Here is a 71722-nt window from a genome sequence, read left to right on the forward strand (position 1 = left end):
GTAAAACAAGCGCTTATGGGAGGCAACCCAGTATTTAAGCTTTCAGTATTTTAAATTCAGAATTTTAAATTGATTAGTTTAGTTTCAATTCCAGTTGTTAGTTTAGGTAAGTTTAAAATTTAGTTCTTAGTCATAGAAAAAAAATAAAAATATTGAGGTGGATGATCAATTTTTGTTGAGATGAATGTGCAGGTCTATATGGGAATGAAGCATACACAGGTACGCAAGTCTCGTTTAATTATTTGTTGTGTATGATATATGCATAAGGGTGCAGTTGAGGTAAGTAATAGATAGAGGAAGGAAGAAAAATATCCTAAGTATAGAGAGCTTAAGCCTTCTAAAAGGAGGCTTAAGCCCCAAAAATGATAAATCCTATCGGCCTCAGAGCGCTTAAGCTCCATGTATCGCGCTTAAGCGCGCTCCACGATTAGAAAAACCCCATCCATAGCTCGCGCTTAAGCCCCCAAGGGGAAGCTTAAGCGCGCTAATTGAAGAAAAGAGGCCATTTGTTTCTGCCTCTCCGCGCTTAAGCGCAGGAGAGGAGGCTTAAGCGCGCTCCTCGAGCCTAAAAATCCAATCCCAGGGCGCGCTTAAGCCCTCAAATGGAGGCTTAAGCGCGCTAATTGAAGAAAAACACCATTTGCTTCGGCCTCTCCGCGCTTAAGCGCGAGATATGGAGGCTTAAGCGCGCAAACCAGAGAAAAGAGGCCAATCACTTCTGCCTCTCCGCGCTTAAGCGCGAAAATAGCTTTAGCGTGGCCCAATCCACCCAAAGCCTAACTCGGGGAGTCAGGAGTTTTTACATACAAAGGATTTACTTGTTACTAATAAAATCTAACCCCTGTTCTTCTTTAGATCTACTTGTTTCACTCCGATAGTATCATAAATAGAATCAATGCATAGGAAATGAATGCATTTCCATACTATATGAGTTAAGTGAAATAGCTAAAGACTTCATTTTGATCATACCACATCACTTATTTTACTAGATCTTACGGAGCCAGGATAGGATCGAGTCTGATCATAGAAAAAATTCTCTTCACTTCAATCGAACCGGCATATCTTCTATAGAGGACTTGCGCGGTGGTTGGAACAAAGACACATTTAATTGTAAATTCAAATGTGACAGATAAGAAAAAAATCATATAGGCGCTTAAGCGCCCACAACCGCGCTTAAGCGCGACCCTATCAGCCCAATTTTTAAAAGCCCAAACCTTTCCCCCCTCACACTTACACTCCCTCAACCATTCTCATTTTCCTCAAGAACTCACACACCCACGAACCAAATCATCAAACATATAACAGCCACCACCGGAAATTGTTGCTCTTCTTCCCTACGGTCATCATCCATTGTCCTCTACTCCTTCTTTATTCACACAAGACATTCAAGGTATGCCTTCTTTATTCTCGATTTGGGAATTTTGGTTCTTGATATTTCAATTTTCTCAACAAATTAGGGTTCTTCATTTGTGGATGCTCTCAAACATAAATATGAATTGATTACTTGAGTTGATTGTGTTGAAATCGGGTTAGGACAAAACACCATTGAGAGTAGAAGAGAGTTGAACCCACATGCATGTATAGTATTTGACAAAATGCCCGAAAGAACAGAACCTCTATTCCTCATGCATATGCTCGATTTATGATGGATTTGCTAAAGCATTAACTATAATATGATGAATCATTTAGGTGTTATGAGTAGAGCAGGGCAACGAATAGATAGCTATGCATATATTGTTTTGATAAGTTGAATACTATATGCATCCAAGGAAGGTCCTGTAATGAAATATTGCCTACAATTTGCATTCCAAGTTCAGTAATCCATGACAGCAGCCTGAACAACGCATATCTGCCACTCCATAAATTCATAGTTTTCACATTATCACATGTAGACTACAGTAGGTTTTGAGTTCTTATGGTACTAATATAATTAGCAGTGAACCTACTTTGCTGAATGCCAATTGCTTCTTTGATTGCTTACATTTTGATTAAAGATCACTTATTTTTTTTTGAAAGCAAATGATATATAAATGGTTGACATCAAATGTCCTGATTATGATGAGAAATACTTGTGAGGTGGAGTAAAGTAACCATTAGGACATCATACCTGATCTTGCATGCTCGAATCCTGATAAGTAAGGGAAGGTTACATATTATAGGAATGCAGTCATAATCCAGAATTCATGCATATCATCTGCAGTACTCTAAACACACGTAATTGCTTACTCTTTCCAACATGTATGTTCCATTTTAAAAGTCTAGAATTCCTATTGCATGCTAAGCGCAGTTAATGGAAATCAAAGGATCATATACATTCTTTGAGGATTAAATTGAATATGGCATGAAACTGATATAATCATTGGGAATACTTTGTGACAGAATAGGTACATATGGTTGAAACAGAATGGATAGCATAGAACTTCCATATTTAACAACTGTAATACATATGATTCACTTTATATATGTATGCTGCCATAAATATGAATCCTGCAGTTATAGGATAATTTGAGCATAAACCATAATTTGCACTAATGCAAATCTGGGAATTATAGTTTTGGATAGGATAAGGAGAGTCCAATGTTCATGTCTTAAATTGTTAAATATGATCGAATTGGGGAATACCTTGCTGATTATTACTGTCCTTGATTGTCTACACACTGAGTTACAAACAAGAGTTGGAATGAGCAACTGTCCATCATTATAATAATTCCAGTTTGATTCCATACTGCTTATTAATTTCAGCATACAACCTGATATTAATCTGGGAATTGTTTCGTGGAATTTGCACTGACTTGCAACTTTTCTGATTTTCAGGACATGGCACCAAAGGATAAAAATTTGGGAAAGAGGGCAAGGAAGACCAAGGCCACAGGGGCTGCCTCTAGCTCCAACCCCCCTCCGAAATTTGACTCCCATAGATTCACAACAGCTGCACATGAAGAAAGGTATAACAAAATTGTGGCAGCCAAACCTATCATTAGGGAGAGGAAAATGGTGCTGTATGAAGGAGAGCACCCAGATTTCTACAACAACTTAATCCGCAGGAGGTGGAACTCTTACGCAATATCACTGACAGATAGCTCCGGTACAATTTGCAAGGAGTTTTACCCATATCTTACTTAATCATATATTACTTTTGTCGGTTTCAGTTCATGAATACCCAGAGCCTTGCAGATGGATAATGGCATAAGGTTAATACTGGCTCCCAAGTCACATAACGCTTTTCCCACATTGACGTTGCCAATTTCTATGGGAATGCTGAAACTTCCAGGATCTTCAAGTTTTGGAGGCAACTTTTTCTGAATTATAGCACTACACCCTTCCGTCAACGTCACTGTTTCACATTCTTTCAATTTACGTTTTTTTGATAAGAGATCTTTCATGAACTTTGCGTAATTCGGCATGTTCTCCAAGGCTTCAGCAAACGGAATATTAATTTGCAGCTTCTTGAAAATGTCAAGGAACTTGGAATACTGCTGCTTTTTGATTTCCTCTCTAAACCTCTACGGATATGGAATTTTTGCATAAGGTGAGCTCCAATGGTTTTTCTTGTCTTTCTTGAGCTTTCTTTTTCTCCGATTTGAACTCTTTCTTTTCAGGAACAGCTTTCTCTGTAGCAGGCTCTTTGTCAACTTCCTTTTCTTTTTCTTCTTCAGTGGCAGTTCCCTCAGCTTTCTTTTTCTCTACTGAAGGCTTAATCACAGGTTCAATTACAATGCCAATTTTAGTGGTAATGGCCTTGCAGTGTGCGTTTGGATTAACATCTGTATTACTTGGGAAAGTGCCTTGGGTTCTTTCGTTGAACTGCCTTGACAATTGACCAATCTGAGTTTCAAAATTCCGGATAGAGGCTTCTTCATTCCGGAATGAGGCCCTGGTCTCTTGCATAAAGGTTGAAGTGTCTTCTCTGAAAGCATTGGTACTTTGAACGTAGTCTGATGTGGTCTTGGATAGTTGTGCAAAGGCCTTCTCCCACTCTGATTGTTGTGGAGGTTGTTGTGGTACTGGAACAGGAGGATTCAGCTGATGATTCGAACTATAACTGAATCTCGGGTGTTGATTTTGATTTTTATTTCTCCACCCTTGATTCTGGTTATTGCCGTATTGGTTCCTCCCTGGATTATATGGAACTTTCAGATCATGCCAAATTCCATTAACATCTGCAGTTTCGGGTGCCTTGCAGTCATCAGTAGCATGAGCACCTGCACAAATATCACAAACAATAGAAGAAGTATTAACAGAAGCTACTGGAGTATTAACAGAAGCAACTTGAAAATCAAAAAATTGCTTTGTGAGAGCATCTAGTTGTTGTTGCTGTTTCTTATTAGACTGTAGAATTTGATCATTCTGGGCCAGGATGGCATCATAGCCATCAAGCTTCATAATCCCCGCTCTTCTCTGTGGTACGGGAGCATTATCATACTCCTGAGAGGCTAAAGACTCTAATAATTCCAAGGCTTCCTCTGGAGTTTTTGTTTTCAAAGACCCTCCTGATGCAGCATTCACCAATGTTCTTGTGTTGGGCTTCATCCCTTGGAAGAAAGTTCTCGCTTGTTCCCAGGCTTCAATGCCATGTTGGGGACACTTCCTGAGTAGTCCTTTGAATCTTTCACATGCTTCATATAGAGATTCACTTTCTTTTGTTCAAAAGAAGTGATATCCGCCTTGAGCTTTGCCATTTTCGAAGATGAGAAAAATTTGTCCAAAAATTTGGTTGCCAAGTCGTCCCAGTGGGTGATGCTTCCTTGAGGTAACGATTGCAACCATCCTCTTTCTTCGTCTTTAAGTGAACAGGGGAACAATCTGAGCAAAATAGCATCCCGAGACACCCCATTCATCTTCAAGGTATCACAATATAGCAAGAAGTTTTCCAGATGGATGTAAGGGTCTTCTGTGCTTCCTTCGGCAAATTGGTCTTTCTGAATTAATTGTAAAAGTGCCAGCTTGAGTTCAAAGTTGTTAGCATCCACGTTTGGTCTAACAATACTCGCCGTCTGTGGAACTCGAGCAGGAGTCATGTAATCTCCCAACGTTCTCGGAGGTGGTGGAGGTGCATTGTTGTCTCCCATTGCTTCTTCTCTTGGTTCTGTTGAGCTTGAAGCTTCTTTCTCTTGCTGTCTTCTTTCTTTAGCAAGTTTTCTGTTTCTTTTTGCTGTTTTCTCTATCTCCGGGTCGAATTGCAAGGAATCGGTGTCAACGGTACCTTGCATAAACCAGAAAAATAGATTATATAAAATAAGAAAATAAAACTGAATTTAAATAACAGAAAATAAGGTCCAATCTAAAGAATTAATAGCTACTATTAATGTTGAAATAGTAATCCCCGGCAACGGCGCCAAAAACTTGTTGCTACTCACGGCAAGTGCACCGATCGTACAAGTAATATATGATTAAGTAAAAGATCATTCCCACGAGGATTACGGTTCAAGCACCAATTCACTATCGCAACTTAAGTTGGACAATCAAAGTTGTATTCGGAAACAGGATTTGGATTGCAAAATTAAAGTTATTAAATATTAAAGCTAACTACTCGCAAGAATTAAAAACAAGAAGGTAAAAATTTGATTGAACTAATAAAATAAAAACGTAGTTAGGGGTTCGATTTCCTTTAATCTCCTTATTATGATTTGAAGTCCTTCTTTACGTTAACCGTTCTTAATATCAATCTAACCAATTCTTTCGCATGTTATTAGAGCTCAATCCCTTGTTACTCTAAAACCTTTACAATATTGGAAGAACCCTAGTTCCCCGGTTATTCCCCAAGCATGCAAGCATTAAGTTCAAGAATCTTAAAGATTACGCGAACCCTATGTCTATCCCTAGAATCATAACGTTTACGATGAAGTTATCAGATATGAATCACACACCAACATTCCTATTGTCATGCATTCACCGATGATCATTATATAAGATTCAAGCCTATATAAAGCATTAAAAACAGATAACTTCATTCATGATAAAAAGGAAAATTAACGTACGAATTGTTCAAAGCATAATAAATCGACGGGTAAATTACACAAGACCACCTTGTACTTAGATGTTGTTTCAAAAAGCCACCTTAAACTTTCAATTGAATCAATTAACTCCCTTAAACTATCATATTAAAACAATTTAACAAATTTAATAATATTTAGACAATAATACCCTTATTCCTAACCATAACCATTGCCACCACCGACTAATTGCACCACTGCCCCGGTCGCCACCCTGCCACCAACCATTGTAGGAGAAATGTAACAGGCCTTCTATTAGGGAGTCGATGAAACAAGATAAATGTAAGACTAGAAGTTATGTTTATACAAAAAAAATCAGAATGGTTAATAATTCATTCACCAATTAGAGTTTTGAGTTTGAATTGAACGAATGGAATCTTCAAACACTTTTGAGCAAGAAGGTGGAGAAAGAAACACCAGAAAGTCACTAATAAAAAATCATTCAAGGTAAGAACTGAGGTAATTGATTGATTGATCATTTTTCATTATTATCATTGTTATTTTTCGATGAATTTGGTAGCAACAATTTCAATAGAATGATTTTGTACCAAAGGGAAAAGTTGAAAGAGGAAGAATTTGTGAAGAAGATACAAGAGATGGTAACTGAAGAAGAGAAGTAGAGAATATCTGTTGCATAGGGTCTTCCTTGAACTGCAGATGAACCAAGGTAAGGTGAAGTCATTTGTTTGAATACTGGTGACTATGTTGTGGTCAAAAGAACAAATATTTCATTAATTCAAAGACATATTTGGTTTCATCTTTGCAATTGCTGCAATATGGGTTTTACTTGGCATTCTTTGATGCTATTATCTGAGTGCTTGGTAAAACCTCCATAATGAAAAAAAGCACTAGGCTCATTGACGGATTGCGAGCAATGAATTGTGTGATTTGTTTGACCATTAAGTATCTCTTTCATCTCTTCTTTTCTGATCAATTGCTTACTAAATTCATACTAGAAACTGCACTTGAAAATAAAGACACAAACTATGTCGGATGACAAGGTGGGGACCGTGAGGGCCGTGGAGCAAGAGCAGGAGCGGTGATAACGATTAACATGGATAGGTTAAAAATAAGGGTATTATTGTCTTAATTTTGTTAAATATGTTAAATTGTTTTAGAATTATAGTTTAAGGAGGTTAATTGACACAATTGAAAGTTTATAGTGTTCTTTTGAAACAACCCATAAGTACAAGGTGTTTTTGTGTAATTTACCCTAAATCGACTAAAATCCATCTAACCCTAACTACTTAAAGAACTAGCCGGACATAGCAAAATCAAGAACAAAAGAAAATAGAAAAGCTCCCCCAAACTCCATAGATAATTGGTGGATCTTCAATATCTCCAGTGAACACTTGACGTTGATCCGTCTCCGCCGCTCACGAACATGAATCTGATGTTCCTTCGCGTTCCTTCAGCCTCCAAGCACCCAAGAGTTGTTTTACAATGTGAAAGTTATGTATTTCTGGTCCCCAACGGTGTTTAAATAGGTCAAGAGTTCGTATTGCAGTAGAAAACTTGAATGACCTAAGTTGGACTTGTCTGGGCACTTAAGCTTGTTGTAGCGCGCTTAAGCGCCCTAGCACAGTGATTTCTGACTCGCGTTGCGCGCTTAAGCGCGATTGAGGGCGCTTAAGCGCGATTGAGGGCGCTTAAGCGCGCTCCTCGCGACAAAACTTTCTTCTTGTGGCACGCTTAAGCCCTGAGTTGGGGGCTTAAGCGCCCAGAGGCAGTAGCTATTTGCATTTTTAGGGAGCTTAAGCTTCTGAATAGGGGCTTAAGCTCCCTCTTCTAACAACTTGGGAATCTTGATAAGATCTACAAATCTTTTTGTTTTGCTTTCCATCTATCCATATCTTTTCTGATTTGGTCTCTCTTTATCTAAATCTTCATATTTGAATCATTTGTTATCAAATCCCTTTAAAAATAGCAAATATATTATTTAGTTCCAACAATCAGATAATGTTCATGATTATCATTTTAAAACCCTAATTTTTGACTTGTTCAACTAGATAATTCATATTATTTTAGTCCATTAAACAAGATAAACTAAAGGTTTATCAATACCTTACTAAAGTTTGAAATTATTAAGGTCCAATCAACTAAAATTCGATCATGCTTATCCGTCGGGGCTTCACATGACCATTTTATTAATGGACCCACAAATGTAGCCCACAAGTTTTAAAATTAAATTCTTAATGTAAAACCTTCACCCATTAAATCTTTTTATTGAGAATTTTCATAAGCTTTGTTGAATGTAAAATTCATTGTTTAATTTCAAATATTGTCTTTAATAACTTAGTATTGAAGGGTGATGAGTCGTAGAATACTTTATTAAAATTTTGAAATTATTAAGACCCAATAAAATCCAATCATGCTTATCCGATGAGGCCTCACATGGTTATTTTATTGATAGGCTCACAATGTGCCTGGAGGTTAAATTAATTTCGTAATTTAAATCTCCTCCCATTAAACATAAGTAATTTTTCAATTTCCTGAAATTATTCAATTGAGAGTATCCTTTGTTTCATTTCAAAAACTATGTAAGCAGTGCACCGATGAACGTGCATTGCTTAGCTTATTAGAATTTTAAAATCATTAAGGTCCTGAAATTCAATCATGAAAGACAGTGTGTGCTTCACACAATCATGATACATGATTGTGGTATGCAGCTTGTGTTTATACATGACCATTCTAGAAGACCCATAATTTACTCGCAAAATAAACAGTTTTCTTTTAGAAAAAAATTTTGGATTATTTGTCTTGATTTTTATTAGCTAAAATTAATTAATTCAATTATTAATCTATATATTTTTTAGAAAAAAAACATAATAATTATTAATTAATTTTTTTAAGATAATCTAAAAATTAAAATAATCTCATAATAATTATCATACTAGTCGCTGAAGACATAATAGTTACTATGCTTATATAATTAAAAAGTTATGCAACAATATGGCACAATCTATTCTATATGGAATGTTGTCACATCAAACATGTTATCACTTCATATAATTCATTCATCCATAAAAATAAAGCAATTATAAATTAGACTTTAATACATGGTTCCCTAAAGAAAATAAAATAAAATAAAATTACAAATTGGAACAAAAAATTCATCTTCCCTTTTCTTTCTTCCTTTCAGTCCATGGGTTCTATTTCAAGCCCCTTTATAGTAACCATGGGTTCAAAGGCCCAAAATACCAAACTTTGGCAAGAAACCCTAAGTCAACTTTTAGGAATCCTAACCGTCATATCCACCGTGCTGTGACCCGAACTCATCTTAACATGAGACTCTAGGAGAAAGACTGTAAGAACCTGCACCGTTAAATTAGGAAATTAAATGATTAAATATGAATTTAGAAAATAATTCCATAGTTGACCTTAAAAAAATATGGTAAGGTTAGAATAATTATCGCAAGGGATTAATAACGCTGAAAGTCGTTTTTCTGACGAAAAGTGCAGATACTGGTTCTGTTTTACAGTATAAGTGTGTACCGATGAAGTATCCCGAAAAATTATAATAAGTGTATGAATATTCCTTGAATAATATTTAGGACTGGTATATCAAGTTTGGAGTCAAAATAATGAGAACTGGCGTCAGGACTCATATTGGCTACGTGAAAACGCGTACCGGCAAAGTGTTGCAAAAATGATAATAAAAATATGACAAATCCTAAAAAATGGTTAGGTTCAGAATATGAAGTTTGAGATTAAAATGATTAGCGGAACTATTAGCTCTAATACCGACAGATTAAACTTAATGAGACTATAAATATCGATTGGCACATAATCCTAGGCCATATTTTTTATACTACGTGAGACTCCTTTGGTTGCTGATCAGCCTCTTCACCATTGCATTGCCTCCCTCTCCTTGGAAAACCACCAAGTGATCACATTCCTCATTGGTTCTTCTCCCTAAATCTTGTAAACACTTAGTACTAGGCCTTTTGGGAGTAAGAGACCCTTGTTGTTAAGTGTTTTGGCTGCTGTGAGTTGGGTTTAGGGGCTGTGTTCTGGGTTCTTGTGGAGGAGGCCATTTACTTGGCATTTGATGCTCCAAGAAGCTACCCAATAAGGGACTTTAGGGCGAGAGATCAACAAAGGGACGATCGCAAAAAGCCTTGATGAGATGACAATTGACGGGAGGGATTCTGATTCAATCATTCCACCAACAATAGCAAGTACACATTTATGACTTTGCCAATCAGCTTCTCAAGCACCTTGTTCATCATCTCCTGGTAGGTAGCTCTTATGTTCTTCAGTCCAAAGTGCATCACATTGTAGTAGTAACTAGTCTTCTGAGCGATAAAAGTCATTTTCTCTGTTCGTAAGGATTTGGTTGTAGCTCGAATAGGAATCCATGAAAAGAGAAACAAAACACTGAGGAGTCATCGATGAGATCATCGAGGTTGGGCATGCGTTATGATTTCTTATGGTAGGCTTTGTTGAGGTCGGCGTAGTCGACACAAACATGTTGTTTCCCATGGGCCTTCTTGACTAGGACAACCACTACAAAAAAATTGCTCTTTAGCCACATTCAGAAATGTGGCTAAATCACATAAAAAATGTGGCAAACAGAAGCTACCACACTTTTTATAAATGTGGCTAATGATGGCGTAGCAATATTTTAGCCACATTATTTGTTTTACTTAGCCACATTCTAACTCAGTGTGGTAGCATATATTTAGCTACAATTAAAGTTAAATTTGGCACGATTTGAATGTGGCTAAAATAGTTAAAAAAAAATTTAAAAAAAATAGCCACACTAAATTGTGGCTACTTTTTTACTTGCTGAAATTTAACGAAAACAGCATTTATTGTAGTTAAACACAGTATTAAATATCTGAGAAGTACCCATCAGTCCACAACTCACGGTTGACGGGAACAGCACCCGTACCAATTAGAAGAGGAAAGAAGTAACTCAAAACTACTAGGATTATAGCAAAAAACAAAGCTTTTGGAAGAGTTTTCTTTGGATTTTCCACTTCTCCAGAAAGAGTACTTATGGAGTCCCAATAATTAAGATTCCAAAATAGAGTATTCAAATACAAATTCCAGTCAACATCATTTAGGTTTGTCACAGCCCATCTTGAAGGTTCTAAGTATGGAATTGCCAACAACCCCATAACCACAAAAGGTAGGATCGAGAAAATCACTAAACAAACAGCAATCCCTCCCACAATGGTTAAACCCCTATAGTTCAAATAAGTGAGAAGTATTGTCAGACCCCAGGTTGCAACAACTCTAGGTAAGCCACCACCTAATGCAGGGATTCCTGACTTCAGAGAATCAAGAAATAGAACTGGGTATAAAGCATTATCTATCACCCCACTCAGCCACTTCATCCATCCTTGCTGAAACCCCCAATAGGGACCCAAAGCATAGGAAACCCAAACCACATAGCCATTGTTTTCAGGGAACATGGTACCCGTCTCAGCAGTAATCAAAGCTTCAGGTCACTCATCTTTCCCCATTTATCGCCACCTTCCCTTCATTTGCTTTTCCCTCATAAAATGTCTGCTACACATTTATAGGAATATTAGTTCCTCAAATTAGCAATGATACCAAACAAACATCTTCAATATGCTTCTCATGATTGTTAAAACTTACTTAATTTTACTTCATTTTCGATTGTGATCTTCAGTTTATGGATATATTATATATTTATATGAAGTGTAAATGTAATGACACCAATTACCTGGAGGAAATAACACATGTCTCTGGCTTGTTCCCTAGACTGAGTTTCTTAAATGGGGTCTCGAATTCGTCGAGTAGTTCAAGCTCAAGCAAGGCATCCTCAATAGCCTGAGCCAACTCCTTATCATCATCAGCATTGTGGAAGCAGTCCCTTTTCTTAGCATCAAGAACTACTTTTCCCCATACTGAGTCGCTGTTGCTCAAAGTTGATGCATTTCCTATTATCCAAAGACAATATCTACACAAAATCATATTAAGATAACACTAGTAATTTCAAGCTTTCGGAAGGGTGTCAACTCTCATAATAGATGATGCTTATTAATCCATCAATGAAAATATTACAAGGACTCAAGGAGTACCTTCCAAGGCCTGTAGAAAAGTGGCTTTCTAAACTTGGGATTTAAACTTCAAATGTACCTGTCCTTCTCAAATTAGAACCTAGATTCATATGAGTATATGTGCAAGTGTTGATGTTTGGCTAAATTATTTTTTTTATTCCTAAGCATAAGTATACAAGCAAGACATATATAAATTTTTGTTTATTTTGTTCTTATTAGTTAGTCTTAGTCATAATTAATTTTACCTTTTTGGTAAAAATAATTTCTTCTGTGTTGCTTCGCTTGCACTTTTCTTCTCTGTATCAGGAGAAAAGACCAAAGTGTCAATAAATATCAGATAAAGCACCAAAGCTAAGTGAAATCAAAATAATAAACTGCAAATTTTGGAAAAGAACTGCATTTTCTTATATGTATTTGAATCAGGTAGATGGTGTGTATTAGTGGTTTTGTTCCGACTCAAGATAAGTTAATGTAAGTTATCTTTGGCACTCAAAAATATTGATTTACTAAAGAAGTAAAGTAATTAAACCCTCTTAAAAATTATGATATAAAGGAAATGAACTATTTCTACTAGTCAAAAAGAAAAACTTCAGACAAAAGTCGTAACTGCACCGGGCGCATCACATAATGGGCTTTGGCATTCCCCAACTGTTCAGAATTTCAAACACATCCCTCATCATATCTGGAATTCACCATTTAATGACCAAAGTATCCTCAAAAGGAAAGAACTAAACTTATATCATGTTGGCATAAAGTTGAGCCAAAGACCTCATTTCAGCTTCAGCATTACTAAGAAATTCCTTCAAAATCTGATCATTACCTAGTAAAAAAAAATCATTTTAGGTAAAGCTAAACATTTGATTACCACTAAAATGTATAGGCAAAGAAGTCTATAATTCAGATAAGTTGCGAATAACCCAAACAAAAGGGTAACTATGCCTGTGGGATACTCCACATCATTGGTAATCCTATATATGAGGCTACATAATAGACACAGATATGCATTAGTCTGTTGCAACTCTAGCTACAGAGTTCCATTGTCATACTATTAAAGCCAACTTAAATTTAAATATCTGTATTGTCATATTCTCGTTCAAAAAAGAAGGTGCTTTCAAATGCACCCTTTGCTAACAGTCCTAATGATCTTATAAATGTGGGCTTCAACAGCTAATTTTTAAAGTGTTTGGATTTTACCTTTTGGGCAAGTCTTTGTCGTGAAAAGAAAACTAAAATCCTGATCCAAGCAGTGTATAAAACAATGTTTTCATAATAGCATCAATGTAAAAATAACATTCAATGACATATAACTAGAAATAAAAATCATCATCATGAGAGAATGAATATGCTTGATGAATGGATAATGTCCCTTGCCATGACTGTGAACATCATGACAAAGCGAAAAAATGAAATTATTTTATTTTATTTCATTGTTAGGGCGAAGACCATAGAATAAAAGCCAAACAAAATTAAGTTTGATTTCAAAGTGTTACCAATTTATAGATTTTACTTTTAGAAATCTCCATCTCTTAAATATAATCATATATAACTTAATTCTAAAAATAAAAACGAAAGTAAATGCTGCATTCAAGCTCTGGTTTGTGATTCGGCGATAGAGAAGAAAATCAACAAGAGAAATTGAATCTGAAAAAATAAAAGGAAAAAAGAAACAATTAAAAATTAGGTTTTACTAATTATGTTGTGCCTTGTTCAACTTTTTGGATGAAAAATCCTTGAATCTTTCATCGCGATTCTCTGCAGAGTCGAGCAAAGACACATTGGCTCATGTACGACTTCATAGCCAAAGACGTCCTCGCCGAGTACAAGACTCCATGGTGGACCGCCGCCAAGAAAGTCGATGAGTCTGCCCTTAACCGCCTCATCGAAGCTGTCGACGGCCGCGACGTCGACGCCGTAGACGCTGACGGCAGAACAGCGCTCCTCTTCGTCGCCAGACTAGGCTCGAAACCGTGCGTCCGAATGCTGGCCACCGCAACAACAGCGGCGGCCTGGCGGCGCTTCACATGGCGGCAGGGTATGTGAGACCTGGCGTCGCGAAGCTTCTTTTGGAGCTCGGTGCAAATCCTGAGGTGGAGGATGATTGAGGAAGAACGACGCTTGATCTGGCGAGGGAGATTCTGAAGGTGATGCCGAAGGGGAATCTGATGTAGTTCTACGGAGGATTGGATTGGAGAGTGTGATTAGGGTTTTGGATGAGGCGTATTTTGGAGAAAGGAACGGAAAAAGGCTTAGGGGAGAAGAGAAACAATATAAAAAGAAAAAGAAAAAATAAATAAATGAGAAGCAAAATAAGCAAGAATAAGAAAAGATTTACTGTGAATGGAGTTATTTTGCCACATTAAGTGCGTAGTAAAAATTGATTTTACGACATTAAATTTAAATGTGGTTAAGATAATGTCCCTAGACTCCGTCTTTTTTGTAGTGAACGTTGGAGAGCTAGGTAGTATAGTAAATGAAGAAGCCGACCTCCAATGTTTGCTATACTCGATAAACCTTTTTCTTTAAAAAGCTCTTCCTAAGAGCGTTTAGCTTTTAGCTTTTTTCTTCATTATAAAAAGAGAGATTTTTATTATAAGAGATTTTCTCAAAACCTGTTTGGCCTAACTTATACTTATAAGTACTCCTAGCTTAAAAAAAGAGAGGATTCAAATAGACATTTAAACAAGTTGTGAATTTTACAATTTACATATCTTTTTAGGGTCAGGATCATTTTACACCAGTGTAAGTTACACTCTCAATTTTATCCGTTGATTCCATTTATATCTAACAGCTCAAATTTTTTAGTAATATGAGCCATTGGATACAAGTGGATCAATGGTCAAGATTGAGTGTAAGACTTCTAACTCTTACACCAGTGTAAGAATATCCTGCCCCATCTTTTTATTGAACATGTAAATAACATGAATTATCATATGTTTGAACTGATAGATCACAGGTGGGTTAGTTTTATATTCAAAACTAGTTTGAATTGGTTCAAAACAAAATCAGTTCAAACTAGTTTTAAATTTGTTCAAAGTTGATTCTGAACTGATTCCAAAAAATAAACCAATTCGGTTCTCCAAATAAAAATATTTTTTTGAGTTCTATTTGGTTCAATAAAGAAAACCGAAAACGAATTTAACTGTGCACACCCGTTAATTATAAAAGCTCCCAACAAAAGGTGAAAGCTTCTGCCTTTTACTCACAAAGTCATATTTTCCTATAGAGTGCATGGCCATATAGTTATCATATATTGATATATTGAAAAAAAATTCTGAAAATACTTATTTATATAAATAAGTATTTGATAAATAAAAAATAAATTTTTTTAAAAATAATATCTAAAAATTGATATATTAATATATAAATATATTTAATTTTTATTTTAAAAATTGGTTAAAAAATAAGTATTTCTCATTTTTTAAAATTTATTTTAATATTTCAAATAATTTTTATGTTTATATGAAATTTCATTAATAATATAGAAATTTACAAATATAACCTTTAAAATAATTTTAATTAGATTTGAATTTGTATAAATTATTTTAGTGAAACAGCTTATTTACAACTTGAGTTTTAAAATAGCTGTTAAAGCTAAAAAAGTCATTTAATCTCCGAATAACTTTAACTTTAATTTTTAAACTCTTATTTTTAATTATAAATTTTAAATAATTTTTATGCTAAAAATAAGTTAAACCAAACAAACTCGGAGATTAAAAAAAAAAATTAGGAGCCTGAATAAATATTCATTATATATAAATTATATTTATATCATCACATATTTTTAAATATATTAATGTTTTAAAACTATCAAATAATTTAAATAAAAAACATTATTAGCACAAAAAGTTTCAATTAAATTTGTAACAGGGAAATTTCCGTGACCCTGTCAAGAGTCGCAACAAACTTTTGAGCTAGCTTTTGTGAGATTTATAAGGCCTTGGGCACTTCCACCCTTTGAGCTAGCTTTTAATATGGTGATCCTATGAGTCCCTATCATTTGGTGCTCTCGTTGAGAGTCAAACTGTGAGCTAACTTTTGATATGGTGATCCCATAGGTCCCTATCATTTGGTGCTCTCGTTGAGAGTCAAACTGTGAAAAAGGCTACCTGATAGGTGGGTGAAGCCGCCCAAAGGGAGAAAGGGCTACTACCGGGTTAGAGTGAAAGCCGCCGTGGCCTTAATGTGTTGGCAATGTTAGGAGTCTCACATTTGTGTGCTAGTGTGGAATTTATAAGACCCAAAAAAGTATTTTAAAAGTGGAGGAACAAACTAGTTAAAACTCAAACTTATAGTTCAGGATTTTTACAGCATGATAAACGTAGATATATTTGAAGTCCATGGTCAACAAAAGGATACATTAAGTGTATTTTTTATATATAACAAAACAGGAAATTAAGGAAGCTAATTAACACATACAAGAGTGTACTTTAACTAGACATAGTTTCATTAAGTAGATGATGACATTGAGATTTGGCAGAGTTGTCCTTCAAGTAGGACATCAAACTTTAGTGAAACGCAAATATTCCTTCTTTGATGGAAGATCAACAGTCTCAAAACCTCGAGGGAACATTTCCTTGGCTTGCTCGTTAGTCACATCAGGGGAAATCACAACCGAGTCCCCTGGCTTCCAATTTGCTGGGGTTGCAACCTTGAACTTTGAGGCCTTCTGCAATGACTCTATCACCCTCAACACTTCATCCATGTTCCTACCAGTTGTTGCAGGGTAGAGAAAACTCAGCTTGATCTGCAACAACCCACCAAATTAACATATTAGCCTAGCCCCTCATTACTTATAGAGGAAAAAAAATGCAAAATTTATTAATTTGATCACAGAAAATTTTATACCTTCATATCTGGTCCCACACAATGAAGAGCCCTTGAGGGTAGGTTACCATTGGAATCTTTCTCATCAGGGTCAACCATGTTGAGTTGCTTGATGATTTCTCTGCTGGGATCAGCAATGATTGGATAGTTCACCTTTGCACCTGGCTGCATGCAACAAGTAAAACTAAACACACTTAGATATCCTCAAATGCAAAGGCCATAATTTGTTTTTTGTTTCCTCCTTTTGTGACCAAAGGTCATAGTTCAAATTCGCGAAAAATAATCTCTTTACAAATATGCAGGGTACTATAAAAATTATGAGATATAACACACCAGTGCACATGGGGTGTTATAGATACCCCTTTTCCTAATTGAGGGTTCAATGGGAAGTGAATTTTGTTATTCTGATGTCAATTTTAATAAGAACAATTAAAAAAAACTCACAGTGTAGGCTTCAATGTCTTTGATCCATTCAAAGTGGGATAGAAGATCATCACAGGAAATACCCAATAGCTTCACTCCTCTTTGATAAAACTCAGAAGCATACTGAGCCATCTTACCAAGTTCAGTGGTACAAACCGGGGTGAAATCACCTAAATACATATTATATAACCATGCATCAACATAGAGAACTCAAAGAAACAGATATATCATAGATAGACACAATAATCTATAAAAGTTAACAATGAGAACCTGGGTGAGAGAAAAGGATGGTCCAGCTATCAGCACAGAACTGGTGGAGCTTGATTTTGCCATGAGTAGTTTCAACTTCAAGGTCAGGAATTGAGTCTCCGATGGTAAGGCCTGGCATTTTTCCAAGTTTCTGGTTTTCAAATTTCAACACTCTTACGGTTTATGCTTTATGTCATGGATCAGAATATGCGCAAACTGAGATTATATAAAAACAAAGGACAGTTCCTTGCATGAAGAGAACGTGGCATGTTGTGGCTATCGAACGTGACTGTGCTGTTGCTTACATGTCACTGGAGTCCCACAGTTTTCTCCACGTACATCTTCTCTTACCTTTTGTTCTCAACATTTTTTTATTTTTGAGTCAATAGTATTTTTATACGTTCTTCACTTTTAGTCTCTTATAAAAATAAATTAGTCCTTAACAAATTTAAAGTGGACTCATTTAGTTGAAATTATAGTCCCTCGCGAATTCAAAAAAGATCCATATTAGACTAAATTGTGTCTATTTTGAATTTGTTAAGGATTATCTGATTAATTTATTTTTGTAAGGAATTAAACTAGGATATTATTTTTTTGTTAGGAATAAAAAAGTTCTTTACTCTTTATTTTTTTGAATTTTCTCGTTTTCTTCTTTCGTCCCCTTATCTTCGTTAGTTTTTTGGATCCTGCTGTGACTCTTAAACAAGAGTTTTTGAGTGTCGTCTTATCTATTATGAGATATCAGTTATAAAAACTTTTAAAAAATATAATGTTCAAATTAATTTAGGTATTGATATCTTGTTATTGGCAGTTTTCCATACAAAAATATTCATGTGTTTCGTTTTAACATTGCTTTTCAAATTCAGTTTTGGAGAGAAAAAAATCAACTTTCCGTTGCCGGGACTTGAACCCGGGTCTTTCGGGTGAGAGCCGAATATCCTGACCAACTAGACTACAACGGATTTGCGTAACGTGTGATGTTATAATACTTTATAATTTTTAAACATTTGCAGCCGGTAACAAAACAAGAGCATATAGTGAATGGAAATTCTTGTGCCTTCTGCTTGGGGTCACCTTAAAGTTATATGATCTTACCTACATACATTCTTCACTTGCCCTATGGTTGCATTGTTTGCGTTGACATATTCGATCAACATGAAAATATCTTTATTAATAATTATAAAAAATCATTTTTATTTTATTTTTTAGTTCTAATTCTTTATGTAAAAATGATGAAAATAATTGCCATTCAATGGGTTAAAGTAGTATTGCTCTATTTCGTCATTATTGGTGCTTTTAGGTTCAACTATTTATCTTATCTTTGTTTTTGACTAATCAAAAGGCTTGATAGGTGAAGACTTTGATGATTGCCTTGTTGCGAAATGAAGGATTTTCTTGTTTTTGGATAAAGTCATGAAATCTTGATCCGCACAAAGCAATGGGACCAATGTGACTTTTATAACACACTTCGAAATGTCGGAAAGAATATCCATTTAGAAACGAATATGTTTATTTATTCATTTTTGTATGTCAAACAAATTATATTATATCATTTTAAAGTGATTTAACGGGAGAATATTTTGGTTTATTTTACAACTTTTATTTTTAAAGCCATTAATATGAACCAATCCCCGTCGTTCACTAGGTCCGTAATTAAAGTGGTAGCTATCTTGATAACAAAGGAACTGAGTAAATAAATAAATAAAAAAGCCTCGATTCGATTTTCACATGTCACTTTTGAGAAGGGTTTAAATATTTTTATTCATGACTCATCCCGTACTTTGGATTAGTCTCTCATAGCCTTCTTAAAGAGTTGAAGTTTGTAGAAATACCAGAAAGAGCCAACTCCCTTCAAAGAAGGTAATTAGTATCAAGTTAACTCAACAAAAATAAAAAAACATTGTGAATTCTTATATTAAATCTAGGGTTTTATCATATTAATAGTGTGTAGGCAATATTATTATATTAAAAAGCTTTCTTTTTTACATTGCTAATAGTTGAGATCATCACTCCACCGGGCTAATTAAGGTTACATATCACCGCACAAAGCCAATGATAATAAGCTAGGAAGCATAAATTAGAAAACATTGCAGTTTCCCCTCCTTCAACAAATAAAAGTTGTTGTTTATGCATGTTATAACTCTTTGGCCTTACATCGAGTGTTCTTAAGATAATGGAGTCATACACTGCTGCAAATGTTCTGAGAATCTTCATGTCTTATCAAACAGAAGCATACCAGGGAATTGATTGGTTCAGCTGAGGAAAAGAATGGCTTGTATGTGCTAACCAGCTACCCCATCCCGAAACGTGCTACAGCTCAGCTAGATGACAGTATCCGTTGTAATTTTTCCAGTTTGAAAAATAATGCCTCTCTTTTATGGCACTTTAGACTTGGGCACTTATCCCATTCTGTAATGAAGGACATGTCTGATCAATTTTCTTTCATTCCAATAAAAGAAGTTTCACCTTGTGATATTTGTTAGCTAGCTAAGCAAACCAAATTACTCTTACCTATTAGTTCCACATTGAGTGACAAACCTTTCCATATTTTACATGCTGATATATGGGGACCAAATTCTGTCATCTCATTCTGTTTTTATATCCAGAAATGTTATTTTTTTTTTAGACACACTTCCCATTCCCAAGCCCAATTCCTGCTGATGCTCCCACTACATGCATCCCCTCTTCACCACATCCTTCCTTATCTTTTGATCCCTCACCTGATCCTATACCTTCTTACCTTCATCCTACTACCACTCCCATACCTGATTCCACTCATCCCACTCCCCTTCCTGTACCTGACACAGCCAATGACCATAACCTTCCTACTTCACCTCCTCGCAGATCCCATCGAACCCGTCATACACCTCAGTACCTTGCTGATTATCACTGCAGCCTTTCTGCTTCTTTTTCTGACCAACGTTCCTCAAGTACTCCTTACCCCTTATCATCAGTTTATTCTTTTGATTTCTGTTCTCCGCATTATAAAAATATATGTCTCAATCTAAGCACACATGTGGAACCAAAATCCTATGCTGAGGCTTCCAAATTCACTTGCTGGCATGATGCCATGCAAGTTGAATCAGATGCTCTTGCCTTGAATCATACATGGTCACTTGTTGATGTGCCACCTGACATTAAGCCCATCGGTTGCAAATGGGTCTTCCGTATTAAACATCGAGCAGATGGATCTGTTGAGCGATTCAAAGCTCGCCTTGTAGCTAAAGGCTACACTCAAATGGAAGGCATTGACTTTTTTGACACTTTCTCCCCTGTGGCAAAGCTCACAACCGTGCGCATTCTTCTCACCTTAACCTCTTGTAATGGCTGGTTGATTGAACAGTTAGACGTCAATAACGCCTTCCTTTATGGCGACCTTAATGAAGATGTATACATGTCCCTGCCACCTGGGTTCTCTTGTTCTTCTCCCAACAAGGTTTGCAAACTCCAAAAATCGCTTTATGGCTTGAAGCAGGCTAGCCGACAGTGGTATGCCAAATTATCTTCTTCTTTTTTGTCCATTGGCTATAAGCAATCCTCTGCCGATCACTCCTTATTCATCAAGAAGACTGGTTCATCCTTTACAGCTATTCTGGTCTATGTGGATGATGTCCTCGTTGTTGGTAATAATTCCACAGAAATTCTTTTTGTCAAGCAGTCCTTAGATTCCCAATTCAAGATAAAGGATCTTGGACCTGCTAGATATTTTCTGTGATTGGAACTCTCTCGTTCTCCTACAGGAATTGTGGTCAACCAACGCAAATATTGTCTCGAGCTTATTCAGGACAGTGGATTGTTAGCTTCGAAACCAGTATCAACTCTTATGGATCCTTCTATTAAGTTGCAACGTGTTCAGGGAACACCCTATGCAGATCTTGCTGCCTACCGTCGCCTCATTGGCCGTCTTCTGTATCTAACCAACACTCGCCCAGATATCTCTTTCTCGATTCAGCAGCTGAGCCAATATGTTGCTAATCCGATGACCACCCATCACACAGCTGCTTTAAGGGTCCTTCTTTATTTGAAAGGTTCACCTGGCAAAGGGTTATTTTTCCCTTCAGCCAATCTCCCTCATCTTTCGGCCTTTGCAGACGCGGATTGAGCATGTTGCTTGGATACCAGACGCTCTGTTACTGGTTTCTGTATCTTCATCGGTTCTGCCCTTGTCTCTTGGCGTTCGAAGAAACAGAGCACTGTCTCACGCTCTTCTACGGAAGCTGAGTATCGTGCTCTTGCCAGTTTAACGGGTGAATTACAATGGCTTCGCTTTCTCCTCAATGATCTCTGCTCTCCTGCAACCGAACCGATTTCTGTTTTTTGTGACAATAGATCAGCAATTTATCTTGCTCATAATCCCGCTTTCCATGAGCGCTCTAAGCATATCGAGCTCGACTGTCACATTATACGTGAAAACAGAAATCCATTTGTTATAGAGGATTTTTCTAGTAGTGATCAGTGGTCTAATCCATTTGTTACCTGTTTCTTCCTCTGCTCAGGCTGCTGATGTTTTTACCAAGTCTTTGCATCCTCAGCCATTTACCACCAACATCTCCAAGCTTGGTCTCTTTGATATCCATCGCCCAGCTTGTGGGGGGGGTATTGACCAATGATTCTGATGCCAGCTAGATGACAGATCAGCACTAACAGATTGTTTGTTATTGTTTGTTATTTTCTGTTATAACTGAATTTTGTTATTCAGTTCCTTTATCCCCTTTATCCTTTACTGTAATATATATAGGAACAATTAGCATAAGATTCAATAAGATTGATTTCATTTTTCCTAAGATACTAAAGCCTTCTTTTTCACTCTGATCCATCTCTTTAAGATCATCATTCACAAACGGATCTTCGTTATGGAATATTCGTGATGGAAATTTTTGGCACAATTTTCATGACCGTCGAAATATTCATTCCGACGAGATCATCACAAACGGATCTTCGTCAGTCGGAATTTTCGTCGAAAAATTACTGATAAATGGATTGATTCTTAAAATCGATGGAATATGTCCGTTGAAAAGGAAGATTTTTCTAACCGCATGTTACACTTTAATTAGAATAATACTCTCAAAGTATATATGAGTATTTTTTTTAAATGTTATACCATGCCGTAATTTTGCCTTAGAAGGTTATATTTACAATCTATTTTCGTTTACAATATTTTATAATCATATATCTTAATCGTTGATTTTCGTCAATCAACGATTATTATTTTCTTAAATCAAACTTATTAATTAATTATTAATTCACAATAAATAATAACCGTTGATTGACAGATATTAAATGATAACCGTTGGTTGTAAGTATAACCTTCCTGTTAATTAAATATGAATAGTTGGCAAAATATTCGAATTCAGTTAAAAAGGATACTCAAAAAGTTTTCAATTGAGAATATTAACCCAAAATCTTGCATTCTACCATAGAGAAGGCCTGTAGATTAACCTACTTGAAATAACTAGCTATAGCTATTTAATCACTGAGCTATGGCAATAAGTAAGGAGTGAGCAGAATCACTAGACTTAAGTAGGTGTCTGCAAGTAGGACAAGAAGAATGAGAGAGCAACCACTTGTCAATGCAAACCACATGAAAATGGTGATTGCAATTTGGGAGGAACCTTATCTGGTCCCCAATAGAGAACTCTGCTAAGCAAATGACACAATTAGAAGGTGAAGATGTAGACCCAGATGTGTTGCTATAAGTTGAGGTTGGCAAAGCTACCATTTCTTTCCTCTTGAGCCCAGAATTGAGCCTCCGAGAAGCAAACCATTGTAGAGGCTCAGTGAGGACACGACTAGCACATTGAAAGACACATTGTAACATAGTGTTAAGGCCAAGAGCACAAAGGAAGGCACATATAATTGCTGCCACAAGTACCATCCAATCGAGACCTTTACCTTGTTCTTCATGTTGTTGTTGTATGCTTATGAAGGGGCCAAGAGTGGGTGTGGGAGCTTGAGAGTGAGTTTCAGCCATGGAGATGAACAAGTGATGAGGAAATTTGGTAGATAAAGAAAGTGGGAGACATGGAGAGGACGCCACATAGGTACAAAAAAAATAACACCCAACACAAATGGAATGTATTGCAACCGAAAGAGAAATTAGTGCTTGATATTCCGGACATGAGAGATGCTTACTTGATTCTCCACTGGTCTTCCTTTCGGGAATTATACGTCATTCTGACATGGCATATTTCGCTATACTATGTAGCGATAATTTGTTATACACAGTGTAGCGAAATATGGCGTGTGGCATTTTGACAAAATTTACTATTGACGTGACAGTCTAGTAAATTTTTTTGCCAAACATGACAAAATGATCACTGTTCCTTGCTTTTGTATACGCGCTTCAAAGAAATGAAAAAGCTGGTCATATCTTTCTATTTGATTACCCTCCTAGTCTTGTCAAATCATCTCAATTTTATCGTGAAAACATCAAGTTTTTTTTATCATAGTGATGTAAGGAGAGGATTTTTTTGGATTATTCGAAATTCAATAATTTTACTAAAATAATGTCGTGAAATGCGCATAAAGTGTGTGCTCGTTCAAGTCACACTCGAGGGGATGCATAATTTGTGCATGAGTGAATACACACTTGCAATGTGTCAGACACCGCAACTCGCGCATAAAGGTATTGCGCAACTTATAGCATGCAACATGTAATAGACTAGTATTCATGCATGTGCATGCACAACTTAAACGAGCGCATCTCTCATATGTGTCTCACGATGTTATTTTGATAAAATATTGGGATTTTGATTCAATAATCAATACGTTAAAAAGTTTTCCTTTTACATTAATTGGATCAAAAGGCCAAACAATTAATTGTAATTTATTTCATTCACTTTTGAATAGAGTTATATTAAAAAAAAAATTATATTCTTTTAATTAAAATTGTCTAAAGTATATTTCTTATATGTTCTTCAAAATTGTATAAACTTGATTTATGTACGTATCTTTATTTAACCTTTTTTTGATCTTTTGAAACTGAATTTCTTTATTTATATATAAATTCCGTCCTATTTATAAAATTAGTCAATACCAACATCAACCTTCTAAGGCCTTTGATGTGATGGAACTCATCAATGATTGAATCCACTAACTCAGTTATCTCTTTCTTTTTCTTCCCAGTAATGGCGCGGCGTGGGGTTTCCGCTAGTAGTGGGGCAAGATAAATGGTTCTTTCTTTTAATTTTGTTGGATTAATATATGAGTGTTTTTTTAAGGATAAAGATATTTTGGGTCACATCTTTCTGAATATTATTATTTAAATAAAAAATTACAAAAATAAAATATTTTAAAATCAATTTACGAATTTATTGTAATAAGTGACGTTCATAATGAACTTGATCACTTGCGTCCAAAAAAAGCGCAATTGCATGATGAAACAGGCCTAGAAGAGGTGTGACTAGTCGCGTCCCAATTAGGCGCAATCGAGCACCCTAACCTGTCTAATTTGAGCGCAATTGAACCTGTTCTCCTCTCATTCTCCTTTTCACATTTTTCACAATTTTCCATACTTGACTGATAAAGCTTCGTTGTACAAAAAAATTCAAGGAAAAATTTACAGAGAAAGTCATAACAAAGTCTTGGAGAGAAAGTAGAAAAATGGTGTGAAATGAAAAAGTAAAAAAATGGGATATAAATAGATGTGCTATCTCGCTCCTAATTTGGGCAAAAGTGCTCATGCCTTTTCTAGGAGTGTTTTATCATGTAATTGCACTTTATTTGGGCACGAGTGGTCACGAGTATTTTGGGCGTGACTGATTGCAATAAATTTCTAAGTTGGTTCCAAAATATTATGTTTTTTATTTAAATAATATTATTTTATTTTTTCCCCTTTTGTGTTATTAAGTATTTATTGGGAATATGATATCAACTCAAGCCTCGGCGGGATCTAATATTTCGATTAAAACGAGTTGCATTTGGTAGGGGTGTGCATGGGTCGAATTAAACTGCATTTTTTGAAAAAGTGAATTGAATTGGTTTAAATAGTTCGATTTAGTTCAAAATCGGTTCGGTTCAGTTTGAAAATGGCTCGGTTTGGTTGGAATCAATTCGGTTGAAAATGGTTCAGTTCGGAACCGGTTTGGGTCGACCCTCTTCTGAAAAGAAAAAAAAAAAGAAAAAAAGAAATAAAAAGCGGTTCGATTTGGTTCAAAAGTGGTTCAGTTTGGTTCGAAAACGGTTTGGTTTGGTTCAGTTCATGAACTTGTTCTGTAAGAATTGGTTTGGTTTGGTTCGGTTCATAAACTTGTTCTGTAAAATTTGATTCTGATTTTTAAAAATCGATTATTTTAAGTGCAATTCGATTTAGTTTATGATTCGATTCAATTTTTTTGATTATTTTGTAACTTCTAACATTTGGAATATTATAGGTGTTTTTTAATGTTGAATTCGAGGCATATCTTTGATTTGCTTGGTCCGACTCAACTGTAGATTCAACAAGTGTTTGACAATAAAAAGCAAAAACTTTAATTAAGAATAAAAAATATCAATTGTGAAGATTGTAAATACATGATGCAGTTATACAAAAGATTAATAAGATAATAAAGAGACAAATATATAGATGAATTTTATTTTAAAATTAAAAATGGACCAAGAGTAATAAGAAAACACAAAACCATAAGCATCAAATATGTGTTGAAGATAAATAAATCAAGGGCAGCATACAAAAAAAATTAGAAAAGAAAAATTATTAGATCATATGTAAGGGTATGATAGTAATTTCGATTTATGACATCAAAGATTGCGTATGTTACACATTACATGATTTTCATAAAGTGAGCTTTGGGCATGTATGAATTAAGGGTTATATTGCTCTCATGTCATAAGAGATATATTATCTTATGTCATAGATATAAACATGTAGTGGATCCCATTATTTATTAAAAAAGAAAAAGAGAAGAACAAAAATCAATGAGTGTGTAGGAAGTTATATTATCTCATTCAACATAAGAGTAATATTACCCATGAATTAAATATGTATCTCCAATTTCACACAAATGATTTTAATATGTATCCACAATTAAACCTGGGCTTGAATCCAGTGAGGGAGATCTTAGGCCCAATAAAATAAACAAAACAATCCAGACCAAAGCCCATATAACGATACTAAACTTGTATACAAAGCAAACTACTCGTTGAAAATTTTGATTTCAAAGCTTTTCCTGATGAGTAATAATCATAGCTTTTCCTTGTCCATCAATGCTTTGGATTTTGAATGTTAGCGTTAGGTCCGGTTTGTTGGGGTTTATACTATAGAAAAGTCAATGGATACGTAGGGGTACAAAAACTCTAGCATTTAGGGATGGGAATTATAAAACTTGAGATTGATTTTTCTAACTTGTGAATTGTAATTTAAGTTAAAAATGGGAAGAAAAAAATGAGACAAATCAAACAAAAAACAATCAATGTCCTTCCTGCACCGCATATCAGATTCTCTTTTCGCTGAAAAACCACAAATAGACAATGGAACTGGTACGGATTAAAATTAAGTTCATGGGTTGAGGCAAATTAATGAACACTTAAAATGACATGTTATGAGATCAGCTCATATTTAGCCATGTTTTGTGAAAAAAATCAGATATTGTTAAAAGGTGTAGCTAATTTTTTATTTGACCAAGCAGACAGCGATAATAGTTGGTAAAGTAAAGTAGGTAAAGCGCCTGTGAGAATTCGTGCTGAATGAGACTTATCAGAAAGTCATTTGACCAAGCGGTAAAGTAGGAAAATATTTTCATAATTACAAATATATCGTTTTTTTATTAAATATGAAAAAAAATATTTATTTCTCCAAAAAAAAAAAAAAAAAAAATATTTATAATATATTTATCTGTATAATTATTTCTTTTCATATTTTTATTTTTACAAGGGAATACCTACTCTCATTGCATAAAAAATTTACTCAAAAAGGAGGTAAAGTTAATGTTTCTTATATTACAAAATATAATTTTATCTTTTATATATATAAAAATACGTGGGACTCATATAAAAAAAATGAAAATATAAATTTCATATATTTTATATGTATATAGAAAATAAAATTATTCTATAATATAAGAAATATTAATCATTTATTCTATTTATATATTTTATATCTGACAGTGATTCTTATCAGAAACCCTCCCCCTCAATTAAAACCATTATCCATTAAAACCTTCCCCCTAAAGTAATATAATTACTTAAAATCAAAAACGACTTTTATACGACTTTTGTGCGTGTTGTGCGGTCTAACAAACTCGTTCTTACATTCCCTGAGGAAGGCGTGTTTGAGCCGCACATAACTGTAGTGACATCTCTATCTTGTGCTTCTTTTTCTAATTGATTTAATCTCAAATCTCAATCAAAAAAGTATGAAATAATCATCCCTGGCCCACAATTCCATACATAACCTCATTACTTAACTAAACGCCAAAACCACTAGACGAGATTTCTAAACGCTTTTTAAATTAAGCTCTGACGAAACTCAAATAGCCTTCCCATTCAGACCCAAGAGGGTTTAAATTTCATTCTGACAGTATAAACCTTTGGGGTCAACAAACACATTAAAAGAGAGGAAAAGTCACAATGACTAGTCAACCCGCTATTGATATCCAAGTCGTCGAAAAGGACAACCTCACAATCTTAGCAACCACGCTGGCTCCCAGCATATTCCAACGGGTAACTAATTTTTTTTATTTTTTTATTTTTACTTCAGAAAAAAAGGTAACTAATTTAACAATAATGATATATTTTACCTCTAAACTCATACATCTATCACTTATTATTATATTATTAACCTTTATTTTTCCTGCCCGCATTATACAGGGAAAATTTATTATGCTCTCGGACGATTAATAATTGGGTGATTTTTTTGTGAAAATCTCCTAAAATTTCTTTCACTTTACTTTTATTTTTATTTTCATGTATATCCCAAATTTTACAAAGTAACCACTCAATTGTTAATCGTCCTTGTGCATGGTAAATTTTCTCCACTGCAAGGTTGGTGTTTGGATTCAAAATAAGAATATCAAATACCAAGCACGCGTATCAACTGGTAGCGGATGATATTTAATCATGATTTTGAGTTCAAGTCTCGGAAAATGAAAATGCAGCTATATTAATAAGAACTTCACATGTGATTGTGATTCTACTCTACTCAACTCAGATTAACCGAGTAATCCATAAAACAATGAATATTATATATAAAAAAGAAAAACTCGAAATTTGATTCGTAGCATCATAATTCAGCGCTCGTACCAATGACCCACTGAGTCAGACCGTGCCCACAATAAAAGCAACAAACCTCTCTTTCTTTTACCTCTAAGAAGAAGAAAAAAGAAAAGGAAAAAAATGGGTGTGGGCAAGGTGTGTGTTTGGTTAGTTATAATCGTGATAGCCGGTGTGGGGTTAACAGAGGCTCAACCAGAGGCACATTTCAAGTGTGCGACGGAGAACGCCACGTGTCGTGCACTCATCGACTACACGAACCCAAACGGCACTACTCTGCGCCGCGTCCAAACCCTCTTCAGCGTGAAGCACCTCCCCGACATCCTCGGCGCAAACAACCTCCCCAGCAACACCAACGGTAGCCACAAGGTGGGGCCCAACGAGGTTGTGAAGGTGCCGTTCCCGTGCAAGTGCAGTGACGGAACCGGTCTGTCGAACCAGGTTCCGGTTTACAAAATCAGACCGGGCGACACACTGTTCGACATAGCGACAACGGTGTTCGCGGGTTTGTTGAAGTACCAGCAGATCCAAACGGCGAATATAAAAAAGATACCTGACGCAAATAACATAACTGCTGGGGATAAGATTTGGATTCCCCTCCCTTGTAGCTGCGATCAGGTAGGTGGCAGCAGTGTGGTGCACTATGCACATGTGGTGGAGTCAGGGAACACCATGGGTGGTATTGCTCAACAATATGGTACCACTGAACAGATTCTCCTCACCATTAATGGGATTACTGATCCCAAATCCCTTCAGGCCGGTCAAATTCTTGATGTTCCCCTTCAAGGTAATTTATTTATATTTATACTTATTACCAATTAAATTGATCACTTCTTGTAATTAAAACTTGACATTTATTAATGAATTATTAATTTTTAATAAATTACAACTGTACGAAAATCATAATTAATATTTATTGATAAATTTAATTGGTGGTAAGTATAATTATTGTTTATGTTAATTTTTGTAAATATAATTATTGTTTGATTTTGTTACTTGTGACTTCAAGCTTGTTCCTCGAATGTGAGAAATGACTCATTGGACTCCCCTTTGCTTGTTGCCAATGGTACTTACGTTTACACTGCTAATGAATGCGTGAAATGCAAGTGCGACTCCAGTAACAAATTTATGTGAGTGCTTGCCGTATTGTTAATGGAATTAATGTTTATGCCGACATCTTTATATTATGCATAGTTGTCAATGTCTATTCTATCTATTCCTTTTCAACACAGATAGATTGTGATCTAACTCTATTAGGAAAGTAAAGTAGACATAAAAGAAATAGATATAATATCCTATCCTTTTTATTAAAATTTATGGTGGTAAAAGGAAAGTAAAATTTTCAAAATATCCTCCATTTTTTTCTAGACCCTAGAATGACTTAGTTTTGAGATTGGTGGAGATAAATTTATATACATTTGGAGTTGAAACACTTTTCCCATTGTTAATTTGTGTTTGGTAGTGGAGTCTTAGTCATTAATTTTATGCAAATTTTTTTTTTTTTTTTTTGTGTGTTTAGATTACAATGTGAGCCATCCCAATTGAAACCGATAAATTGGCGTGTTTGCCCCTCCATGGAATGCTCAACGAATGTCTCCATTGGCAATACTACATCTGTGAATTCCTGCAATAGCACAACATGTGCCTACGCTGGTTATACCTCCCTTAATATCTCTACCATTCTTGCAACTCAGGACACTTGTGCTGGTTAGTGCAATTAATTACTTGAATTGAATCTCTTGAGGGTATTGTCAATGAAATTACTGAGAGTTCTAATAATATGGTTGGTTTGGTTGTTTCTGATTGTTTCGAAACAGTACCACCTGGTGCTTCAGGAGGATCAAATGCTGGTTCAGGAGCATCAAAGAGCACCTTGCCAGGCTTGGTTTGGAGTAATCTTTTCATTCTCATTCACTTCGTCCTCTTTTTTGTCTATCTTTTGTGATCAAATACCCTACACCCATTTTTTTTTTCTTCTTCTATGAATTAGTCAGTCCACTCTGTAATTTTCTATGTTCAGATTGATTGTTTTGTGTTGAGTGTCGCCGCACGTGAACCTTTTCTGTTTTGTCCTTTATAATCTTTGTAACTTTAACATGTTTGGAAGAATAAGAGTAATATCTGAAAATATTATAATGTGTATCTTTTTCACCACTCACTTTTGGTGATTCACCCCCCCCCCCCCCCCCCCCCCCCCCCCCCCCCCCCCCCCCCCCCCCCCCCCCCCCCCCCCTCTCCAAAAAAAAATAAAATAAAATCTTTTGACCGTATTTCGTAACAGAAAAAGTTATAGTAGCAAAAGTTTTATGCAATTTGTTTTTTGTATCAAATTACCATCTTTTGTGAACACAAATTCATAAAACTAAACTAGTGAAAGCTGGGAGACATGGAAAACCCATAAGCCCCAATGGTTTCATCTAGTCATGGTTGTGTCAATGCTCATTGTTTTTCTGTATGCTCTTTGATGACTTCATACAATCATTTTACCGCGAAGCACATTTTTTATCAGCTTCCTTGCAGTCCAAAAAATTCCTGGTTGATTGAATTCTGAGAATGAAAACCTAAAATGTCTACTTATTAATAATATCCATGTATTGACATGGATATTAACACAGGTTTTCCATATTCAATTGCACGCATTGGAGTGGACAGTTACCTAATATAAAGTTGTTATCGTTGCTTGTAGTCAATTTTTCCCATTATTACTACTATCTATTCATTTACCTTAGAAATACAGGATCACTTAGCTTTTAGTGGGCAAGTTGCCTCACCAGTCAGCACAATGTTTGATGGGAGGACCTTTCTTCTTTCCTCCATTATCTTTTCATTCCTCACATTTCCGCAACTTTCCAATTTTGCTGTTCTCTTTTTAGTCTGTCTAATTGAATAATAGTAACTTGATAAAAAAAAATTGACAGCTAATAGAGAAAATGTTATCATTTTTTATCAAGTTATGTTATTCAATTAGAAAAACAAAATAAGAGATAAGAAAACAGCATATTTGAATCATTTACTTATAAACATTGACCGCTGTACCGAACAAAGTTATGTTAAAATATAAAAGTGGGGTTGACTTTTAAACCGCTAAGGCGGCTGCTGATGTGTTGAATTCTTTTAAGAAACTTATCTACTCCTGATAAAATTAAATTAAATTAAATTGATAAATAATGTCTTACATTTTTCCCCTACAAAAAGCATGCTAAATTGTGGTTGTTGAACAAAATCCAACTTTTAGTTTTTTTGGGCATTTGTTACAACCCCTTAAATAAAATTAATTTGCATTTGCTGTGTAAAAACTAGAGGAGGTTTTTAGATAACTTATTAAATAATTAATAAGAGTGGCTTTTTCTTTTGTATAATCTTACAACCCTTGCGAAATATTTTGGAAAAAGGAATAAACCCAAAGTGCTAGATCCAATCGTGTTTTCCCCAAATTTGTGGGGCTTTTTAACCATTGTGTCGTTTTTTTTTATCAAAATAAATATCACTTTGCCCATGTTCCAAAACATTTCAGCAATTTGCCCCTATCTGACTATTGATCGACTCATACTTGAGTATTTGTTGTTTCACGCAATATACTCGAGTATATAGACATGTACTCGAGTAAATGCTCAAAAAAATTTCTACAGGAATTTTTCAATGCGTAGCTCTCAAAAAGTTATGTGGAATAAAAAAAAGCACTTGATTCGGACATCCAAGTCAAAAGTAATGACCTTAAGAGTTTTACTCTAAAATTTTCAAAATTATGTAATGCCAATAGATTTTGTGATACCTACAAAGCTCCATTAAGGTTGCTAGAGTCAAGTCCAATATTATGACTATATGACTATAGAAACTTGTTTGATCCAAAAAAATCTTGTGGAAAAAAATTTAACTGTATAACTTTGGAAGACCATATTTTTTGGATCAAACAAGTTTTTGTAGTATATACTCATAATATTGCACTTGACTCGGATGACCTAAGGAAGAGCTTCAGGGGAATCACAAAAAAAAAAAAAAACATATTTTCGTTACAAAATTTTGAAAATTTTATCGTAAAACTTCATAAGGGATTTGGTACAAAATTTTCTCCAAAAAGGGGCGTTTGGCATATTTTATCTTTCTGGATGATGTTATTTAAATTTTTACTTTCCAACACTAACAAATAATCCTCCGAGAATTTGTCAACGCGTAGCTCTCGAAAAGTTACGTGCAATAAAAAAAAGCACCTAATTCAGACACTTGAGTTAAAAGTTATGGCTTAATTCGGACACCTGATTCCGAAGTTTTACTACTCGGGTAACCTGAGGGGAAGCTTTGTGGATATCACAAAACCTATTGGCATTACAAAATTTTAGAAATTTTAGAGTATAACTTCGAAAAGGTCATAACTTTTGACTCGAGTGTCTGAATCAGGTACTTTTTGTTTTTATTCCACGTAACTTTTCAAGAGCTAAGTGTTCGAAAATTCATGTAGGAAATTCTTTGAACATTTATTCGAGTATAGGACTCAATACTCGAGTATATATAATTCCACGCAATATACTCAAGTATATGGGCATATACTCGAATAAATATTAAAAAAAATCAGAATACTAAATCTACTCTAGTATAAGGTGATGTACTCGAATAAATGGGTCGCTCAACACTCAACCATAGCTAAATTGGTGAAATATTTTAGAACAAAGGCAAGTAGTACTTATTTTCATCAAAAAAAGGCATAATGGTAAAAAAAAACCCTAACTTGTGGGGTCAAAACATCACAAATTGACCCCAAAAAAAACTGTCGCAGATTGACTCTTTTCATTTGATTAAAGAAATATTATTTAAACCAATTGCTCAATGGTCTCTCAAACAAATAATTTTTTTTTTTACTATGAACAACATAATTTAATCAAACAACTATAAATTAAATAAAGGTTGATGAGAAAAGTACTTTTCGTCTCTTTTTTATCTCGCTTGTGAAAGTCATGGTTACTGGTGGTGAGGGCAATAGAATATGTATTGTGGGACAATATGATCAATATAACATATTCAACTAAATTTTCGAAAGCTTAGTGGCGGCTACATATAATGCGGATCCACCTCTACATCATCATGTTTTTCTTTAGAGCCATTATTCAGGGCAGGCTTACTAGAATATTCCTCCTCTTTAAGGGAATTTCAACAAGGTGATCTCATATTCTCTTACATCATCATATTTCACCTATAAATAGGAGTTTCCTTAAAGCTAGTTCATGAGGAATTAAAGACAATCTCATTATTCATTTACTAAAAATAAAAATAAAAGACAATCTCATAATAGAAACTTCCGATATAATGTAAACTTAACGGATATTGATTTCAGCAGCAAAGAGCTACACAAATGAAGGAAAAATATTAGAAAATCTCGGAAAATATTATTTTATTGTTTAATGCATAAATTAATACAATCACTCCAGCTTCTTATTGTTCAACAAAGAAGGAGACCAACCCTTTAGCTTCTTTCTCACTCTCCACTACTACAACATTATCTGACACATTGGTCACAGAAAGTGCTACAAATTTGGGCTCATCTTGAGCATAAAATGAATATTGAAAATGACTAATCCGATTAGGAAATACCAAAACTGATGAAAAATCAGCCCCCCACTTTGTGCCATTTCCGGACACAATCAACTTCCCAACCGTTGATCTCAAGCCCATGCCATTCACATTGTTTCGATCAATCACCACTTGATCAACGTTACTAAATTGCCCATCTAGATTCACAATTGGAACCTTCTTATTGGGGTCACCACTAAACATATTATCCACTATATTTAAGCCCAAAATTTGACCTTTAATAGATTTTAATAAAATATTAGCATCCCCTAGAAATAACCCATTAGTGACATGAACTTGAACAGGGTCTTCCATGACTATACCAGTGTAATCAAGATAACAGTTGTCAATTCTTGTTTGTGAATGTCCTGCCAATTTCACTAAGATGCCTATGCCACCAAAAGATGATGCTTTGTTATAACAATGTACCCCTGTTAGAATGTTAGCTTGACCCCTTAGCACAATACCAATGGCTGCTGAGAAAATTGCAACATCTGTGACTGCATTATCATTACTTGCAAGATCAATGGCAACCCCTGAAAAGTCCTTCTCATCTTTGTCTCCACCAACTGTTGAGTGTTGCCCAAGAAAACAACTTGTTATGAATGTCTCATGTCCTTGCTGGACTAGAATTCCTTCTGTGGTGAAATGCAGGAAAAAGCAATTGTTGATCCGGGTTCTAGCAGAATCTACAATGAAAATCCCTCCTCCTCTATAGCTTGAATCAAATAGGATGTCCCTGAAGGTTATGTCTTCATAGTAAATTCCATTGTTTTGTGCTTTAATGCTGTTGAGGCTATCAGCATGCAGAGATTCAGTTGTCTCAAGTTTCTTGGAATTTGATGACCATAGCTCAACTAGATGCCGATCACCAGGAAAAGTATCTGATGCTCTCAAGGTTCCTCCTTTCACCTAATCAATTATAAATTTTGTGAAGTTCACATGCAAATTAAAGTAGATGCATGGTGTCAAGAATAATAATAGCTTCAAAAGTGCATACTATTTTGGACCAGTCTCACCGCCCAAGTCCATGAGTGGCCTCTAAAGGACTATTTAAGGGGTCTTTGTCTTCCTAAGATGAGACTCCTAGATCCTCATAATAGAGGTACACCTACATATATCGTTTTACTCATTGAAAGGGCATCTTGCATTCATTGAGCTATATTATTCTACTAAACTATAAAGTCATCGTGCCAATATAAATTCTCACTTTCTCATCCATTTTTGAGATATACACATGGTGACTCCCTCAAGAGTTTTGGTTTATATCATTACCTCTAAGAGCACATCCATAACAATATATTTCACCCTATAAGGGATAAAGACCTAAGCTCACCACACTAACTATTCATATATCATAGAAATGCTAAAGACTTAGCTATTTTGGCAAAAATATGCATAACTTCTATTGTTTCATTTGAGTAATTCTATTCTATCTAAGAAAAGAATCATACGAAAAAAAAAGAGAAAATTATGTAAAATCTTTGTAATTCGAAAAATGTTCAGCGAATATTCAGTTACATTATATCGGTTATAGCTCAAAAAATAGAAGTATATTTGTGCAAATGACAATAGCTACTTACTTGTGTAGGTTCTATCTTACCACAAAATTAAAAAAAGTTGACGCTAAGAAGTGATTACATTAAAAAAAGATTAATTACCTAGGAGTGTAGCTTTCTAGGGTCGTTCCCTACTTTTGCACACCAAAAAAAGATTAATTTGAATAATGCCAAAACAAATTTTGATGATTTCTATTAGGTAAGTATAGTTCGAAAAGGATTAACGGCGAGGTTCAATTAACTGCAAAATTAATATTAGATCATCCAAGGTTGGTTACGTTTGTACTTGGTAGCATCAATGAGGCATTAAGGCGTGGCAATGTGTTAACACCACTGCAAAATTCAAATATCATAGGCTTTGAAAATTGGTCAGTGACCGTAATAATATATTAACATGTTCTTATGATGAAAAACATAAAAGAACCGTAGCAGAAAATGGTTAAAAATTAATAACACATTAGATAGGTACGGAAATTCTTCTTAATTTATGTTTGTCATTGTCGGTAGGAAGTAGAAACATCTAATTTGTGGCACCATCTGCACCGATCGAGTTGAGCACAGTAAACTTGAGAATATAAAAATGCATTATTCATAAGATCATATGTTTCTTTTTCTTTTTAATTTTTTTTTAAGAAAAAGAAAACCATATATAATTGAGTCACTAGAATTAGCAGGGATGGGTAATTATAATTTGTGTCATTTCACTCTCACACAGATACAAGACCCATACTTTTTTTTTTGTCCATTCTCTATTCTCATATCTATCTCTTTTTTCACTCAAAATGACACAATTTTACATACTTTAACATAAGATACACTTTCTCATAATTTTATCGAACTAATTGTATAAGAGTTTTATTAATCTCATGCAATAAGATAGAAGCTCTCTCATGCTATAGAGACAATCATGTGTGGGACACACCCACTTATAAAAAAAAAAAATAACACAAAAATTGATATATGTGTAGAAGATAAAAATACTCTCTTATAACATAAGAGTATATTTTCCTATTGTATAATCGTTAAACAAAGATCACGAGAGGGAGGGAAAAGAGATACTAACCACGACATTGCCACCACCAGAGGAAGGGAATGTAATGGGTTTGCTGATTTTGTAGTTTCCACCTTGCAAATCAATGACAACACCTCCAAGGTCATTGACACCTGCTACCAATTCAAGACCATTATGCAACTCAAAAGCATCTTCCACAGCTTTCAAAATGGCATCACTACTATCTTGTGCCCCAGTTGGATCCGCACCATATTCACTCAGGTACAACACCCTCCCACTCTAATAATAATTCACATTGAAACAAAACCCACAGAAAAAAAAATTATAATTGTTTGTTAAGTTCATGGACATCATTTTGCGAAAAAATTCGACGAAAAATAATTGCGAAGATAAAATTATCGAGGGAATTTTCATAACAATTTCTTCACTGTACAAGTTTTTTCTAGTAGTGAAACAAGTTCCAGAAATCACAAGAAAAATAATAATGCAATAATGTAGCTTACCATTTTTGTTTCAGGTGATGCCGAGGGTGCTAGGGAACTAGCCATTTTTTGCTCAATTTTGTGTTTGAACTCTGAGAGCCTTTTCTCCCTGTTGAAAGTGAAACATGTGGCTTCTTCTATTACCACCAATAATAAGACAAACCACACCGCTGAGAATCTCATGCTTCACATAAAATTTTCTAACTTATTTTTGGTTCTCATTGGCAGAACAGAGATGAGTTTCCTTATGAAGGAGAAACTATTTGCCTATCTGGTTGGCAAAACTTTTTTTTCTTTTTCTTTTAAAAAAAAAATAGAAAAAAAAAGTGGGGAACCTGAAAAGAGCCCATGTGGTAGACTTTTAACGTCAATGAATTGGTGGCATCAGTCCTAAACAGGTTTCTGTAAGTTTCAAAGAAGACACGTACGCCGAAAGCAATTATGGACATTTATAGTACACCCTAGGTGTTCATCTTTTTCACTTAAGTTTTTTTTTTTTTTTTCACCCTTCCTAATTTTTAGCTTATTTATTATTCCAGTTTGTAAAAACTGTAATTGACACCGTTATCTTATAAGTGAAAAATTTACACTAATTTATAACTTTAGTTCCATTTGATTTAATAATTAATATCGTTTACTTTAATGAAAGAGAGAGAAAACTTGATAACTTATTAAAAAAAGAAAATATGAACTATTTTAATGAAGATTTTTTTAAAATTTATTCATTGAATTTTAAATTTTAAAAATAAAAATAAAAAATAAATTCCTAAGATATAATCCCATAATTTTTTTTAAATATTTAAATAATGAACTAAAAAGCTTTAACTATCAATACCTAAATTGTTTATACTATGATTCCTATTCCTGGATAAAGTAAAATATCTCAGTATAACAAAGATCCTTGATAGATTAATATAGACTAAAGTTTAATGGAGAGTCAACGTGAATACAGTCTCAGATGAAAGTTGAGAGAAAAGAGAGAAATGTGAGGATAAGTGTGCTTTCAATAGCGTAACAACTCTATGGATATTGTGTAGAAGATGAATGATGTATAATATATAGGTGAGGAAGATTTCACAATGATGAATAATAAAATGAGTCATAGTCATCTTATCCCAGTACGCCCTATTGTGTGAGACAAGTACACTCATATAATATATAAGGTGTGAGTTGTGTTGGGTAAGATGGTAAAATCTTTTTTTTTTTTTTTTGGTAACAAGAGGGTAAAATCTTTTACAATAAAAGTGTAAAAATCTCAATTTATATATATGTAGAAATGTGACCCCCTTAGTAACCAGCCATTTGGACTTGCCAATGTAACCTGTTCAGAACATTACCAATTGAAAACGAATATTGAAAATAATAAGAGCTATGGTTGTGGATTTTTTTTTGTTTCAAACTATGCTCTAAATCTTACACGCTCAACAATAACTTTATTCACCTAGTAATGTTTTCAATTTTTTTTTTTATAGTTGTAATGTTTTCAATTTAATTTGGAGGCATTCGAGACATCTTCTTGAGGAATGCTGGTAACTAAAAGTTCGTTTGTATTTTTTGGTTTTGTCCATGTTCTTTTTCTTTTTTTCTTATATAATTATTCATGAGCTTTTTGGCACCACACGTGCAAATAATTATTTAATGTATATGTATCATGCTGATACTAAAATTTATGTTTAAAACTTCGTTCAAATTATGCAAGTCTCTTTTCACTAATTTATCTTTACTCTTTCAGGGTTTTTACTTTCATTTTTGGAACAAAATTAAATCAAATTTATACAATTATATATGTCATTTTTATAACTTATATATTCACTAGCTATATCTTAATTTATTGATTTAATATTGAGAATCTCAAATTTATTGATTATATGATTTGATAATGTTCTTATAAGGACTTTTAGACAACTTAATGTTAAACAAGTTATTAAAATTAAAAAATTAAGAAAAAGTTAGATCTTGATTCATAGGGAAAATAAAACCTTAAACTAAAAATAATTGAACCAAACAAAATTATTGGTTTAATTTGGTTCGATTGAATTTTTACTTAAAATTAAACTAATCCAAGTTTATCCAATTAAACAAATCCAAATACCTTTAATTAGTGGTGTAAATGAGTTGAATTTGGCCAAATTTTGGATTAAATAGGTCTGTCGTGGTCTATTAGTCATATGTATGTCTAAATTATAAGTTTAACCTGACTTATAATTAAAAAGCAAAAGGTTTGGTTTAGACTTATTAGTTTATTTAAGCATATTAGATGTTCAATAATTAAAAATTATTTTATTATTTTAATATTCAAAATTATTAAAATTATTAATAACTTTGTTTAAAATAAATAATATGATATAAACCAACTTATAAATTTGGCCCGATCTTATAAAAGAAAGCTTATGATCTCTTTTTAAAAAAGTTTTTTAAAGACTTAAAAAAGAAGAAGAAAATATAACATTGGAAGCATAAAGCTAAAAAGAATATCAATAACATTGGAAGCAGAAAGCTAAAAAGAATATCAAAGGGAATTGAAAGGGGTTGTAATAAAAGCTATAAAATTGACAGATGCAAAGGAGATTATCTTGCTTGTTCGAACAGATTCGATTAGCTTTATTTATTAAAGTAATTATTCCTCTTTCTCTTTTTTTAAAGTGCTATTCTCTATAAAGTAATTGTTTTCTTAAACACAGATATAAATGTTATTAATTTGGTTAAATAAGTATATTAATGCAGTCTTTTAATGCCAAAAATAATATTAAAGAAACAGTTTAATATTAGTATTAACATTGAAGGATATTTTAATACATTTATTATTAAAAAATTAAACTGAAGAAATTCAAAATTTTGAAAAATTAAAATAAGAATTTACTAAAAAATTAAAGAAATAATATTTCACAATTATACATAATTATCTATAACTGTTAAATTCTATGTGCATTTACGAATAAACGTTTTACTTTTACACAAATGTAGAAATAATTTAATATAAGTGCAAAACGGATGCGATTGCGAAGCCTTTTATGTATATATAGATTTGTATTTTTTTATTAAATGATGGTAACTCATTTAACGTTAGGAACTGAGCAGGTAGGGATGTGATGTGAGCATGTGTTCGATCATCTTCAGTACTGTCTTTGGAAAGAATTTAAAATCTTAATATCGAGATCCACCCTGAATTAGACTAATAGGAAACGATGAAACAATTGGAATATTTAAAAAAAAAATTGTATTTTTGGGATACAGTATATACAAATTTGTATGAATGTAAATTATTTTTTTTTTAACTTCTTTTTAGATTATTATGAAATTTAAGCTAGAAGGAACAGGCGATGGTTATAGGTGGTTAGATATGGTAATTAAAATGCTTACAAAAAAAGAAAAGAAAGATATGGTAGTTAAAATGAGATTTTACATTTATACCAAAAAAAGAAGGAGATTTTACATAAAAATAGAAGAGGAATAAAAAATCGTAAAATGTAAAATTGTAATGTTTAAAAAAAATCATAAAAATGTAAAAACACAGTATTTAATCGAGATTTTAACTATCATTATCATAGAATAATGAGTAATATCTGGTCAGTTTGATGCAAAGTAAGTATGAGATTTGAATCAATGGTCAAATCCACTTTTTCTTTTAATTTAGGGGACAATTGGTATTAGAGAAATATTTTTTTACTCCGGAGTTATGATTACTGGGAATATGGTGGAAAAAAAGTTTTCTGGGAATGTTATCAAAAAACTGTTTGGTAGGCCAAAATATTACCAGAAATATTGATTGATTTTCTTGAATATATGTTTGGTTGATGATAAAATATTACTGGAAATATAATAAAAATTTACGAAACTATCCTCGTAATATTTGACTTTTGAAACGATTTAAAAAATAATAGAAGACCAGTGCGCAAAGAAGGACTCTTTTACAAAATATAGTTTTTTGTATGAACACAATCTAGGGTTATGTGGAGTTGAGTTTTTATCCTGGAAAACTTGCAATGCTTCAGATCATGTCAATTTCAGCAAACCTGAACCTTATGGAGCACTAACAAGAGATATCTCAGAAACTGCAAACGTTAAGTTACCTTGCAATGGAACTCAGTGCAAGCCACATGAGTTATTGTTGGCATATTTGTGTCTGTAATTGCAATATCAGTAATAGGTGTTTGACCTTCACACTATATCGTCGGAGAAAAAAAAAGCTTGGAAATTTTTTCATATCTCTGATAGTTGTCCAAGTACTGATGAAGCCAAGGCTGACGATGGTATTTTAGTCCGACAAAAGTGTGACTGTTTTCCCAGGGCATGAGAAAAAAATAATACCATATCTTGGATGGTATTCTAACTTCGGAATCGGCAATGTAAAATAAATCCCTGGAAACAAAATTTTTCCAGCCAAATTTTAACTCTTCCTCATACCAAACATTGTAAAATAATTTACCCTATCCCTCTTTCCCACGAACCAAAAAAAAGCCAATGTATCAAATGTTGGGTAGTATAGATCAGATGTTTAGAATCATTCTCTCGGAACGGTTGATTTAATTTCTCTTTATTCTCTATTTTTATTTCTTGAACTTGTACACTATTAATTTTCAAACTAAAAATTATAAACTTTGTAATATTCAGAACTAATTAACAATAGTGATAAAAGGATTAATACAAATTTGAAGTATCTAGGATTCTTGAATCATGGATGTTCCAGAAATTATGCATTACTGTATTTTAGCTGGAACTTCCCTGATCCAGATTTATCCCTCAAAAGGGTCCTTTTCCAAGGTCTTCTAAATCTTCAAAAAGGAATTAATATGGGTTAGGTGTGCGTCTGATACACGCGAGCCCTTTTTTCCTCTTTGCTAGGGCATATCGTGTTTTCGTTTGTCTTCGATTCTCTTCTTCTTTCTCATGGAAGATCTGAAAGGTAATAATGATGATGACTCTTCTGGGTCCAGAAAAAGTGTAAAGCGGACCAAAGACGGCGAGGAGTACTCTTCAGTTGGTGCTAACCGTGGAGCGAACCTAGGCTTCCCAAAAGAGGATCGGCCAAATGGGAAACCAAAAACTTGGGTTCAAGTTATTGGAGCTGAAAATGGGGGTTCAGGGGAGGAGATAAATGTACCCCTAGATCCGATGGAGGGTGCAGTCACAGATTGGGGGTTCCAAATGGTTGTCGAGGAAGATGGCTGCTTCACCATCAAATCTACAAAAGAATCAAAAGAAAGGATGAGGAAACCTTGGCAAAATGCCCTCATTGTAAAACTATTGGGAAAAAAAGTGGGAGTAAGCTTCATGAAGAAAAATGTAACACCCCGTGTATACCCGATTTGTTAACATGTCATCGTATTAAGCCACGCTTAATTAAAAAATGCGGAATATCTTTTTCTTTTCAATTATGACGTCATTATACTTAGCCAAGTTGATTACTTAATCACTTTTATAAAAACATCGCCTGTATGTAAATTGCAAAAGACAGCTAACAGAAATACCTCAATAGATAAATAAGTGAGTAACTAAGTCACAGATCTACAACATGTAGTCCCAACAATATCCTGATACATTAATACTACTCAAAACTAAAAATCATAAAGTCAAGTCAAAGTGGCATGGACAATCCCCATGCTCACCAAATAGCAGCATAACCAACAGAGTCTCAACAATAACATCAAATGAAGCTATAAGCATGATATCAACAGACATAAACCAGCATCCAAGCATAGTCAGCATAAGCAGATAAACATCAATCAACTAAGCTCCAGCCTCCTGCCGCTAGAGGTCTCAACCCCTAGGTTACCTGAACCTGAAATAAGCGCCCCAAACGTAGGGTGAGATCTCTAAACAGAAATCTCAGTAAGACAAGTGGTCCTCAATGATCTTCCACCCCAAGCTCACTTACATGTGCAATATAAGTTCCAAAAACAGTTAAACAATATAAGTTCCAAAATAGTGCAATGCAGCAGATAATCATGTCATGTGTGTTATAACTAATCTACTGGCCAGAGAAATGCAGGAATACGTCTATTACCCACACTAGTGCAAGACGCCACTTGCACCCACCCACAGTGCCACCGTCTTGTATGACGCCACATACTCAGGCTTACCGTTTAAGTGGAACAACACATACATATTAAAAGCCATTGCACATAAAGCCAACAACATTTTCAAATATCAAAGCATGTAAACACATCATGCATATAAACCATTCCCCCATGGGGTATGGTGGAACCACACAATGGCTAAACCGAGGACACGAAAGCTTACCTTGCAAGCTAACAATCCAAGCCAAGAGTCCGCACTAGCTCAAAGCCCACAAATAGCACAATCACAATCTGTTTATACAGTAATAAACATCAATAACCATTTACCAAGGTTACATTAAGTGATTAAGGCTTTCTTACTCATTTAAACTCATTTCATGTTGTTTCTGCAGGAGGTATTTGAATACTACACGATTAGTAGGGTTGGCAAAAACGACGAGTTGGCTCGTAACCCGCCAAAAATGAGCCGGGTTGGGTTGGCAAAAATGAGCTGCCAACCCGAGCCAACCTAACTCGTTTCAACCCGTGAAAAAACGAGCCAATTCACGGGTCAAACGAGCCAGCTCGCGGGTTGAGTTTTTTATTTTTATTTTATAAAAAAATACAAAATATAATATATAAAATGGACAAAATCCACACATGTTGTCATCATTTTTCTTCCTTCACTAAACCTAAGTCCCTAATCTTCTCATATCCCTGCCATCTTTATATTATTAGGCTGTGCCGGCTCTGTTTGGTTCAAATATCTTACCCACTTGGTAGCAAGTGGTTCTGTTTGTTTCTGGATGTTGATGCAAATTTGTTGTGAAGAAAATTCGAAACTAAAATATTTTGCTTTTATTTCTTATTTTATAACCCTTTGTTTAAGCTAATGGAAGCCACATAGCTGGTGCATTAATACTACAGGGCCATTTAAATAGGCTGAAAACGAGCCAACCCGCGAGCCTATTTTCGAGCCAACTCGTGAGCTATTTTTTCAAGTCAACCCATGAGCCATATTTTTGAGCCAACCCGCGAGCCTACCCTAACCCGACTCGGGTCGGGATGGGTTGGGTTTTCTGGCTCATTTTTTTTTTAGCCAACCCTAACCCGGCTCATTTTTCGGGTTGAATGTGGGTCGGGTCGGGTTGGCCCATTTTGCCAACCCTAACGATTATTATTCGAATACTCCAACTCTCCAGAAAGTATTCGATTACTTTCACTCCAGTATTCGAATACCACAAGGTATTCGAATACCAACACCCCAAGTATCCGAATACCACAGTATCCGAATACCAAAACTCCATGTATTCGAATACTCTCCAGTATTCGAATACTTCTTCAAAGGTATCTGAATACTTTTCTTCTCAGAAAAGTATCCCAATACTCCAGCAAGGAGTATTCGACTACCAGAGGACAAGTATTCGAATACTACACGAAAAGTATTCGAATACTTCTCCAACAGAATGCAGAAATTCGAACAGACAACTGCATAAACAGATATTCATTAACATGTTAAGAACTCAGAAACACATTCCTTTACTCAAATGATCCAAGTTTTATTTTTTAATCGATTAAACAAGCTTAAAACCTCAAAAACACAAAGCTATGATCATGGTATACCTCTAAGGCTCACAACTCCGAAAATGAGACAGCAAAGAGGTCTCCAACTACACACCAAGGTTCTGACTATTAAAAGACACGAATTTGACCACCAAGCTCGGTCCTTTAAGTCAAAAGATCACTTCTTGGCACCACAAAAGACATGAACAAAGCCTCCATCAAGGTAGTTCACAAACTCAGCCCCAAGCAACACAACTCAGAAGCTACACTCAGCAAAATTGTGCCTTTCTCCCTCACAATGTATACTCTCAAGTGCACATAAGATGGAAGAGGAAGAATCAAGAGAAAAGGCTAAGACTTGGTTGGTTTCAAGAGAAGAAAGCAATGGAATAGTGTAATGAAGGGTGGTAGCTCCAAATAGCACCAGCAACTCTACGTGGGAGTGTTTGAATTCTGACCTAGGGCATTGTGCCCTAGTGTATACATAGGTCCACTTAATTAATCACACAATATTAACAATAATAGCTACGCTTAGCATTTTAATCTCAAATTTGGGATTCTGAACCTAGACATTTTTCTAAGATTTATCATATTTTTATTTTCTTTTTCGCAGCATATTTTTGGTACGCGCTTTTCCATAGCCAGTATCAGTTCTGGCACCAGTTCTCATTATTTTAACTTGAAACTTGTTTTACAAGTCCTATATATTATTCTAGTGACATATACACACTTTTCATAATTTTTCAGGATACTTCATCGGTACGCATTTATACCGAGTAGCAAAACTAATATCTGCACTTTTCGTCAGAAAAGTCACTTTCAACATTATTAATCACTTATCATAATTATTTAAGCCTTCTCATAATTATTAGGATCAATTATGGATTCATTTCCTAATTTCACATAATTAGTTAATTAACTTCCTTAATTAACGGTGCAGGTTCTTACATTTACCCCACCTTTTTAGGATTCTGTCCTCAAAATCAGAATACACCTGTCTCGAAAGTCGGGATACTGTCGGAGAAGCTCATCCTCTCGCTCCCAAGTACACTCCTCAGGAGTTCTTCCGGTCCACTGCGCTTTGACCATCGGAATGATTTTGCTCCTCAGCTGCTTCTCGCCACGATCGAGAATCTTAAGTGGTTCGACGGGAGTTTTCAAGTTCTCCCGAACTTCCACATCATCCGGTTGCACCACGTGCGAAGGATCTACTATGTACTTCCAAAGCTGAGACACGTGAAACACGTCGTGGATGTTGGCCAAGTTCGGAGGCAAGGCAAGCCGGTAGGCAACTGGTCCTACTCTACCAAGGATCTGGTATGGCCCAATAAATCACGGGCTCAGCTTCCTTACTCCGAGGGCCCGACCAACACCAGTGACAAGTGAAAGTCTCACAAACACGTGCTCACCCTCACTGAACTCCAGTGGACGATGCTTGACATTGTAGTAGCTCTTCTGGCGATTCTGCGCCTGCTTCAGTTTCTCTCTGATCATCTGGATCTGCTGGGTAGTATCTTGGGCAAAGTCCAAGCCAAATAACTCCTTATCTTCAACCTCAGACCAGCAGGTAGGAGTCCGACATCTCTTACCATACAACGCCTCGTAGGGTGCCACGCCCAGGCTAGCATGGAAACTGTTGTTGTACGAAAACTCCACCAATGACAGGTACCTATTGATGGGACGTAAATTCATTCCCATCTAAGCCTATTTTGATGGCAAAATACCATACGTTCCCTCATCTGATGAGCAACTTCAGCATGAAAATAACTTGTTTTACACATTTGTGACAAAAACACAGTGGGGGAACGGATGGTAACGTATTCCTTTAAAATATATTAAAGGGGAACGGACTGAGACGTATTTAATGCGCCTGCTCCATTCATTTAATGCTTATGTACACTTTGCAGGTAACGTAGAGTTAAAGACTTCTAAAAAGCAAGGCGGTGCACCAACTGAGCAGCTGGAAACGTGAAGAGTAGAGAATCAAAAGTTCTCATTGGCTGAAAACAGAAGCAAAACATGGGAAGGTCTGCAAACAACGGCTAATCATTACCAAACCCTGTTCCATTCAGCAATTCACGCAAGCTTCACACTCTGCTGCTACCGTCCCGTCCCCTCATTGAAGCAACTAGCTCCAAGGGAATTACAATCTTGCCACTCCTCTTCCAGCTATAAATAGAACCACCCTCACACAAAAATATCATAGAATCCTGGAGGGTTTGCAGTCCGAAAGGAAGAGATCACTTAGGAGTAGTTAGTAACTTAGTTTAATTTTCAGTTGTAACTGTAGTTAAGTGACAACCCTTTTTCTATTCTCTGTAAACAACCATCAAGACTCCTCACGAGCAAATACCCAACTTTCTCCATTTTCTGTTTCTTTTTGTAAACTGTCTTTTAAATTAATATATGAGTTTTTATCTTCATTCCAATCGTTATCTCTTGACTGAATCTCGGGTCTATGTGATCTCAGTTGAGAATAATTATGTTTAAACTATCAACCATGAGCTGAACTATCTGTGGAACAGGTAAACTGTGAAACTCTTAAAAAACTGTTTTCAAAACTCTTGACCGAAGCTTTTTGTATTTCTTTGGCTAAGTAAGCTATATTCATTGTGCGCCAATGAAAATTGGGTACATACTGAGAAAGGAACTTCCATAAGGAAGGGATTTCAGACAGCTTAGCCATTAGGGGAAGGTAGATGTCATGGCAAAAACGCTACTGGTCACCTTAGAAATAAGGGGCCAACTCGTCCATTTTAAGGTTCTGAACTAAATACCTGTTGGAGTCAAGGGAGCTATAGGAATATGGAAACTTGTGAGCCATCTAGACCATGAGCTGAGGAATCAGAGTTGGCAGACAAAGAAACTGGGACAAAGCCAAAAGGTGCTAAATCTTGAGCAGAGAAAACAGCCCCTTTAAGAGTGAAGCAGTGAATCCGTTCCTTCTGTTAAACTGTTTTAACCACCACCCTGTTGTCTCTTGATTATAGTTATTTCTGTTTTAGTAGTTTTATTTTATTTCATTTAGTACTTATAAAAACTCCAATGGTTGTTATCTCACCTTCTTCTAAACAGGAAGGATCACATACATAACGCAACGAGTAACTGTTTGCCATCAGATTGAACCTACTGTTCCTGAGGAACATTGTCAAGACAGTAGGGAACGTTTGACCCGACAGTTCATTTACTAACTTTTCTTCTCATTTTCACTCTTTATAAACAGTGATAAAACAATAATTAGCACTCTATCCTCATGGGAACGATAATTTGGGCATTAATACCCCCTTTATTACTTGATGTATGCACTGGCGCACTTGGGTTGGAACTAAGGACGAATCTGTGTTCTGCAAGAACAGAGGAACGTCCCTTATCAAAACTTATATTTTTCCACCATCAACAAACCACCCAACAAGTTTTTGGCGCTGTTGCCAGGGATAGAAACACTAACTATTGTTCTTATCATTGTTTTCTAACACATATACTGTATATCTGACTTTACTTTTATATTTTTTTCTCTTTATCACTGAATCTGCTGTGCATATATATATATATACCATGTGCTATTGGTTTATGAGTGAAGAGTTCGAAACAGACTCTAACCACTCCATTGAAGTACCTGAGTTTCTCTTTGATCCTGAGCCAGAACGCACACTCCATAGGAGAAGAAGGAACCTCAGAGAAGGATTTCCTGAAAACATAGTTGATCATAATAATAACAATGAAGAGGTTCCCCCTGAACAGAACTTCAGAACTGTGGCTGCTCCTTTCAAGAACAGACCAGATAGGGGAGTAATCCTTCCCCCTGTAGCACCAAATTTTGAACTAAAACCTATCATGTTCCACATGATTAGGGAAGCAGGGGTCTTCAATGGACTCCTTGCAGAAGATCCTTACACACACCTCACAACATTCCAAGATATTTGTGATAATTTTAAAGCTGAGGGTGTAACAGAGGAGAGCATGAGAATGAGGTTGTTCCCTCACTCCTTGGGCTTAAAAGCTAAAACATGGATGAAAACTCTCACCCCTGGATCAATCCACACATGGGAAGAACTCTCTAACAAGTTCATAGAGAGGTTTCTCCCAATGTCTTGACAAGCTGATGTTAGAGCTGAAATCTCTAACTTCAGAATGTTTTATGGAGAAAATCTTTGTGAAGCATAGGAGAGATACAAGGACATCATAAGAAAATGTCCAAACCATGGGTTAGAGAGTTGGGAAGTGTTACAATGTTTCTATAAAGGACTTGACCATACTTCTCAATCTCACCTAGATTTTGCTGTAGGAGGATATTTCTTTACAGGAACACTTGAATCAAGATACGAAATCATAGAAGGGACTGCTGAAAGATGTCTCCAATGGCCAATAGACAGAGTGAGCCCAGTGAGGAAGCCAGGCATGCTAGAACTGGATAAACAAACAGCCATGGAAGCCCAGCTGGCATCACTCATGAATGAAGTGAAGAACCTGAGAGCTAACCAAACAACACTAAGAATGGAAGTCTTACAACTCACAGCAACTGAAACAGAATCATGCTCAGCCTGTGGTGACCTTCATGACTCAACAGACTGCCCATCCACTGCATTGGTGTGTTATGCAGAAAATTTTGGCAATAGGAACTTCACCAGAGATAATCAACAAGCAGAACGAAATACACATTCAAGCCCTAGAGGAACTATCATTAAGGATCAGAACCACAACACCCAATGGAGGCCACCCATTAACCAGAGACCATTCAACAACAATCAGCAGCAGTATCAGCAAGGTAGCAGCAGTGGAACGTCTGAACAAAGAAGAAACAACTACGTTCCGTTCCACAGAGATGACCAACGCATCAACACCCTGGAAAATTATGTCAAGGAATATCTCACCAGGAATGATGCAGTGGTCAGGAACATTGAGTTCCATCTGGGGCAGATTGTTGCCAAACTTCAAACCAGAACACCAGGATCACTACCAGGGGACACTGAGGTCCCCTCTACCATTTCTGAAACACCTTGAGAGGTAAGTACCATGTCTAGCTAAAGACATTAAACTAAGCGCTGACTGGGAGGCAACCCAGTAGATACATTTGCTCTCTGACAAAGAGCAAAGTTTTGGGGTGGTTATCCATAACCACATCGCTCCCAAAAAGGAGGGAACGTCTACGTTCCGTTCCAGGAACGTAGTTTTGGGGTGGTCCTTGACCACACAATCCCAATATATATAATATAATATATATATATATATATATATATATATATATATATATACATATAGATATAATTAAATGTTTTGTTACATGTTCATTTAGATTTATTAAATAATAGGTGATAGGTTAGTACGTTTCCTTTTCCTTATTTAGTACTCACTATTGCATGTTTTCTTATTATTTATTTCAGTTAGTTATTTATTTATTAGTAAGGAAAAGACAAAGGAAACGTTCCCTAGGTTAGGAGATAAGAGTGAATGGGACACCTGTCCCTGCTGAGTCACTTAAAAAGATACGCAGCCATATCAAATTTGCATTCATTGCAAATCTTGGAAACGCGCGCAGAAAAAGCAACTGTCTCCTCAACCATTAAGACAACTGCACCCTTTCCTTTTCCCTCTCTCCCACGTCCTGACCTAAACTGTTCTATCTTCTCACTGGTCACCTACTGCTGACCACTCGTTCTGTAACGTCCCCATTCCACTACCTTTTCAACCTCCTCTCTTTAACCTTCATGTCTCAAAAACCTTTCATTTTCTCCTTCACAGTCTATTTAAACTTGATCTCTGATTTCTTCGAGTTCTACTACTTCCATTCAACTCAGAACCCTTTTATCCCTCCTGCCTTTGTGCCCTAACTCCCTTTCTGAACAAAATGACTAAGCTTTCATTTAAAGTGACCCATGTAGCCAACCGTGGCGAAGAACCAGAGCTCATTGAACCCACCATCATTCTGTACCCAGAAAGGAACATTTCTCTGCATCAGGACAAAGTGGTTCTGCCTCCATTTGTGAAGAAATCACTGGACAAACTTCGGTGGTTGCTTTTCGCCACTGATGACCGTGAGTTGAACTTGAACTGGGTGGCAGAATTCCTATACCAGACAAGGAGGTTGCCCGAAGAGGAGGCACCTGATGTGGTCACAGTGAGGGGAAAACAAGTATCATTTTCCCCAGCTGATGTCCAGGAAGTACTCCATCTTCTCTCTGTCACCAACTGTCCATACCAAGAGTATTTGGATAGTAGGGAGGTGTACAAATTTCAGAAGGATCTGAAGCAAACAGTAGCCCTGGACAATCCCAACTACTACAAAGGGTCCCTCTGCAAGGGGAGCATGAAGGACATAGCTAGGTTCGGGGCACTGTTTGCCAACTTTAACATCACCCCCACCTCTCATGAAGCCTCTGCTAGCTGGGGACTTCAAGTTCAAATTTACCGCATCATCAAGCACATCCCTTTTGATGCAGTAACCCTCATCTACAACAGCTTGCAGAGGGACACAAGGAAGACTAAGGTCTTCCTCCCCTGCCTCATCGCCAAACTCTGTATGAGAGCTGGTGTAGAGCAACACCCAGATGACACCACGAAGGTGGCATCTATCCTTGATGCTAAGACCTGGAACAGTCTTAAAAGAACCTACATTGACACCACCCAACCTATCCTGCCAATCTCAGACGTTCCCCCACCAGGGGTAGTGAGGAGGAAACACCTGTGGCCTCACTGAAGAAGACCACTCCTAAAAAATCCTCCTCCTCTGGCCACATTCCGGCCAGAAGAACCATCCCTCCTCCTACCAAGGTGAAGAAGGATGCCCCTGTTGCTACTGATGGCAAACATGGCAAGAAGAAATCTCCTGCCAAACCTCCCCCAAGAAAAGGGGAACGTTCAAGTCAGAGGATAAAGAAGGTCCTCAACAGCAATAGGCCAGAGGGAGCATCCTCTGCAAAGCCTATCACCCTCTCTGACCAGGAGGAGGAGAGTGAGCCTTTAGCAAAAAGGTTGAAGATTGGAAGGAAGTCAGCACCAAAACCAGCTGCAAAGGAGACGTCCCCAAGCAACTCAGACTCTACATTTTCTGACATTCCCACAAGCAATGAAATATATGGCGAGGAACTTGCTGCGAAATCATATGGAGACATCACCACTCGCTTGGCACAACAGTCAATCATCACACAATTTCTAGACAACCAATCCATGCCCAGAATAATCTCCAAGTTGGCCATTGGCAATCCTATCAGATCAACCGAGAACTCACGGCCATCCCACTGAAACGCTACATCGCGATGAACAGTGGTAGAATCACACTTTTCTCTGGTGGCGGTGGTCACCCACAACGGTGGAGAAAGCACAGCACTGGGCAATTCAAGCCCCACAGCAATCGGGGTAGCAATAAAGGAATGCGTAGCCCCGGAATCAAACAAAGCATCAATAACAAATCCACCAATGGAGATAGTACCTCTAACAAGGTTTGGAGCTCGGTCCGACTGCTGGCGAACTAAGGTGTACACACGCCCAGTAGCAGGTGGGACTGCAGGTGCCGAAGTAGGTGGAAGGGGTACCATCTGTAGTGGAACTGCCTGAACTGCAGCAGCTCTCGCCGTCGACGACGGACAATCTCTAGAGTAGTGGCCCTCCTTGCCACAGTGAAAACAGATTAGCTGCCCAGTAGCACAACGTCATGCATGCTCCTTCCCAAACCTTGAACACCTAGGAGTGGAAGGAGGCCTAGCAAAACCTCTCTGCTGCGAAGAAGCCCTCTTGAACTGACCAGGCGCCTGCCTAGCCGCAAACTGCTTCCCTTTGCCCTTTCCAGCAAACTTCCTGTCTTTCCAGGAAGTGGAACTACTCGTTCCCTTGGTCTCAGCAATCTTGGCCTTACTCGTAATGCAGACATCCTCGATGTCCCGACAATGCTGCACAAGTGTCCCGAAGTCTCTCGAAGTCGCTCTAGCAAGAGGAACCGCTATCTCCTCGCTAAGTCCCCTACGAAACTTAGCAGCCAAAAAGGTCGGAGTAGGCATAGCCATCCGAAAGTGTGCAAACTTCACCAGCTCATTAAACTTTGCCAGGTACTCGTCAATAGACAACGAGCCCTGCACCAACCTGTCGAACTCCCCCTGCTTCCTCTCCTGCGCATCATAAGGGAAGTACCGACCCATAAAGCAATCCTCGAAGAATGGCTATGTCATAACATGATCCTGCATCCCAAAAGTGTGAGAGGTGTTCATCGACCACTCATGGGCATCACCCTCCAACATGTATGTGGAGAACATCAGCTTCTGCGGATCAGTACACTGCATGACCCGGAAGATCTTGTCCAACGCATGTAGCCATCTCGCCGCAGCAATAGGTCATAAGACCCATCAAAGGTAGGTGGCTTGTGCTTGAGCGTGCTTGACTTGGAGCAATTCTGGGATGGGTGACCTCTTGGGAAGTTTGCCCAAGAAGTGTTCGAGTGAAGAAAAAGCACACTGAAAAGTCTCGTGTTAGTATGTGGGGATAATCGTTGATTATTGAAGCGGCCAGGCGTTACAAAAAAGCTGGAACTTTTTTTGGCAAAGACGGGAACAATCACTGTTGCTGACCTGGGAAATGAGTTCTACTCAGTGAAATTTGTGAACGTGGAAGATCTCACCCTTGCTATCACCGAATGGGTCTCCTGCTTACTTCTACCAGAGGAATAAGGATCTTATTGGTGGTCAAACCATGGCTTCTATTCATGATTTCTGGAAGAACCCCTCCAACTTGGAAGCTATCAACAAAACCTTGTTGGTTCTCATCCCTAAGGTTGCCAAACCTGAGAAAGTGGCCCAATTTAGGCCTATTACCCTGTGCTATGTCCTCTACAAAGGTATCAGCAAGCTGGCGGTAAATAAACTGAATCCTATTTTGCATAAAATTATCTCCCCTTATCAGGTCAGTTTTGTCTCTAAGAGACATATTCAAGAAAACATCATTATTGCCTAAGAAATGATACATTATGTGAGGAGAATGAGAGGTAAGCGTTGCTATAAAGATTGATTTGGAAAAGGCTTATAACCGTATGTCTTAGAGCTTCATTAGGAATTTTCTGGAAGAAATCAATGTCCCCTTGGATTTGGTAAACATCATCCTGAATTGTATTTCTTCAACCGAGCTTGAAATTCTTTGGAATGGTGGTAAAGATGGCTCTATTATTCCTAGTAGAGGGCTTAGACAAGGTGATCCAATGTCTCCCTATATCTTTGTGCTTTGCATGGAGAAGCTTTCCAACATTATAGCTGATGCGGTGGATAACAAAAAATGGACCCCTATGGCAGCAGGTAAGGGTGGGCCTAAGATATCTCATCTTCTTTTTGCTGATGATCTTTTATTGTTTGCTGAAGCTTCTGAAAGTCAGATTGCTAAAGTGATAGAGTGCTTGAATCTCTTTGGTGCTATTTCAGGCCAAAAGGATAACAATGGGAAATCCAACATTTTTTTTTTCAAAAAATGTGAATGACACCCTTGCTGGTAAAATTGTTGATTTGTGTGGCTTTGTTACTACGAAAAATTTGGGCAGATAGTTGGTGATGCTCTCCGGCAAGTATACCGATCACACAAGTAATATTGAAAGTAAGTAGAGTATCGTCTCCACAGGGATTGTAAACCAAGTACTACAATAACCAGTCCCCTTAAGTTGGAAAACTCAATTTGTTGTTTGGAAAAATTACGAATTGATTTTGAGTAACAATAAGAAATAAAAGTAAAGACTTGTTTTTGAATTTTTATTTAAGAGAAATAAAATAATAACAATGAGAATTGATTTTAAAAATATGAGAAAAACATTGTAGCTAGAGCGCACTCACCTTATAATCCCCACTTCTTACTTTGGATTGAATCACAATACTTATTCATATAATTACTCGGATAAATTATTATCTAAGAATATTTATTAGTTAACCCTCAATTCCTTGCAAGGTTAACCCTTTACTCCCCAATTGGAACCCCAATTCCTTGCAATGTTCCTCATGGTATTAAGCAATGAACGCAATAATTTAAGCATCCGCAATTAAATACACATCAATTCCTAGCATGCATACCAATTGTTATCCTACCCCCTTTCAAGATCAAAACCTCAATATTCCTATCTAGGGTTCTAACCCTCAAACTATTCTCAACTATCAGATTGATCACTTCTAATAAAGAAAATAGAAAATACGCACAAGGTAGAGACAAAAATAATTATATAAATGAGTAAAACTAAATCAATCCATCGTAACAAGGGTTCACATAGGGCTCGTGACCCTAACTACAATAAAAGATAACTAGCCAACCATAATCATGGGTAAAACTAATCCAATATTCAAAAGTATAAAATTAAGGACAAAAGAGAAGAAGAACTTGATCCCAGGAATCCCCTCGGAGCTCTGCCGTCGTCTCCCTTCAAAAGAATAGGTCTGAATCCTAATTCTGTCATATGGATCCTATTTATAATCCTCTTTTCTTCCTTCCAAAAATACCCTCATAACAGCACGGTACAATTTCCCGCAACCCGGCGCCAGTTGGCGCCGGTGTGGCGCCACTTCGCGCGGAGCTTCTGTCTTAATTAAAAAAATCGGAACCAATTGTACGTAAACTGGCGCCAGTTGGCGCCACCTCTTTGCTTTTTGGGCGCCACTTGGCGCCAACTTTCCTTCACTTTGGGCGCCTAGTGGCACCACTTCCTTGCGCATTTGGGTGCCTGTTGGCGCCATGAAATGGTAATGAATGTGGCGCCATTTGGCGCCACTTTGGTGCCACTGAGCGCCACTCAAAATTCTCTGTTGCAAAGTTTGTGATCTGGCGCGGGTGTGCGCCATTTTGGCGCCAATTTGCGCCAAGTCTCTGTCTTTTGTACTATGCAACCTTTCCAATCCGGCGCTGTTCTGAGTCAACAGGCTTTTATAGTTTTCACTTCTTTTTCCTGTAAAAACACAACCGATGGTGAGAAATATAATTGAAAAGAAAGAATCAATATAATTAGCAAAGATGTAATTAAGTTGCTCTTTTATGATTCAATTATTATCAATTTTAACACAGAAAACTACACTTGCCAGAGGCACATCAGTTGGGGACTATGATGAAACATGGAAGAGTCAACAAAAATTTGTTCAGTGACATTATGGAGAAAGTACATAGCAGATTAAATGGCTGGTCTAAACAAAATCTTTCTATGGCAAGGAGAGTGACTCTTGCTAAGTCTGTCATCTCTTCCATCCCAATGTTCCATATGCACAATGGTGAAATCCCTTTGGCATTTGTGATGAAATTGAGAAGCTCTAGAGAAGTTTCATTTGGGGAGATACTGTTTTGAAGAGAAAAATCCATCTTATCTCTTAGGAGAAAATTTGCTCTCCTAAACAGGTTGGTGGTCTCGGCCTTCCTGTGCTCAAGTACCAAAATGAAGCCTTTCTCCATAAACTAGCTTGGTCCGTAATTAATTCCCCCTCTCAGCTGTGGGTCCAAGTTATGCTAGCTAAATATGGCAGAAATAGGGATTTGCACTGTACTTCTGTTAGCAAACCTTATGATTCTAGCCTTTGGAAAAATCTCTGCAAAATCTGGCCTAATTTTCTTAAAGGGCTATCTTGGGAAATTGGAGATGGGCAAAAAGTTAACTTCTGGATGGACAATTGGATTAGAGGCATTCCTAAACTCCTGAATGTTGCTACTCAGCCTCTTCATCCCCTCTTGCTGAATGATATGGTGGTGGACTGCATCAGTAAAGATTCAGGGAACTAGAACTTTAACCTGCTATCTAGTTTCTTTGACCAATCAGTGATGAATAGAATCACTGCAATCCCTCCTCCTTCAGCTGTAGCTGGTAGGGACTGCCTCTCTTGGTTGGATAAAAACCCCTCATCTTCATTAGTCAAGCATGCTTATTCCAAAATTATGGAGTTTAATGATCTTTCCCCCGCCTTCCTTTGGAACAGAATTTGGAATTGGAAGGGTCCTGAAAAAATTAAATTTCAGATTTGAAAAATGTCATATGGTCGTTGTAACACCCCGTATATATCCGGTAATGTTATGATACTATCGTATTAAGCTGCGCTTAATTAAAAATGCGGAATATTTTTTTTTTTCAATTATGAAGTCATTAACATTACCAACTTGCTTATTAATCAATTAATAAAACATCGCCTGTATGTAATTGCAATAAAATAGCTAACTGAAATACCTCCTTAAATAAAATAACATACGTATGTCTCTAGTCACGGAGCTACAACACGTAGACCGAACCAACTAGCAGTTTATACAAATCAAATCAAAAGTACTAACAACATGGTGGCATGGACAACTCCCATGCTCACCCCAAATAAGGCAACAAAGCCCAACATAAGTCTCAACTCAACAACAACATAAAGATAAGAGCGGAAAACATAAACAACATCCAATCCAGTCATGCCAGCATAATATGAACAGTACAAAACATCAACTAAGCTCTGGCCTCCTGCCACCAGAGACATCAGTCGCCATACTACCTGAACCTGAAATAAGCATTCCCCAAACGTGAGGTGAGATCTCTAAACAAGAAATCTCAGTAAGGCAAGGGGTCCTCAAGGATCTTCCACCCCAAGCTCACTTACATGTGCAATATAAGTTCAAAAGCAGTTTATCATCATCAGTTCTAAAATAGTGCAATGCAGAAGATAATCATGTCATATGTGTCAATTCTATTCTACTGGCCAGAGAAATGCAGGATTTACACACGTCTAATATCCACACATAGTGCAAGACGCCACTTGCATCCACCCCGGATCACCGTCTTGTATGACGCCACATACTCAGGCTTACCGTCAAGATGGAACAACACATGCATACTAAAAGCCATTACACATAAAGCTCAACAGCATTTCAAATATTCAAAGCATGTAACACAACATGCATATAACCATACCCCCAAGGGACATGGTGGAACCACAACATGGCTAAACCGAGGACACGAAAGCTTACCTTGCAAGCTAACTATCCAAGCCAAGAGTCCGTACAAGCTCAGGACCCACAAACAGCACAATCACAATCTGTTTATATGAGAAATATCATCAATAACCATACTTTAAAGGTTCGTTTCATTATGCCAACATTTCCTTATTCGATTACGTCTTTTCTAGATCATAATTATCAAGCACTAAGTCCCTTAATTATAGGTATCACTATTTCCCAACGGTAACACCAACTTCCTAGGCCATCAAGCCCACATGGGAACTGTCCCACGCACAACAAACTGATTTCTGGTCATTTTCACAGGTGGTAATCGATTACCAAGGGCTGGTAATCGATTACTGAACATGGTAATCGATTACCACCAGCAAGGTAATCAATTACCACACATGGTAACCGATTACCAATCAAAAGTAAATGATTACCACGCGGGCAGAACAATATTATGCAAATTTTTTCTGCATAATCTGAAGCCAAATTGCCACCCCATGACCCAAGGTCTGGTTTGGACCCAAAACAGAAGTTCAATACCACATTTTAGACTTAGATTAACAACCTTAAGCTTGAATGATTAAAGTTAACTCATTTCATAACCAAAAACAAGCCATTATTAAGGAAATTCAAAGGAAAGTTCAAGGTATACCAATGGAGGTTCAAACTCAGCAAAAAGAAGGCTCTTGGAGCTCTCCAACAAGGCTCAAAAATTCTGACTTTGCAAGAGCACGAAAATACAACACAAGGTTGGACCTTTCTCTTCAAAGATGGCTCTTTTAAGCACCAAATTCCATAACCATGGCTTTCCCAAAGAACACTCACCAACTCAGCCCACTAACACCCAAAAACCAGAAGTTAAACTCAGCAAATTAGGATCTTTAACTCACACAAGGCTTGTCCTCACAATACTCAACCATTTTGGTGAAGGAACCATGACCAAAGGTGATCACTTTGGTGAAATAAGTGAAGGAGAAGCTATGGAGTGGAGAAGGGAAGGTGGCAGCTGAAAAGAACCAGAAAAATCACGTAGCAAAAATGTAATTCTGACCTAGGGCTTTGTGCCAAAAGCTTATATAGGCCCACTTAAACATTAAATACACAGATATAACATTAATTGCTACGCTTAGCATTTTAATCCCAAACACAGGATTCTTAACCTACTCAATTTTACAAGAATTATCATATTTTTCTTATATTTTTCGGAGCACCATTCCGGTACGCGCTTTTCATAGCCAGTACCAGTTTCTGGCACCAGTTCTCATTATTTTAACTTGAAACTCGTTTTACAAGTCCTACATGTTATTCTAGTAATTATCATTCACTTATTATAATTTTTCGGGATACTTTTTCGGTACGCATTTATACCGATTAGCAGAACCGGTATCTGCACTTTTCGTCAGAAAAGCGACTTTCAGCATTATTACCTACTTACTATAATTATTAGAGCCTTATAATAATTATTAGGGTCAATTATGGAATTATCTCATTAAACTCATAATTAACTGATTAATTTCCTTAATTAACGGTGCGGGTTCTTACAGTCGTCTTCTAACTAAAAACAGATCTGCTGTGTGGGGAAATGCTGCTGACAAATGCCATTTATGTGTGGATAAGGTGGAAACAATTTTTCATGCCGCAAGGGTTTGGAAAACTCAACTTTTTCAACCCGTACCCTCATTTTTCTTCTCTGAGCAGGATCTGACTTCCTGGTAAAAGAAAACCTTGATTATTTTGATGACAGGGTGGCTGATTAGAGGGATTTATTCTTTGTTACTTGCTGGTTCTTGTGGCTTTGGAGAAACAAAGAAATTCATGAAGACTATTTTCAAAGATCGGGTGACAGCAGCCAATTGATTGGGAATTTCCTTGTTGAGTGAAATCGTGTGAAGGAATAGGATTCCATTAGATCTCTTTTGGCCAGCAGTACAGGTATCTCTTCCTTCTCTCTTTGGGTTCGTCCTCCTATAGATTGGCTTAAGATGAATGTGGATGGAACTGTCAATGTGGGAAAGGCTGCTTGTGGGGGGGATCTGTCGAGATTCTAATGGTGTTTGGATGAGTGGTTTCCAATCATTTTTGGGCTTTTGTTCTCTTTTCCAAGCTGAATTATAGGCTATCCTCAGAGGTTGTGAGTTTGCTTAGAAGCTAAATACCAAAAAGGTTATTATTGAGAGTGACTCTACTCTTGCTATTAACTTGCTTACCAGTATTGGTAAAGACGCTCGAGAACTACCCTTTATAGTTAGGATTCGACCTTCGATAGATAAAGATTGGAATATTGAGTTTTTTCATGTGAAGCGTGATGGTAACAAGTGTGCTGATTGGTTAGCTAAGAGAGCTCTCTCCTACCCTTGAGGTTCTCACTGCTGCCCAACTCCAGCTGCTGATCTGCTTCGTCTCATCATCTCTGATCAAAAGGGTGCTACCAGTAGTAGTAATAGGTCCCCTGATTGATTTGTTTATCTTTTTGTGCTATTTTTCCTTTGCTTTCTTGGGGCTCTGCCCTTTTATTGTACCAAAAAAAAATCTTCAAGAATTATATCAAAAACCTCCTTAGGTTATCCCTAACCTCAAGGGTTTAATTAGCAAAAGAATATAACCTGATTTCCCAATCACAATTATGCTAAATTGATCTAATATCTATTCCCATGGTTTTCTTGGACTTGCAATTGAAAACTTGCTAATCAAATGAGATTAAAGAAAACATCACAGTGTTCATAAAAATAAAAGAATAATCCAATCATCTTGAATCTCAGAAAAAGAATTTAGAAACTCATACTAACAAACAAAAATTGCAAAATCTGAACTAAAAGTAACATGCATTACCAAATATCCATAAAAGAGAACTCATGTGAAAGTTTGCAGACCAGTGCTTCAAGAATCAAAATTGCTAAACTAGAGCTATGAAGAATTTGCGGAAATGTAGAAACACAAGCTTGCATGCAGATCCTTGATCTTTCTCACGAAAATATATTGTCAGCATACTTCGAGTTCAAGAACTTGAAGAACAATTGCACTCAGATTTCAAAAAGACTTTCGCAAAACTTAAAATCTCTCAACTGCATAACGAAGAACTAAAGACTTAAATCTAGTCTTTTTTTTACAACCCACAAAACAACTAATAACAAAAAAATCCAAAAGCTAGTAGCCGTCCATCTTTCTGTTCATCCAATGGTCCAAATCTGTCCTTTGCTTTTTTTTTTTTAATTTGGTCATGTGCTCCCTTTTTAATATCTGCAAGCATTGGGTAATGAAATTTATGAGTAAAATTACGTTGACTTCCCTTCTTTTACCTTTTTTCAAATTGGACCATATTATTTTTCTTTTTGGCCCAAATACCTGCATATCACACTTCATTCAGCCCATATAAATCAGAAACTAAACCATTAAAATATACATGATTCAAAGCTAACACTAAACACCCCCTTAATATCAAGCAATGCAAAGAGAAGGGGTCCCCCTATACTGGGCGAGAAAGAAGAAAATGTTGTATTTTTTATTTTTTATTTAGTTCTTATGAAACTTCTTTACACTCTTCAAATGTTAGACTTTACTTCTAAAGTTGCATTTTCTTGTAAATAGTTTCGTATGAACTTGAAATCTTAACCTTAACTTGAGATTTTAACCTTGCAAAAGTCCTCAAGAGAGTATAAATTTTACAAATATCTAAAATTTGTCATATGCCTTTTGGCAACACAATCAGTGTGAACCAAAAGCACAAAAGGGCACTTCTCTTGTTGCTTTGATTTTTATTTTTATATATAAATAATGGGGAATATGTTTCTAATATAATTATCTCATACAACACGCAAAAAAAAAAGAGTGAGATTCACTAAGGAGAAGAGAGAAAGAAAATAAATGAGTCTTATCTTTTTTTTTTTATATGTTGCATGAGATAATTTATCTCATACAATATGAGAACCTATAATCTCATAAATAATTTTTGAGAAATAATTTATAATACCTTCCTGAAGATGTACATGTCTCTCGAGTGTGGTCTATTCCATTTGAAATCACATTTCTATTTTAAGCCTAGATTCAATGATAACTTTTCTAAGGAATGCACATGCTTATTGTAAGAACCCGTACCGTTAATTAGGAATTTAAAATAAATTAATTATGAGTTTAAAAAATAATTCCAAAATTGACTTTGGATAAATATAGATATATTAGAATAATTATCGAGAAGGTCAAATAATGCTTAAATCGCTATTCTGATTAAAAGTGCACATATCGATTTTGTTTCACAATATAAATGTGTACTAGCTAAGCATTCCGAAAAATTATAATAAAAATATAAATATTCCTAGAAAAATATCTAGGTCAAGGATACCACGTTTGGAGTAAAATAATGAGCGGTGAAGTCCGAAATAATACCTGCTATGTATAAAATGTGTACCGATAAAGTGTTTTGAAAAATTATAATAAAAATATGATAATTCCTAGAAAAATGTCTAGGTTCAAAATATTAAGTTTGGTAGAAAAATGATTAGCGAAATTATTAGAACTAATATTATTGATTAATGGGCATACTAATATAAATAGCCACTTACACTAAATCCTAAGTCAATTTTTCTGATCCCAAGGTTGATCCCATGGCTGCCACCTTCCTCCTCCATGAAAGCTTGAGTTTTGTGCATTAAACTTAATCAAGAACCCACCTTTCTCCACTCTTATACTATAGAGTCACCATTAAACCTTGTAAAACTTGAGTCTTATGAGGGAAATATTATGTCTCGAGAGTTTGTGCTACTGTTTTCATAGCGGGAGGGCTAACCATTGGTGTTCTTAGAGTGTGAACTCTTAATACACTATAGGAAGTTCCAAGAACCAACCTTTGTGAAGAAATAACCTACCTTTGAGTGGGATTTTTTTGCACCACTAAATCAGTGGCTTGGAGCACCTTCAAAGTCCTCAAAACTACAAGCCATTTCCTTTGTAGTTTCTTGAAAATGAGTTAGTTTGTGAAGTAAAAAGTGTAAATCTTAATGATGCATGTAAAATATGGTATAATGATGTTTAAGCATGTGGTTTGAACTGTTGTTCGGTGAAAAATTGGACCTTGGACCCTTGGAAGCCATGGAACCCGCGGATTATACAGAAAATTCTGCAATTTTTGTGTTTTGTCCACGTGGTAATCGATTACTGTATGCATGGTAATCATTTACCATGTGGAGTAATCGATTACCCTTTTCTTGGTAATCGATTACCGTATGGAATAATCGATTACCCCCTATCAGAATGACCAGAAATCAGTTCTGATGCATGGGAAAGTCCCAATTAGGGTATGGTACCCTAAGGAGTCAGTACTACTGTTGAAAGTATAAATACAAAGAATAATGAGGGTTAATATGCGATAATTATGGTTTAGATTGGATTTAAGTCACTAAACGAAAAAGAAAACATTGCTCAATGGATATGTAAATTGGGATTCTGAATATTAATAATGTTTTGATACAAAACAGATTGCAATTATCGGATTGTGTGACTGTTGGTGTGTCTGTGTATACTGTAACACCCCGTTCTAGAACCGGTTTGTTAACATCGCATTATGATATTAAGCGTAGTTACAATCACATTGGCTCAATTAAAAATCCGGATAAATTTTTCTTTTTAAAACGACGCCGAATTTAAAATATCCAATTGCGTGATCATAACCATATTACCTTGCGGAATCAGATAAATCAAGCTTAACATCATGTTCTTATTCCATTTTTAAACCATTAATTTACTTCTTATTTATTTCCCAACTTCTACTATATTGTAGATCTCTTCGTTAGTTACGCGTGGTTTCAAACCGCTCCTCGTTTGGAGCTCTGTAGCTCAAGTTATGACAATTTTACTAACTCAGGTGTATGCTGAAAAACTACGCGGGCAGGGCGCTTAAGCGCGCTCCAGGGCGCTTAAGCGCCCACAGACAGAGGGAATTCACATTTTTGGCCACCAAGGGCGCTTAAGCGCGCTCCAGGGTGCTTAAGCGCGATACCTGGGCGCTTAAGCCCCCATTTTGGGCGCTAAAGCCCCAGGCGGCAGAAAGCTTTTGGTCTTCACAGGTGCATCAGGGCGCTTAAGCCCCCTCATGGGCACTTAAGCCCCCTGAGCAGGCTTAAGCCTCCATTTGCAGGCTTAAGCCCCTTCTTCTGGGCAATTTCCTATACTCATATTTTTCATGCATCTTTCTTTGGGAATCAATCCTACACATTTTACAACCTATTCAACAAGCTTGTGATATCCCTATATCATTGCTTAACTCTCATCCTCTCATCATTGATTTAACGGAAATTGGGCAGCATAACCTTTGTTTTCTCAACATTTCCCAATCTAACAGCTTAGCTCCTAATAGACAATTCAGCTCAACATTTCCAATATTCATCATGCATTCATAACCTTGAAGTAAATAACATTACACAAGTTTAATTACATAACCGGGAACTTAGCTACAAAAGGCTATGACCATCCCTTGGCTCTCATCAACAAAAGAAATATCCAATGGCATGGTCATAGGCTAAGTCCATCAAATATAACGAGATATACATACGTCAATGCTATCAATGATCAATCCTATACATGTAAATCTACAAAATAACATGTATGATCTCAAAACATCATTTTCTTCTTGCATGATCTACTGCAAATAAGGCCACTTGCCATCAGAGGCTCCTGCAGTTTCCTTACCTGAAAGGGGGTCCCCATAACACGGGGTGAGATATACGAATATATCACAGTAAACCAGAGGTCCTTGGAGATCACTCCACCCTAAGGTTCACTTTCGATGTACACATAATCATAATAGCTTAACACATTCTTATAAGCAAGCATAACATGGACTTCCAAGAGAGATCCACCAAGGGCTGTTTCTCTTAGGCTCTTACCACATGGAGATCCACATAGGGCTGTTTCCAAGGGAAGTCCTTTCCTCAATCTAGGAACCTCCAAGAGGGATCCACATAGGGCTGTTCCTCTTAGGCTCTAACCACATGGAGATCCAAATAGGGCTGTTCCTCTTAGGCTCTAACCACATGGAGATCCACATAGGGCTGTTTCCAAGGGAAGTTCCTACCAATTATCCTCATCATAATACTATCACTCATAACCTCAATCACAATCCTCAACCCTTACCTCATTCATTATTGCTACTCCTATAACCATTCCTCCATTACTCTTAAACAATCAAACATCAACCAATAATCATCAATCAATCATAACATGTATCAATGCATGAATCAATGCATGAGCATACAATTACTATCATAATTACATATCACATCTCATAAACCATTTCTCCTCAATGGAGTATGGTGGAACACTCAATGGGATCAACCACAAGGTCCAAAGGTTTACCTTGCTCTTGAGCTTTCCTCAATTGCACACAACCCCAAGGGTTGGTCACTCCACTTGGTCCTCTTGCCTCAATCCTATCAACACAAGGAATACAATCAAATAATGCTAACAATGCAAGGAAATCCATAGTTCCAAGCCTAGATTTCTCCAAACATCAAAGCATACTAAAATAACACTATAAACTCATTTCTACCGATTAAATGTCATTCCTAGCATTTTTCACAACATACTCTAAGCCTCATTCTTCCTTGAACATAGCCAATCTACTCAACATTTCATAAAAACCCTAAAACACTATTCATTAACCCTAAACCCATGCAAATCTCAAAGAATCATGTGAAAGAGAGTGGAAACTTACCACCAATGATCACACAATAGAGGAATGAGTGTTCCTCAAGCTTCCATGGAGGTAGAAACTCCCAAAACACCACACTTTCACAAAAGGGGCGGAACTTTGAGAGGAAAAATCTCACAACACAACACTCCCCACTAAGAACCAATCTTGGATTATGAAAGAGGGGAAGATTTAGAGTGGTTTAGGCTTTTGAATCACCCAAATTGGTGAAAGATTGCTCACCCTAGGTTTTCCTCTCCTTCTCCCTCTCTTCTTCTTCCTCTTCTTCTTCTTTCCTTTGCTTCTGTTTCTCGACGGTTTGGGGAAGGGAGAAAGGGTTTTCTATTTGTTATTTCACTTAACATACTTTAAGTGGAATCAGGCGGGTATTGGTTCATCTATCTATTCAACTCCATTAATTACCAAACTTTACCCAAAAGTCTGGAATATTATTATAGGAATATTTATATTTATATTTTTATATTTTGGGCATTTTCGCCAGTACCCATTTATACCCCTTAATTTCCACTGAGTACACTTTTTAACTCCAAAGTGACTCAAATTCATTTAATTAAGCCCTATACTTAATTTTACTCACTAATACATACTTAATTACTTAATTAAAATTAATCAATTAAATGCTTAAGTTTGGGGTGTTATATATACCGAGCCTTTGGATAGGGATTTTGGCACTACAGGTAAGCTTTCGTGTCCTCGATTTTACCCATTGATGGTTCCACCATACCTCGTGGAGGGATGATTTATATGCATGATGTGTTTTCTGGAAAATATCTGTTCATGTTATGAGTATTGGATATGTTGTTGAGTTGGATTATTATTATTATAGTGCATTTGTCATATGTATAAGTATGTGAGCTATTCCACACGAGACAGTAATCCCTTAGCATGTTGGGCTACATGCAAGAAGGTAACTCCGTGTGAGAGGTACATGGTAGACTCCTTGTACTGTGGGTTGTAGACGTATGTAATCCCTACCTTTTATTCTCTGGCCAATAGGATGCATACACACATGACATGGACATATGCTGCATTGCACAGATTTTGCTATTATACTATTGTTATCACTTTTGAACTTATATCGCACATCTAAATGAGCTTGGGGATGGAGAGATCCTTGAGGATCCCTTGTCTTACTGAGATTTCTTGTTAGAGATCTCACCCCGTGTGGGGCACATTTTTAGGTATAGGTATTCTTGAGGTTGAGACCTCTGGCAACAGGAGGCCGGAGTTGAGCTAACATTATGCATGCTTTTTACTTGTCATATTTGCATATGATCATGCCTTGTTATTATTATATGGCTTTTGTACTTGAGACATGACTTGATGATTATGTTGTTTTATTTGATAAGCATGGAGGTTGTCCATACCACATTTGAATAAGCTGTATTTATTCACATTGGAGTTGTATTATTGTATCAGTACATGTCTGGTCTACGTGTTGTAGTTCCATGACTTGATACATTATTTATATATGAGGTTATTCAGTTTAGTTATTTATTGCAATTTACATACAGACGATTTTTTAAAAAGAATAAGTAAATCCATATGGTTAATGTGATAATGTTCATAATTGGAGAAATTTAGCTTCCGCATATATTGAGCTGCGCTTATTACCATTTATATGTTTAATATATCGGGTGCACAGAGGATGTTATATTGAGAATAGTAATAATAAATAAATAAAAGCAACCATAAGTGCCTCTGAATAAAATAAATGGGAAAAGAACATTGCACTCACATGTGCTACCCCAATGCCTTTGCAGTTAGCATTCTACTCCACATGGTTTGAGAACTGGACTAGCCCAAAGTTCCTCTCTTTAGCATGCAGTATATTAATTTCCATGTTGTGCAATGCATCTTAAACCCTGTTAATATATTTTATATGACTGAGCAATAGATCCATCCAATCTGCAGTGGAAACAAATTTGTTAAGAGGACTTGGTAAATTTAGTAGAACTAAAAATTCATGGTTTAATGTAGTAAAAAAATGCCTTATCAGAATCAAATGTGTTTGGGGTGCACAACATCAACAGAACTCAAATGTTCATTTTAGAAATTCTCATCTAGCAAAATCCAAATGCAGGGGTTCATTGTAATTAATGAGACTATGAGATTACTTCTTTCTCCATTCAATCTTCTCTTAATAGCCACAACTGATAACATGAATAGCTTCCTTAATTAGTGATTGGGTATTGGTGCCTTCAGGAAGTCCATTGATTTCCATCAAAGTGGAAGCAGTGAAAATTGGTGACTATCCAATTCGTTTCTCATATTCTTCCTTAATTTGATTGAGTCGATAACTAATTCAAATTTAATAACACTAACTATATAATTAAGGTAATCACTTTAAATATTACACAATAATTTATTTCCCTTTAAAAATAAGTAAAAGATTTCTCCAGTCACCGGAGATAAAGTTATCTCTAGTGAGCTTAAAATAATGTCGTTTTAAGGCGAAAATCAAGGTATTTTTGTAATTATAATATATTGCAGTTATAATATATTGCAAGGTTATATTAGTCTTTGTCATTATAATTTTTTAATCTTATAACACAAAACGACGTCGTTTTGAGATCACTGGAGATAACTTTATTTGTGGTTATGGGAGAAATATTTTTTCCAAATTGACAATTTTTAATTAAAATTAAGACCAGAATTTCTAACAACTCCACTCACTCACTCTTTCAAACAAGAATTTTACCAACAAAATTAATGAGCTGACTGTATACCATCACTTGGATAACATACTAACATGGTTCACAAAGAACTTGGATAAAATACAACAAGGGTGAATTTGAGGAATTTAACTTTTAACAAAGGGTAATTTTTTCTTTTTAGAATAATATAGTGTAATCTTGAACCTAATAAAGCAAGGAAAAGATGTGTCTTCCATTATCGGTAGACCTAAACCTTGTTCTTACATGACCCGATCCATTCGATCAGACACTCGCTATCTATTTTCATTGTTAAACCATTCCCACTTTCGGTCAGAATTTCTTTGAATATGTCCTTGAATATGTCATTGTTAAACCGTGATATTAAACTTATTGCAGATAAGTTATAAAGTAATAAACTACGAAATATTAAATGCTAATCTTGAAAGGAAAAAACACTATGATGCAATAAAAAAGAGTTTATTTATTTATTTATTTAATAAAAAACACATCTCCAACGTTACCGCAGCAGCAACACTGTTAGTCCCACGAATCGACGCGCTAGAAACCCACCCAGTTGTTCATTTCGATGATCTGATCTCTAATCTCAAATCCTCTAATTCACAAAAAAAAAAAAAAAACTCCCAATTTTACATCAAAGTTTGAATCTTTGTTTAGTTTTTGCATAGCCCAAGATGTCATCGTTTCTACACCAAAGAAGTCTCCACAACCCATTTTCGAATCCATTTCCCGTTTCAGCTCCTTCTTCAACCAATTCCAAGAAACCCATTTCAATTTTTAGCCCCACCATCCTCCTAGCACTCTTGTCTCTCATGGTGGTGGTGGGTGTCTTTTGCCCCTGGGTGGGCATGCCCCAAGGCATCTTCTTTACTTCAAAACCTGCTATTTCCAAATGGGGTCACTACTCATTGGAACAAGCACTGTCCTTTGTGGCCAAAAATGGCACTGTGATCGTTTGTATTGTGAGCCAACCTTACTTGCCCTTTCTCAATAACTGGTTGATAAGCATCACAAGGCAGAACCGCCAAGACATGGTCCTTGTCATCGCTGAGGACTACCCTTCACTCTATAAGGTCAATGAACTTTGGCCTGGCCATGCAGTGCTTATTCCTCCTGTTCTTGATGTTGAATCTGCCCATAAGTTTGGTTCTAAGGTTTGTGACCCAATGCAACTCTCTCATTTTGTTGTATTAAGTTGTGTTTTTTTTTTGTCAGTAATTAGGATTTAGGATTTGATGGTTGATACTCAAAATAACCATTTCAACTCAAAAGGTCAAGATGTTGCGTGAGACTATATGGTTTTATATTTCTATATTACATCACCTCACACCGGAGCCATTGAGCGCTAAGGGTGGACAATGCACATGTCCTTGTATTTATGCTAAGAAATTTCATAATATTTAATTATTTATTAATAGAATGGGACTGTGAGGATCGAACTAGTGACCACTTAGTCATGGAGGCTTTGATATCATGTAAAGAACCATTTTAACCTAAGCTGTTGGACGATGCTATATTAATGATTTTATATTTCTCTAATAGATATTGGTTCTTGTTAAAATGGGCATTCATCCTGTAATAAGGACTTGTAACTAAATATAATCTGTTTTTACCAATTATAAGAACTTGATTTTATTAATTATATGTTCTGGCTTAATGATGTGCTTTCATTGAATCTGGTGACTTGAATTATTGTTGCTCTCTTGGAAATGTAAACACATATGTATGCAGTGTTATTGATTTTTGGATCCATGTGTGGTGCTGAATCCATGCTTGTTTATTTTCACTGTCTAGGGTTTCTTCAACTTTACAGCCAGGAGGCCAAGCCATCTGCTGAAGATTTTGGAGCTTGGATATAGTGTAATGTACAATGATGTTGATATGGTTTGGTTAGCTGATCCATTTCCTAATCTGCAAGGAAACCATGATGTGTACTTTACGGATGATATGACTGCAGTGAGTATTCTCATATAATTTAATTTCCCTTTGTGCTTCATGTCAGTTGTTATTTGCAATAACTCCTTGGTACACAATGCTGGAAACTAATTGCCTATGATTATGCTTTTACTGTGTGTTTAATATATATAATTCATATTGGCTCTATTGGTTGCAAACCTTTTGTAAAATTTTAATGCTGGGTTTTTATAGTTTCAGCATGTGTAACATATAATGCCACTTGTCTATATTATTATCTTACAGTACTATCAGATGAAGGATTTGTGCCATCTTTTTGAAGTGCAGGTTGAAATTTTTATTATTTTTATTATTTTCACTAGATATTTCATCTAGAATACACTTTGGATGCCAAATCAGTTTCATCTACATGGTCAATAATTCCATATTATTAGCTATAAAAAAAACCATTGTTGTGTTTGAAAAAATTTTGAACACAAGACTTAGGATTGGTCTTGCTTTATTCTCCTTTTCTTCATCTACATTGACTTATGACTAGCACAAAGAGTGATAATGTTTGTTGTGGTTAGTAGTTAGAATCCAAACAAAGTTATCAGTAGTCTGTAACTTGATTAAAGTCCATTTTGTGAATCTATAAATTAATTGTACAGAGGAAACATCATCAGATCCACAACAATACTTGAAATGGACATTTAGAAGTTCAATAATACAGATCTCCTCCTTGTCTGGTCCATTTGGGATTTTCTTGTCTGTTAGAGATTATAATAGATAATTATAAATGTATTCATATAATGTCAAAGGAGATTTCATTGTGTTCCACTGAGGGACATGCTGATGTGCCCTAAGGTGCATTCACAAGATTCTAGTAAATCAGGCTTTGTTCTTGAGTGTGATTCTTTTTGTTCTTGTATTATTGACTTTCTTTTTTTTATTTTTTTCTTCACGAGGCCAGATCAAACCATTAAACCATTCTCATGATCTACCACCACCAGGAAAAAAGGGCCGTCCTTACATTTGTAGTTGCATGATTTTCTTGCGCCCTACTGATGGAGCAAAGCTAGTTTTGAAAAAGTGGATTGAGGAACTACAGCTTCAGCCGTGGTCCAAAAGCAAGAAATCTAATGATCAGCCTGCTTTTAACTGGGCTTTAATGAAGACTGCTAAAGAGGTTTGTTGTATTTTTTTTTTATTTCCTTCCAGTTTGTATAACTTTCGTATATTAATTATACTAATATATTAGGGGAAGTTATTTATCTTGAGATTTTCTTTTAGAGCACTTTGATGGTCAATCAGGATCTTTTATTTCTGATAAAATAGCATATCTCGTGCCATTATATGCTTGAGGTCAATTAGGATATTTTGTTTCGGATAAAGTAGCGAAGTGGTAAAGCTGTTCTTTAATGACTGAAAGGTCATGAGTTCGAATCTAGGAAACAGTCTCTTTACAATTATGCAATGGTAAGGCTGCGTACAATGATTACCTCCACCCCACACTCGCTAGTCGGGTTTAACGGGGAGTGATTTTTTTTTATAAAGTAGCGAAGTGTATGCCATTATAGGCTTCAGTGTAAATCCTGTCCTCATAAAATAGAAGACAGTTTGATTGATGTTTAGTCTATACTTTG

At 36.1% G+C, this 71722-nt stretch overlaps 6 protein-coding genes and 3 non-coding genes across 9 annotated transcripts in view; 3 read left to right on the top strand and 6 right to left on the bottom strand.

Annotated features, from left to right (window-relative positions):
• Positions 1-4567: 4567 nt before the first annotated feature.
• Positions 4568-4673, top strand: LOC133304119 (small nucleolar RNA R71). Its single transcript, XR_009750568.1, has one exon. It is a non-coding gene; the product is annotated as a small nucleolar RNA R71 (small nucleolar RNA).
• A 6155-nt stretch (positions 4674-10828) lies between these two features.
• LOC133304104 (probable polyamine transporter At1g31830) lies at positions 10829-12138 on the bottom strand. The gene is made up of 3 exons (XM_061504077.1): positions 12108-12138; positions 11692-11908; positions 10829-11450 (listed from the first exon to the last, which is right to left on the bottom strand). The coding sequence occupies exons 1-3, from the start codon at positions 12136-12138 to the stop codon at positions 10829-10831; spliced, it is 870 nt and encodes a 289-aa protein (XP_061360061.1).
• Positions 12139-16526: 4388 nt separating this feature from the next.
• Positions 16527-17663, bottom strand: LOC133304118 (1-Cys peroxiredoxin). The gene is made up of 4 exons (XM_061504091.1): positions 17546-17663; positions 17297-17445; positions 16874-17017; positions 16527-16772 (listed from the first exon to the last, which is right to left on the bottom strand). The coding sequence occupies exons 1-4, from the start codon at positions 17661-17663 to the stop codon at positions 16527-16529; spliced, it is 657 nt and encodes a 218-aa protein (XP_061360075.1).
• Positions 17664-18413: 750 nt separating this feature from the next.
• On the bottom strand, positions 18414-18486 carry TRNAE-CUC (transfer RNA glutamic acid (anticodon CUC)). The gene has a single exon. It is a non-coding gene; the product is annotated as a tRNA-Glu (tRNA).
• Positions 18487-22994: 4508 nt separating this feature from the next.
• On the bottom strand, positions 22995-23495 carry LOC133304105 (RING-H2 finger protein ATL78-like). Its single transcript, XM_061504079.1, has one exon. It carries the CDS (start codon positions 23493-23495, stop codon positions 22995-22997), a length of 501 nt encoding a protein of 166 aa, XP_061360063.1.
• A 5311-nt stretch (positions 23496-28806) lies between these two features.
• On the top strand, positions 28807-30864 carry LOC133304114 (lysM domain-containing GPI-anchored protein 2). Its single transcript, XM_061504087.1, has 4 exons — positions 28807-29516; positions 29739-29859; positions 30249-30436; positions 30547-30864. Exons 1-4 carry the CDS (start codon positions 28853-28855, stop codon positions 30672-30674), a joined length of 1101 nt encoding a protein of 366 aa, XP_061360071.1. The 5' UTR covers positions 28807-28852; the 3' UTR covers positions 30675-30864.
• Positions 30865-34103: 3239 nt separating this feature from the next.
• LOC133304106 (polygalacturonase QRT3-like) lies at positions 34104-37527 on the bottom strand. The gene is made up of 3 exons (XM_061504080.1): positions 37366-37527; positions 36914-37141; positions 34104-35203 (listed from the first exon to the last, which is right to left on the bottom strand). The coding sequence occupies exons 1-3, from the start codon at positions 37525-37527 to the stop codon at positions 34154-34156; spliced, it is 1440 nt and encodes a 479-aa protein (XP_061360064.1). The 3' UTR covers positions 34104-34153.
• An 11477-nt stretch (positions 37528-49004) lies between these two features.
• LOC133304121 (small nucleolar RNA R71) lies at positions 49005-49111 on the bottom strand. The gene has a single exon (XR_009750570.1). It is a non-coding gene; the product is annotated as a small nucleolar RNA R71 (small nucleolar RNA).
• A 19690-nt stretch (positions 49112-68801) lies between these two features.
• LOC133304111 (UDP-D-xylose:L-fucose alpha-1,3-D-xylosyltransferase MGP4-like) overlaps positions 68802-71722 on the top strand; it is a 4841-nt gene continuing 1920 nt past the window's right edge. Inside the window, exons 1-3 of the mRNA XM_061504084.1 lie at positions 68802-69337; positions 69978-70139; positions 71050-71265. Coding sequence (XP_061360068.1) covers positions 68858-69337; positions 69978-70139; positions 71050-71265 — 858 coding nt within the window. The 5' untranslated portion in view covers positions 68802-68857. The remainder of the gene's footprint in view (positions 69338-69977; positions 70140-71049; positions 71266-71722) is intronic.

This window comes from Gastrolobium bilobum, unplaced genomic scaffold (assembly GCF_033153095.1).
Source record: "Gastrolobium bilobum isolate Gb01-03AN ecotype WA unplaced genomic scaffold, APGP_CSIRO_Gbil_v1 utg5409, whole genome shotgun sequence".
In the NCBI taxonomy this organism is placed as follows: Eukaryota; Viridiplantae; Streptophyta; class Magnoliopsida; order Fabales; family Fabaceae; genus Gastrolobium; species Gastrolobium bilobum.

Bases quoted from the DNA above. Each gene is read 5' to 3' on its own strand.
- LOC133304104 (XM_061504077.1), bottom strand. From the start codon at position 12,138: ATGAATCTAGGTTCTAATTTGAGAAGGACAG. The intron at 11,909-12,107 runs GTACATTTGAAG...TTTGGATAATAG, and splicing joins TTCTAATTTGAGAAGGACAG to GAAATGCATCAACTTTGAGC. The intron at 11,451-11,691 runs GTAATTGGTGTC...GAAAGATGAGTG, and splicing joins ACATGTGTTATTTCCTCCAG to ACCTGAAGCTTTGATTACTG.
- LOC133304118 (XM_061504091.1), bottom strand. From the start codon at position 17,663: ATGCCAGGCCTTACCATCGGAGACTCAATTCCTGACCTTGAAGTTGAA. The intron at 17,446-17,545 runs GTTCTCATTGTT...ATATGTATTTAG, and splicing joins CATCCTTTTCTCTCACCCAG to GTGATTTCACCCCGGTTTGT. The intron at 16,773-16,873 runs GTATAAAATTTT...GGGTTGTTGCAG, and splicing joins GTGTGGGACCAGATATGAAG to ATCAAGCTGAGTTTTCTCTA.
- LOC133304105 (XM_061504079.1), bottom strand. From the start codon at position 23,495: ATGGCTGAAACTCACTCTCAAGCTCCCACACCCACTCTTGGCCCCTTC.
- LOC133304114 (XM_061504087.1), top strand. From the start codon at position 28,853: ATGGGTGTGGGCAAGGTGTGTGTTTGGTTAGTTATAATCGTGATAGCC. The intron at 29,517-29,738 runs GTAATTTATTTA...TGTGACTTCAAG, and splicing joins TCTTGATGTTCCCCTTCAAG to CTTGTTCCTCGAATGTGAGA. The intron at 30,437-30,546 runs GTTAGTGCAATT...GTTTCGAAACAG, and splicing joins AACTCAGGACACTTGTGCTG to TACCACCTGGTGCTTCAGGA.
- LOC133304106 (XM_061504080.1), bottom strand. From the start codon at position 37,527: ATGAGATTCTCAGCGGTGTGGTTTGTCTTATTATTGGTGGTAATAGAA. The intron at 37,142-37,365 runs GTAAGCTACATT...AATTATTATTAG, and splicing joins CATCACCTGAAACAAAAATG to AGTGGGAGGGTGTTGTACCT. The intron at 35,204-36,913 runs GTTAGTATCTCT...ATAATTGATTAG, and splicing joins CTGGTGGTGGCAATGTCGTG to GTGAAAGGAGGAACCTTGAG.